General features: G+C 44.2%; 2 protein-coding genes across 7 annotated transcripts in view; one reads left to right on the forward strand and one right to left on the reverse strand.

Annotated features, from left to right (window-relative positions):
- Positions 1-464: 464 nt before the first annotated feature.
- Positions 465-41,188, forward strand: gpr161b (G protein-coupled receptor 161b). Its single transcript, XM_070892931.1, has 6 exons — positions 465-483; positions 2,034-2,436; positions 8,097-8,821; positions 30,183-30,287; positions 31,518-31,637; positions 39,789-41,188. The coding sequence occupies exons 2-6, from the start codon at positions 2,075-2,077 to the stop codon at positions 40,067-40,069; spliced, it is 1,593 nt and encodes a 530-aa protein (XP_070749032.1). The 5' UTR covers positions 465-483; positions 2,034-2,074; the 3' UTR covers positions 40,070-41,188.
- A 19,979-nt stretch (positions 41,189-61,167) lies between these two features.
- dcaf6 (ddb1 and cul4 associated factor 6) overlaps positions 61,168-72,089 on the reverse strand; it is a 214,382-nt gene continuing 203,460 nt past the window's right edge. For all 6 annotated transcript variants that reach the window (XM_070893462.1, XM_070893463.1, XM_070893460.1 and 3 more), the window contains 2 exons: positions 64,142-64,247; positions 61,168-61,636 (listed from right to left, as the gene is read on the reverse strand). In XM_070893462.1, the coding sequence (XP_070749563.1) occupies positions 61,578-61,636; positions 64,142-64,247 (165 nt within the window). In that variant the 3' untranslated portion in view covers positions 61,168-61,577. The remainder of the gene's footprint in view (positions 61,637-64,141; positions 64,248-72,089) is intronic.

Genomic DNA, 72,089 nt, shown 5'->3' on the forward strand with positions numbered 1-72,089 from the left:
TGGACAGAGCAGTGTAGCAAAGACGAACACAGTGTAGCAAACCAGCCCCACTTGTAGTGAAATAGTTCCTTTTCAAACATCGTATTCCATTTCAAACTGTATAATAAGTTCAGAAGCACTGGGAAGGGGTGTGTTTCGGTAACAACTTATTAAAAAAAAATATCTAGTTTGAAATGTGTGTGAAATTGATGTTAAAAAGGCTGGGGCGGCCAGCTGAGGAATGAGAGGCAAGGCAGCGGTTTGCGAGTTGCCCCTCTCCCCCTGGGCTGTGTGTTGGAGAGGCGAGGCGAGGCGAGGCAGACCACCCACAGTGAGAGCAGGGAGAGTCCGCTCAGAGCGGCGCCATTGCACGCAGCACATCTGCCGGCCTGTGGAACCCAGCACTTTGGGGAGGAGGAGGGAAAAGAACCAGAACAAAAACACCTTAGAAAAGACCTGGCCAAATCTGGAAAGATGCAAGTGAACGGACTTTGCGCACAGAAGGTGAGACGCGACATTTGTGGAAGTTTTATTTAGCGAGGGAAAGAGGGAAAAAGTGAAAGCAGGAAAGTTGTTTGAGTTGAGCAGACAAAGGAAGCTGGTGGTCTGGTTCAGTCACTGCACAGGGCGAGGTATGTAGATTAAAGACTGGAAAATGAATCGTTCCCCGAATACCTCAGCATGTTTATTTTTAACGCTTCCTTGAAAGGAATATATTTTGCGACATATCTTGATTGAAAAATGCAGGGCGCGTTGTGATTCGGTCTTTGTGTTAAGGTGCTCGGTGCTGCAGAGTAGAATGAGATTTGGTCGAACTGCTGAATGAACTCGATGGAGTCGGGGGTGGGGTGATTCAGATAGCAGAGATATTGTTTCATAGAAAGCAAAATGACGCCTTGTCGCTTTTGTTCATGGCAATGCGTGATTATTGGCCGAAATAAAATATTTATTGGTTATTATCAAGGAACTGAAGGGGCTGGACAGGGGGCAGTCTCACAGCCCACAAATACTTGGGGTAGAGGTGGTTGGATAAACTGGGTCACTGGTGCACAAGTGGACTGCAATACTTTGCATTCTATTGGAGACCAAATACTACTTTTTAAAAGTAGCATTGTAATAAATCATTAAATAATTAAACCAATGAATGAACCAATTTTCTCAAGTAGATTTTCTAAAAAAATCAAATTTGCAACTGATTATCTTCCTCACTTTCTGCACAATTCCCTATCTCTCTTTTCTCATCTCTGACCGATGTACTAACCTTTGTGGCTGGTGTTGGTATGGGGAACTGGATTAGCTTTTTTAAAAACCCTTTTCAGCTGATTTAGCTCGAAGCTGGGTTGAGGGTCGTTGTAACAATGCTTGAATAAATGTGAACAATTGAGAATGCATGACAGCCCATGTGTAAAATGTGGCTGCAAAAAAAAAATACTTCCCTTCCTATAGTGCTTCTGACAGTCACGAGAAAGTATTAAAGGTGTTTGGAGTAATCACAACAACTTGCATTTATATAGCACCTTTTTTTTTAAACATAGTGAAATGCCCCAAGGTGCTTCATAAAATAAAAATTAACACTGAACCACAGAGTGAGACAATAGGACTGGGAAATTACATGTCTACTACATGTAATAGCAAGTACTCCATTAGTTACACAGGTTGAGCCTCCCTTATCCGGAACCACCCCTCATCCAGAACCATTTCTGGCCACCAGGTGATGATGCGCAGAACTCCGACATGAACAAATTGAAATCCTTCCTCGCTGCCGACTCCCGCAATCGCTGGCCTGACCACACGATCCACCACTCCCCCCTCATGATTTCTCTGCCGCATTCCTAGCCCCGATATCCCCTTGCTCAGTACCTGTACCATCCAATTTAATGTGACCACCCCTCGTATGGAAAAATTCCTTATCCAGAACAGGTCAGGTCCTGAGCGTTCTGGATAAAGGAGGTTCAACCTGTATTTATTTAATTTAGACAGATACTGTAGCCTCAATGTACCTATATCTTTTCTGTTCCATATATATATAATTATCTTTTATATTTCTGGTTCAGCATTCAAGCATGCCATCACCACCCTGTACCACACCTTCACAATGAACTGTAACGCTAGTGTCAATAGAAGTGTGGGAAACAACACTTCACAGGAAGATGGTGGAGCCGTCATTGCAGAATCAGTTGCCATCATTGTCATTGCTGCGTTGATCTGTCTGGGAAACCTGGTGATTGTCATAACTCTTTACAAGAAATCTTACCTCTTGACACCGAGCAATAAGTTTGTCTTCAGTCTGACTCTCTCCAATTTTCTGTTGTCTGTTCTGGTGCTCCCTTTCGTTATCGCAAGCTCCATCAAGCGAGAATGGATCTTTGGCATGGTTTGGTGCAACTTCACAGCACTGCTGTACATGCTCATCAGCTCAGCCAGTATGATGACCCTTGGAGTTATTGCAATAGATCGGTAAGACCTGTTTCATTAGATACCTTATCTTTATTAGAGTAACATGGAGATTAGATTCTCTAGTAATGGTACAATATTTATATATGCCTTTCTGTTGAAAAGATCCTAGGAATTTGCATAAATAATCTGTATTTACTGCATTCGTACAATGAATCTGTATGGAATACCACATTTTCAAAACTTCAGTTGATCCTATCTAAGAGGATTGCCTACAGATATGGAAAAGAAATTGCAGCTTTATAACTTAACAACTTGTATTTATATAGCGCCTTTTAACATAGTGAAATGTCCTAAGATGCATCACAGGAGTATAATGCGACAAAAAAATTGACACCGAGCCACATAAGGAGAAATTAGGGCAGGTGACCAAAAGCTTGGTCAAAGAGGTAGGTTTTAACGAGCGCCTTGAAGGAGGAAATAAGGCAGAGAGGTTTAGGCAGGGAGTTCCAGAGCTTGGGCCTAGGCAACATAAGGCACGGCCACCAACGGTTGAGCGATTATAATCAGGGATGCTCAAGAGGGCAGAATTAGAGAAGCGCATACATCTTGGGGGTAGGGGTTGTGGGGCAGGAGGAGATTACAGAGATAGGGAGGGGCGAGGCCATGGAGGGATTGAAAACAAGGATAAGAATTTTGAAATCGAGGCTTTGCTTAACCGGGAGCCAGTGTAGGTCAGCGAGCACCGAGGTGATCGGGACTTGGTGCGAGTTAGAACATGGGCAGCCGAGTTTTGGATCACCTCTAGTTTACGTGGGATAGAATGTGGGAGGCCAGTCTGGAGTGCATTGGAATAGTGAAGTCTAGAGGTAACAAAGGCACGGATGAGGGCTTCAGCAGTGGATGAGCTGAGGCAAGGGCGGAGACGGGTGATGTTACGGAGGTGGAAATAGGCCGTCTTAGCTATGCTGCGGATATGTAGTTGACAGCTCATTTCAGGGTCAAATATGACACCAAGGTTGCGAACAGTCTGGTTCAGCCTCCGACAGAAGATGGGGAGAGGGATGGAGTCAGTGGCTAGGGAATGGAGTTCCAAAGCATCAGAATATCAGGGGGATAGAACTGAGTAAGCCCTTGCTACAAAAAAAAATGCAAAATACTAGTGACAATTGAGGCTGGCCACATAATGGCAGCAGTCAGTAATTTACTAAAAATAACAAGAAGTGGAAAAAAAGGAAGCAACTTAAGTGAGAGAAATAATTTGCATTTGTATACACCTTCAATGTAGAACAACATCTTGAGGTCCTTCAGAGGTTTATGGACAAATGAATGGAGAGCTAAGGGAAAGTTTTAAGAGTGGTGACAAAGTTTGGTCAAATGAGGGTTTTAAGGAGGGTCTTGAGAGCAAAGGAGGTGGAAAGGCGATGGGGGTTTAGGAAGGGAATTCCAGAGTTTGGGGCCTAGGTTGCTGAACACACAGATGACAATGATGTGGAAAGGGGGATGCACAGGAATTTGAGCCCGAGGAATGAAAAGTTTTGGTGGTGGGGACGCGAGTGAGGTTTGCAGTGCCGGAGATGGGAAGGGGTGAAGTTGTGTTAGATTTTTAAAAAAAACTAGGATGAGAATTTTAAATCTGGGGCATTGGGTAACCAGCAGCCAATGTAATGAGAGAGAATGGGTGAATGTATTTTGATGCAGGATAGGATATGGCAGCCAAGTTTGGGACGAACTGAAGTTTAGAAGGTGGAAGATGCCAGGCCAGCCAGAGGAACATTGGAGTAATTGTCTGGAGTTGTCTTGAATAAGGGTTTTAGCTGCAGATGTGCTGAGGCAGGAGTGGAGGTGGAAGCGTGTAATTATTATGATGGAAATTATGTAGGGTTGGCACATCAACTAGAAGGTCACGGGCAGTGTTCTCAATTTTAAATCTGGGTGCGCAGAGCATTCAAAGTTTCACACATGTGAGAAATTTGACATTGTAAAAGCCGGTCACGGGCTGCGCAGGACCGGCGGACAGCAGCACAGCTTAATGGGAACATTGGTCACAGGATACCAAGGTTGTGAACAGTCTGGTTCAGCCTAAGAGAGTGGGTTAGGAGGGGGTGAAGTCAATGGTAAGGGCAGGGAGTTTGTGTCTGGCCAAAGATGACCCACTTTTCTCAGTGTTTTGCTGGAGGAAATTATGGCTCATTCAAGTCTGGGCATCGGACAAGCAATTTCCTAGTGTACATGTGAAAGCTAGCTCCATGTCTGCGATGATGTCAAGGTGAAGCATGGAAGAAGAGAGGCTGATGATGTGTCCTTGGTGGATTCCTGAGGTAAGAGTATAGGGCTGGGAAGAGGAACCATTGAGAAGATGCAATGAAGTGGCTAAGATCGGATTTGAACTCTCATCCACCACCTTCAACACTCACTCCCTCCACCACCTTGACTGCAGTGTGTACCATCTACAAGATGCACTGCAGCACCTCTGAAACCCTCGACCTCTACCACCTAGAAGGACAAGGGCAGCAGGCACATGGGAACACCATCCCCTCCATGTCCCACACCATCCTGACTTGAAAATATATCGCCGTTCCTTCATCGTTGAGTCAAAATCTGGAACTCCCTCCCCAACAGCATAGTGGGAGTTCCTTCAGCACAAGAACTACAGCGGTTCGAGAAGGTGGCTCACTGCCACCTTCTCAAGGGCAATTAGGGACGGGCAATAAATGCTGGCCTTGCCAGCGATGCTCACATCCCGGAATGAATTTTTAAAAAAGAGACAAAACAAAATGGACAGCAGGGGGCGATGGGTACAAACACGTGATATAAATGTAACCTTGGATCAGTATTTTTCAAGAATGCACTTGACTCGAAGTGACTTTGTGGTTTCTTTTTACACGTTTCCTGGTGTGTTCCTGAGCATGGCTGACCTAACCATGTATCATCATAGGCAGTTCCTCGAAATCGAGGAAGACTTGCTTCCACTCCTAAAGTGAGTTCTTTGGTGGCTGAACAGTCCAACACGAGAGCCACCGACCCTGTCACAGGTGGGACAGATATTTGTCGGGGGAAGGGGGGTGGGGTGGTACTGATTTATCACACGCTCCTTCCACTGCCTGCGCCTGAGCTCTTCAGCGTTGAGATTCGAAGAGCTCAATGCCCTCCCAGATGCACTTTTTCCACCTAGGGCAGTCTTCGGCCAAGGTCTCCCATGCATCAGTGGTGATGTCGCACTTCACCAGGGAGGCTTTGAGGGTGTCCTTGTACCGTTTCCGCTGCCCACCTTTGGCATGTTTGCCATCGAGGAGCTCCGCATATAGCAGTTGTTTAGGGAGTCTCTTGTCTGGCATGCGGACTAAGTGGCCTGCCCACTGAAGCTGATCTAGTGTGGTTAGTGCTTCAATGCTGGGAAATGTGTTTCCCAGCGACCTTGGTTTCGCAGAACTTGTTTGATCACCTTCAAAGATCGGCTAGGAATTTAAGTATTTTTTTTCCCCCCTAAATTTATACTAATGGGCTTGAGTATAAAATTCACACTTTTTTTTTTAATTTAAAAAAAAGTCATAAAATGAAAAGCAGTTAATCCTTTTAATGCTTCCCATTAGAAATGACTACTAATCTAAAATTCACTTTAGCAGCTCTGGGTTTAGAATAGTGACCAGCTGAGCCACACAGACCAGTTCAGTTCAGTCACTGGTATGTGCTGCAGTAGCTGGTTTCAGTAGGGTCAGCACTAGTGGTGCTACAGTTGGGGGGGGAAAATCAATTGGGTTTCCTGTTCCTGATCATTATCCAATACCCTCCACTGGACGTGTAGGTGTGCAGGCCAAGGTTGAGCTCAGCACTAATGCTGGCATTTACTGGCTAGGCTTGCACATGAAGAATGGTCACTTGGTTAAGATACTGGAGCATGCATGCTTGGCACCTGTGAAACTATATGCCAGTAAGTAGTGAATGGCCTTGGGAGAAGAGGTGTGAGAAAATTAGTGGAGAAAGGGAGAGAGAAAAATACAAATGTAATGGAGTAGGTTAAAAGCAAATCCCTCTCACTTTATTGATTTCCTAATTGTGATCTTACTGGGTTTGACACATCGCAACTGGTCAGTTAATGGCGCAGGGTTGATGATGATGGTTTAAATTTCAAACTGTGACTGCTTTTATAAAAGAAAGAAAGCCAGAGGATGAATTACCCCAGACTTGTGTGGTGCACCTCCTCAGCAGAGGAGAGAAGATAAGGGAACTGAAATGACTCTGTTGCATGCCCCCGGAGGCACCAATGGGAAGCAAAAGTGTTTATGCTGCTGGGTGAGGGAGGGGCGTTACTGGCTCCAGCGAAATTGCACAGAGGTTAGCGGAGGTGCGAATGCATTAACACCGCACCCTGCTGGTAGCGCCCTTGGCTGCTGTGCCTTCGGCGATTGACGTCATCACTGTGCACGCCGACCCCTTTTTTCCCTGTGGTGAACATTGGCCAGCACCCAGTGAGGTTCCAAAATGGGCCGGACACCCATCGCAGGCCAAAAGTTAAAGAGGCAGTGCACCCCCCTTACCAGTCTGGTCACAGTCAAACGATGGCGCGGGGTGCGGGCCAGCGAGCACGCAGCCCGGCACTCCGTTACATGGAGAGGCCCCGATCCTGCCCCAAAAGGAAATGGAGCGCGCGACATTGCGCTCCACTTCCTGCGAGGCGTGGTAACCCGAATTTTGTTTCCAGGGTGGGACTTCTGCGCCAGGTGCAGAATGTCTGGCCCCAGAGAGGTTACTGCCCCCAACAGGGAATTTTGGCCCCAAGTTGTTTTTTAAAAAAAAAAGTGAGCAGGAGTTACTGAAGCTACCCACATGAGGGAGCTGAATTAACATCAATTGGTGATCTAGTTAGAAAGCTGGGGCACTTCAGTGGTAAATGTGTCTCTTTAACTGTATGAAACAGCAGAACTCAGTAACTCCTCCAACCTGATGTTCTGAACATTTGCTGTTAAAAATTTATGCATTAGTAAAGAAAAGGTTATTTACAGTTTTTTGACTTTCTTTTGTTTGAAGTACCATTAACTATTTGTAAAGCTATTTCTCTTATTTTCATCAGTTAGACCTCAAAAACTGTGTTGTTTAGTTTAAATAATGATTTTCAGGTCGTGCCTATGAGCTTGTAGCAGGGATTGGCTTCCTTCCCGCCTCCCACTAAGTACCAAGTTCTAGTCAGCACTTTCTTACATTAGCAAAACAGAGTCCTGGAGGGAATCGAGCTGTTTCTCCCAAATGTGATGCTGCATATTGGTGCTCTAATAGGTTGCACATAAAACCAGGGCGTTTAGCTTTAGTTCATATGTGATGTCCCATGAAAACACTAGCAAACACTTTCCACTGTTAGTTCAGTTTACTCTGTGCTGTGCTGCTGTTTAGCGGTAACATGCTATGTCTCTCAGTACATCTCTTCTCCATTTTCACTAGTTTTCTTTTTAAATAGAACTGCCTGTATATTTTGTAAATGTTTCACTGCCAGGACCATGTTCATTGTGGAGAATAAACCTGATCAAATTAAATATTTGGACTAGCTTGAAATTGTGATTATTGAGTTTCAATTGTTACTGTCTCATTTAACTTTACTTTGAATATGTTTGTTTTATAATGTTAAATTTAGTGTGTTATCTAGGACTAGCAACAGTGGTAGTTTTGATATTTGAGTGTTGAGTATGACAGAGATTTTTTTGTCCTCTAATTATTTTTGATTTCTACAGGTACTATGCTGTCGTTTATCCAATGGTATATCCGATGAAAATAACTGGAAATCGTGCTGTTGTTGTGATTGTATACGTGTGGCTGCACTCACTGATTGGATGTCTTCCTCCGCTCTTTGGCTGGTCTACATTTGAGTTTGACCAATTCAAATGGATCTGCATAGCTGCATGGTACAAAGAAGTAGGCTACACTGCCTTTTGGCAGATTTGGTGTGCACTGTTGCCGTTTTTAGCCATGGTCATTTGCTATGGCTTTATATTTCGTGTGGCCAGGCTTAAAGCACGGAAAATCCACTGTGGAACTATCATAGTTGTGCAAGAAGAATCCAATAAGGATGGAAGAAAAAATTCCAACTCCTCTACCTCTTCTTCAGGGAGCAGAAGGAACACCATCAATAACATTGTTTATTCAGCCAATCAATGCAAAGCCCTGACAACTATCTTGATTGTGATTGGTGCTTTTGTTGTCACATGGGGCCCTTACATGATAGTGATTAGCACCGAAGCACTTCATGGGAAAGGCACTGTGTCTCCAGGACTGGAGACACTGGTAACATGGCTATCCTTTACTAGTGCTATTTGTCATCCAATTATCTATGGACTGTGGAATAAAACAGTACGCAAAGAGCTGCTGGGGATGTGCTTTGGGGACAGATACTACAGGGATTCATTTATTCAACGTCAAAGGACTTCCAGGTTATTCAGCATCTCCAATCGCATCACAGGTAACCTAGGAAAAGGGAGTGGGTAAAGCTTCTGCTATGATGACTGTATCATGAAAAAACGTGTTTATTGCCTTTTGCTTTTTCACATTTGGCGCCTTAAACATATTTTGTTGGGCATGGGGATTGAGGAATAACTAGGGCTGTCAGATATTTGAAGCCTGTAAGATGTCCTGTGTGTCTCTTTTGTAAATAAGACATTGTTTCCATAGAAAATGTTCACTCTGTAGATTAAGGCTGCTCCAGCTTTATGGAAGAATCTGTTCTGTCAGTTTCACATGGATTTTCTTGCAGCTGAAATTGACCAGCCCACTTGTTTACTTTTGATTTTATATAAGATGAGCATTAGTAAATATATTCCTGAAATTTTAATTAAATTATGTAGACCTTCTTAGAGTTACACTGGGAACAGACAGCTTCTATTTATTGTATTAGATACCTCTCTGGTTACTGAAGGGCAGAGTAGAATGAATAACATGCCTAAAATGTGATTATTTAGCAGGAGTCCTGCTGCAATATGTTGTGTCATCCAGACTTGCTGCTAAGAGGAATGTTGATTCTACTAGGAAGGGGACTGGTGAGGGGGAGAGGAGAGGGAATGAGATTGGCTAACAATTTGCTTAAATCCTGAGGTATTATAAATAGAAATTGCTGTAATATGTTATCTTTTTAGCGAGGGCTATATGTCTGGTTATAACGTTTGAGCTTCTCGCAGGCTGCTGGTATTGTGATGCTTTTACAATGGCATGACGAAATGGCTTTGCCGAGGGATCCAGGGGCACATTTCAGCTGCTTCAGTTTATAAAATGTTCATTCCAAATTCATGAGCTTCATTGCATACGGAATGTGAGTCCTCTTGTTAACCCTTTCAGGACTTCTAGCAGCCTTTTCTGTACCAAAAAAAAAAGTTCATTTGTAGGGAACAGTGAATGAAATAATCTGTATGCCTGATATTCATATTCAACGAGTTTCCTTTAGCAAAAGGAGCCTAAACCACCTGTTGGAATTTCCTCAGGGCTTGTTCCGTAACCAGTGGGTGTTTTCCATCAGCTTGACATCATGTGGATATATGGTGTTTACCTATTTTGGTGACAGATGTACTGCTGTAAATACCATGAATCCGGCAGTGCAGCACTGCATGTAGGAGTATCAGTGCACAGACCCACAATGTGAACTGATGCATGGTTTTATTTTGCCCCCTATTCTAATCCACTCTGCTCAGGGTGGGGGTTAGAAAGGGAGGTTAGAGAATCACAATGCCCCACCTGGTGTCTCGATGGCATGGTCTGCAGGGACTGAGTGGTCAAATCCGAGGGGGGGGTGTTCCTCAGCTATTCAAAGTAGCCCGAAATCACACTGGCATTAGCAATAGGTTTGACTTTGAATATTCTATGAAGATATTAAACAGGAGCACCCACCAGATTGTTGCTTTTAAAGTTTTCTGTTAATCAGATTCCTATCAGCAGATTTCTGCAGCCCTAACTTTAAGATCCTGAACAAGGCTTAAGAACATAAGAAATAGGAGCAGGAGTAGACCATTTAGCCCCTCGAGCCTGCTCCGCCATTCAGTAAGATCATGGCTGATCTGATCATGGACTCAGCTCCACTTCCCTGCCCGCTCCCCGTAACCCTTTATTCCCTTATCGCTCAAAAATCTGTCTATCTCCGCCTTAAATATATTCAATGACCCAGCCTACACAGCTCTCTGGGGCAGAGAATTCCATGGATTTACAACCCTCAGAAGAAACTCCTTCTCATTTCAGTTTTATTCTAAGACTATGTCCCCGAGTTTTAGTTTCCCCTTTTGAGTGGAAATATCCTCTCTGCATCCACCTTGTTGAGCCCCCTCATTATCTTATAAGTTTCAATAAGATCACCTCTCATTTTTCTAAACTCCAATGAGTATAGGCCCAACCTACTCAACCTATCCTCATAAGTTAACCCCCCTCTGTCTTCACGAAGGCAGACACAAATAACCTTCCGAATGTACTAGGGGTCAATGGGTCTAGTGAGAAGAGGAACTGAAGGATATCATTATTAGGTGGGAAATTGTGTTAGGGAAATTGATGTGATTGAAAGCCGATAAATCCCCGGGACCTGATAGGCTGCATCACAGAGTACTTAAGGAAGTGGCCCTAGAAATAGTGGATGCATTGGTAGACTGTTGGAAAATGACCATCAATTCTGGATCAGTTCCTATGGACTGGAGGGTAGCTAATGTAACACTCCTTTTTTTTTTAAAAAAGGAGGGAGAGAAAAAACTGGTAATTATGGACCGGTTAGCCTCACATCAGTAGTGTTGGAATCAATCATTTAAGGAGGAAATAGCAGCGCATTTGGAAAGCAGTGACAGGATCGGTCCAAGTCAGCATGGGTTTGTGAAAGGGAAATCATGCTTGACGAATCTTCTGGAATTTTTTGAGGATGTAACTAGCAGAGTGGACAAGGGAGAACCAGTGGATGTGGTGTATTTTGACTTTCAAAAGGCTTTTGACAAGGTCCCATCAAAGCGCATGGTATTGGGGTAATGTACTGACGTGGCTAGATAACTGGTTGGCAGACAGGAAGCAGAGAGTAGGGATAGACGGGTCCTTTTCAGAATGGCAGGCAATGACTAGTGGGGTGCCGCAGGGCTCAGTGCTGGGACCCCAGCTCTTTACAATATACATTAACGAATTAGATGAAGGAATTGAGTGTAATATCTCCACGTTTGCAGATGACACTAAACTGGGTGGTGGTGTGAGCTGTGAGGAGGACGCCAAGAGGCTGCAGGGTGACTTGGACAGGTTAGGTGAATGGGCAAATGCATGGCAGATGCAGTATAATGTGGATAAATGTGAGGTTATCCATTTTGGGGGCAAAAACACGAAGGCAAAATATTATCTGAATGGTGGCAGATTAGGAAAAGGGGAGGTGCAACAAGACCTGGGTGTCATGATATATCAGTCATTGAAAGTTGGCATGCAGGTACAGCAAGTGGTGAAGAAGTCAAATGGTATGTTGGACTTCATAGCTAGTGGATTTGAGTATAGGAGAAGGGAGGTCTTACTGCAGTTGTACATGGCCTTAGTGAGGCCTCACCTGGAATATTGTGTTCAGTTTTGGTCTCCGAATCTGAGGAAGGATGTTCTTGTCATTGAGGGAGTGCAGCGAAGGTTCACCAGACTGATTCCAGGGATGGCTGGACTGTCATATGAGGAGAGACTGGATCAACTGGGCCTTTATTCACTGGAGTTTAGAAGGATGAGAGGGGATCTCATAGAAACGTATAAGATTCTGACGGGACTGGACAGGTTAAATGCAGGAAGAATGTTCCCGATGTTGGGGAAGTCCAGAACCAGGGGACATAGTCTTAGGATAAGGGGTAGACCATTTAGGACTGAGATGAGGAGAAGCTTCTTCACCCAGAGAGTTGTTAACCTGTGGAATTCCCTGCCGCAGAGAGTTGTTGATGCCAGTTCATTGGATATATTCAAGAGGGAGTTAGATATGGCCCTTACGGCTAAAGGGATCAAGGGGTATGGAGAGAAAGAGGGAAAGGGGTACTGAGGTGAGTGATCAGCCATGATCTTATTGAATGGTGGTGCAGGCTTGAAGGGCCGAATGGCCTACTCCTGCACTTATTTTCTATGTTTCTATGTTTCTCATCTCTGAAATCAACCTAGTGAACTTTCTCTGAACAGGCTACACTGCAAGTATATCCTTCCTTAAATACGGAGACCAAAAATGAACGCAGTGCTCCAGGTGTTCCCTCACCAATACCCTGTATGGTTGTAGCAGGACTTCTCTGCTTTTATACTCTCTTCCCCCCCCCTTGCAATAAAGGCCAAAATTCCATTTGCCTTCCTGATCACTTGCTGTACCTGCATACTAACGTTTTGTGATTCATGCACGAGGAACCCCAGGTCTCTCTGTACTGCAACACTTTGCAATTTTTCTCCATTTAAATTATAATTTGCTTTTCTATTATTTCTGCCAAAGTGGATAACCTCACATTTTCCCACATTATACTCCATCTGCCAAATTTTTGCCCACTCACTTAGCCTGTCTACATCCCTTTGCAGATTTTTTGTGTCCTCCTCACAATTTGCTTTCCCATCCATCTTTGTATCATTAGCAAACTTGGCTACATTACATTCGGTCCCTTCATCCAAGTCATTAATATAGATTGTAAATAGTTGAGGACCCAACACCGATCCCTGCAGCACCCCACTAGTTACTGTTTGCCAACCGGAAAATAACCCATTTATCCCGACTCTCTGTTTTCTGTTAGTTAACCAATCCTCTATCCATGCTAATATATTACTCCCAACCCCGTGAGCTTTTATGTTGTGCAATAACTTCTTATGTGGCACCTTACTGAATGCCTTCTGGAAATCCAAATACACCACATTCACTGGTTCCTCTTTATCCACCCTGCTCATTACATCCTCAAAGAACTCCAGCAAATTTGTCAAACATGATTTCCCTTTCATAAAACTTTGTTGACTCTGATTGAATCATGCTTTTCCAAATGTCCCACTACTGCTTCCTTAATAATGGACTCCAGCATTTTCCCAACGACAGATGTCAGGCTGACTGGTCTATAGTTTCTTGCTTTTTGTCTGCCTCCTTTTTTAAATAGCGGCGTTACATTTGTGGTTTTCCAATCTGCTGGGACCGCCCCAGAATCCAGGGAATTTTGGTAGATTACTACCTCTGCAGCCACTTCTCAAGACCCTGTTTATATGCTGCCAATCTCTGCTCTGGATTCTGGTGGGGGAGATGAGGAACATTCTAGCTTGTTAAAATTAAAAAAAAATTTTATCTTGAGAGAGGGAGAGAGAGAGAGAGCGCCTTGTTAATACATGGAGTGCTCTGGGCTCCTACCCCTGGTGCTGGGCATGCTAAGGTTGGGTTTAGCACAGTGAGATGCAGAGTAAATCTTCCTCTACTTTGCCCAAAAATGTGCCTTAACCCAAACCAGCAACATTTTTCACTTCACACACTAGCCATCTTCACAGGACTCTGAGACTGCCAATTGAGTGTATATTTATATACAATTAAGGATGATATTGTGCTGGGGAGGTATATCTAGTGCAAGTTATTTAAATGGAGAAAAATTGCAAAGTGCTGTAGTACAGCGGGACCTGGGGTACTTGTGCATGAAACACAAAAGGTTAGTATGCAGGTACAGCAAGTGATCAGGAAAGCCAATGGAATCTTGGCCTTTATTGCAAAGGGGATGGATTTTAAGAGCAGGGAAGTCTTGCTACAGTTATACAGGGTATTGGTGAGGTCACACCTGGAATACTGCATTCAGTTTTGGTTTCCATATTTACGAAAGTATATACTTGCTGTGGATGCAGTTCAGAAAAGGTTCACTAGGTTGATCCCGGGGATGACTTGGAAGGAAAGGTTGAGTAGGTTGGTCCTCTACTCATTGGAATTCAGAAGAGTGAAAGGTGATCTTATAGAAACATATAAGATTATGAGGAGGCTTGACAAGATGGATGCAGAGAGGATGTTTCCACTGGTGGGGGAGACTAGAACTAGAGGGCATGATCTTGGAATAAGGAGCCACCCATTTAGAAATGACATGAGAAATTTCTTTTGAGGGTTATGAATATGTGGAATTCACTGCCTCCGAGAGCTGTGGAAGCTGGGACATTAAATAAATTGAAGACAGAAATAGACAGTTTCTTAAACGATAAGGGGTTATGGGGAACAGGCAGGGAAGTGGAGCTGAGTCCATGATCAGATCAGCCATGATATTGAATGGCGGAGCAGGCTCGAGGGGCCTTGTGGCCTACTCCTGCTCCTATTTCTTATGTTCTTATAAGACCATGCATAGGTTTTTCTTATAGAACTGTTACAGCTTCCACCAACCCCTCCTCATTAAACTAGGCTAAGTACAAATCCAGGTCCCATTGGTGAAAGGACAGTGTGCCATCAGAGGGGGAGAGGGTAAACAGCTGGAGGTCGTGCTCCATATCGGTACCAGTGACATAGGGAGAAAGCGGGATGAGGTCCTGCAGGAAGAGTTTAGGGAGCTAGGACAGAGATTTAAAAAGCAGGTAGTAATCTCCGGATTATTCCCGGTGCCACGAGCTTGTGAGTACAGAAATAGGATGATAGAGCAGATGTATGCGTGGCTGGAGAGATGGTGCAGGAGGGAGGGCTTTATGTTCCTGAGGCATTGGGACCGCTTCTGAGGGAGCTGGGACCGATGCAAGCCGAACGGGTTGCACCTCAACAGAGCCGGGACCAATATCCTCGCAGGGGGGGCGGTTTGCTAGTGCTGTTGGGGAGGGTTTAAACTAGTCTGACGGGGATGGGAACTTGAGAATAGATTCAGTAGGGAGAGAAGTAAAGCTGGAATTGGAAAGCAAAAACTTAGAAAGTGAATTTGAAGGACAGGGGAAACAAGGGTTAGTAAGTAATCAACAAGAGGTTTGGCTGTACTAAATGGTACATACTTCAATGCAAGGAGTATAGCGAATAAGGCAGATGAGCTCAGAGCACAGGTAGACACTTGGAAGTACGATATTATAGCTATTACAGAGGGAAGACCAAGACCTAGCTCTGTCAAGCCCGTATAGTGGCTGATGTGCAACGGCCACCACACTTTTTTTTTTAAATCCACGCACAGGCATCTTCCACCCTTCAACATATAGTTCGGGACCTGGAATATTAGGTCCTTCATTGAAACACCTGTGAACTCATCCCTTTTTGGTGTGGAAGCAAGTCATCCTTGATACGAGGGACCAGCTATGATGATGATTACAGAAACCGGGCTAAAAGAGGGGCAGGTATGGCAGCTCAACATTCCTGGTTATAGGATTTTCAGACGTGACCGAGGGGAGTAAAAAGGGAGAGGGGGGGGTCATGGTTTTGATTAAAGAAACTATTACAGCTGTGAGGAGGGATGATATGTTAGAGGGATCATCAAACGAGGCCATATGGGTCAAACTGAAAAACAAAAAAGGAGTGATCACACTGCTGGGTGTGTACTCTAGACCCCCCAAACAGCAAGAGGGAGATAGAAGAGCAGATATGTAGGTAAATTTCTGAGAAGTGCAAAAACTTTAGGGCAGTCATAGTAGGGGATTTCAACTATCCTAATATTAACTGGGATAAAATTAGTGCTAAAGGTATAGAGGGTGCGGAATTCCTAAAATGCACTCAGGAGAACTTTTTCAGTCAGTATGTAGCAAGGCCAACATGGGAGGGGGCGGTTCTGGATTTAGTTTTAGGGAATGAAGCTGGGCAGGTGGAAGGGGTATCAGTGGAAGAGCATTTAGGTGCTAGTGACCATAATTCAGTTAGATTTAAGGTAGTTATGGAAAAGAACAAGGATAGACCAGGAATAAAAGTTCTAAATTTGTGGACTGGAAACAGCTATTTGAAGTTAAATCTGTGTCCGAGCAGTGGGGGGGCATTCAAGGAGATCCGGAGGGTTCAGGTGAAATATGTGCCCTTAAAGAAAAAGGGTGGGACTAACAAATCTAGAGCCCCATGGATATCTACGGACATACAGGGTAGGATAAAGAAAAAAAGGGAGGCTTATGACCCATGCCGAGGGCTAAATACTGCAGAATCTCTAAAGGAGTATAGAAGGTCCAGGGGTGAAATTAAAAAGGATATTAGGAAAGCAAAGAGAGAGCATGAAAATTCCTTGCCAAGTCAAATCAAGGAAAACCCAAAGATGTTTTATAAATATATTAAGAGCAAGTGGATAACTAAACAAAGGGTAGGGTCTATTGGAGACCATGAAGGTAATCTGTGTGGATGTGGGTATGGTTCTTTAATGAATACTTTGCGTCTGTTTTCACAAAGGAGAGGGGCGATGCAGACACTGCTATCTGGGAGGAGGAGTGTTAAATATTAGATGAAATAAACATAGTGAGAGAGGAGGTATTAAGGGGTTTAGCAGTTTTGAAAGTGGTTAAGTCCCCAGGCCCAAATGAAATGTATCCTAGACTGTTAAGCGAAGCAAACGAGGAAATAGCATTCATTTCCAATCATTTTCCAGTCCTCTCTGGCTTCAGGTGTGGTGCCAGAGGACTGGAGGACTGCTAATGTGGTACCTTTGTTTAAGAAGAGAGAAAGGGATTGACTGAGTAATTACAGTCCAGTCAGCCTAACCTCAGTGGAGGGAAAATTATTGGAAAAAGTTCTGCAGGACAGGATAAATCTTCATTTGTAAAGATATGGATTAATCAAGACCAATCAGCACGGATTTGTTAAGGGAAGGTCATGTCTGACTAACTTGATTGAATTTTTCAAGAGGGTAACAAGGAGGGTCGATGAGGGCAGTGTGTATGATGTAGTGTGTATGAATTTTAGCAAAGCTTTCGATAAGTTCCCACATGGCAGACTGGTCACGAAAGTAAAAGCCCATGGGATCCAGGGCAAAGTGGCAAGCTGGATCTAAAATTGGCTCAAAGGCAAGAAGCAAAGGGTATTAGTCGCTGGGTGTTTTTGTGACTGGAAGGATGTTTCCACTGGGGTTCTCGGTCAGTACTAGGTCCCTTGCTTTTTGTAGTATACATCAATGATCTAGACTTGAATATAGGGGATATAATTAAGAAGTTTTCAGATGACACTAAAATCGGCTGTGTGGTTGATAATGAAGAAAGCTATAGACTGCAGGAAGATATCAATCAACTGGTCAGGTGGGCAGAACAGTGGCAAATAGAATTTAATCCGGATAAGTGTGAGGTAATGCATTTTGGGAGGGCTAACAAGGAATGGGAATACACATTAAATGGTAGGACACTGAGACGTGTAGAGGAACAAGGGGACCTTGGAGAGCATGTCCACAGATCCCTGAAGGTAGCAGGCTAGGTAGATAAGGTGGTTAAGAAGGCATATGGAATGCTTGCCTTTATTAGCCGAGGCATAGAATACAAGAGCAGGGAGCTTATGCTTGATCTGTATAAAACACTGGTTATGCCACAGCTGGAGTACTGTGTGCAGTTCTGGTCACCGCATTACAGGAAGGACATGATTGCACTGAAGAGGGTACCGAGGAGATTTATGAGGATTTTGCAGGGAGTGGAGAATCTTAGCTATGAGGAAAGATTGGATAGACTAGGTTTGTTATCCTTGGAATAGAGGAGGCTGAGGGGAGACCTCCATTGAGGTGTATAAAATTATGAGGGGCCTGGAAAGAAAGGACCTATTTTCTATAGAGGGGTCAACAACCAGGGGGCATACATTTAAAATAATTGGTAGAAGGTTTAGAGGGGATTTGAGGGGAAATTTCTTCATACAGTGGGTGGTGGGGGTCTGGAACTCTCTGCCTGAAAGGGTGGTAGAGGCAGAAACTCTCACCACATTTTAAAAGTACTTAGATGTGCACTTGAAGTGCTGTAACCTGCAGGGTTATGGACCAAGAGCTGGAAAGTGGGATCAGGCTGGATAGCCTCTTGTTGGCTGGCGCGGACACGATGGGCCGAAATGGCCTCCTTTCCTGCTGTAAATTTCTGTGATTCTATTCTATCTAGTCCCATAGTCCCATAGCATTTGGAAATGTGCAATGCAGTATCTCAATCAGTTTTCATGAAAATTAAGTAGTGACCCATGTAGCAAGTTTAGCAATCTATTGGTATTTGTATTGGAGAGGATTCTTGGTTCTTTTTTGGTAAGTTGATAGTTTGGAAAATATCAAATATAGAATACAACAGTCTCCTGCAAAGTTAAAGGTTTGGCTTTACATTATGTAAATTTGACAATAGACTATAACACAACCAACCAGAGCCTCAACCCATAGATGGCAAGGGATCATCAGTTGAGTAGGAGGAAAGATGGACAGATGTTTGGATGGAGCCAGCACTTGTCCAAACCAACCTCTGGAACCTAGTGATGAAATCAGGTTATGGCCATTAAGGACATTATAATTGCAGTATGAATTAAAACTATCATGTAAAAGTCCAGTGAAAAGTGAATTCTACCAATGCTCAAAGCAGAGTAAAGGATTACAGCTTTAAGGATGTTAAATTACAGGTGCAGACATTGTTCTCAACTAGTGCCTATAGAATATGAGGCACAACCAGCTGACCTAAGTTATGTTCTTAGTTGTGTTTATATTCTGCCCAGCAACAAGATATTGGGAGGGCTGGCCAAAAACTAGTTTTGAAGAGGTGGGTTTTAAGGAGCGTCTTAAAGGAAGCAGGTCGAGAGGTGGATGAATTTAAAATAAGAAATTCCAGAGCGTACAGCCTAGGAAACTGATTGCATGACTGCCAGTGGTGGGGTGTAGGAATGTTTGGGTGAGGGGGTGGGCTGGTGGGAGAGGCCAGAGTCACAAGGAGATATAAACTCAAGTGGTGGTGGGGGGAGCAGGAACCATTATAGACCAACCAGTATAGAGTAGGGCTTGGTGTGGGATAGGATGTGGGCAGCATCCAGAGTTTTGGAATAGCTGAAGTTTATGGAGGGTGGAGAATACGAGCCAGGAGAGCATTGGAATAGTCGAGTTTGGAGATGACCGTTGCATGAATGAGGGTTTCAGAAGGAGATGGGCTGAGGCAGGAATGGAGGGAATTATGTTACAGAATTGGAAATAGACACTCATTGCAATGGAGAGGATATAGTGTCTCAAACACGGCTTCGGGCAGAGACGCTCTGGTTTATCCTGAGATATGACCGGCAGGGGAATGAAATCATTGGGAAGGGTATTGTGGTTGGGGATGAAGATGATTGTTTAGTTCTTACTAATATCTAGTTGGATGAAATTGTGGCTTATCCAAGATTAGATATTGGCAAACAATACAGAGATTGTGGAGGGGTCAAGAGATTTACATAGAAACATAGAAAATAGGCTATTCGGCCTTCGAGCCTGCACCACCATTCAATATGATCATGGCTGATCATGCAACTTTAGTACCCCATTCCTGCTTTCTCTCCATACCCCTTGATCCCTTTTAGCTGTAAAGGCCACATCTAACTCCCTTTTGAATATATCTAATGAACTGGCCTCAACAACTTTGTGGTAGAGAATTCCACAGGTTCACAATTCTGAGTGAAGAGATTATTCCTCATCTCGGTCCTAAATGGCTTACCTCTTATCCTTAGACTGTGACCCCTGGTTCTGGACTTCTCCCAACATTGGGAACATTCTTCCTGCCTCTAACCTGTCCAATCCTGTCAGAATTTTATGTTTCTATGAGATCCCCTCTCATCCTTCTAAACTCCAATGGATACAAGCCCAGTTGATCCAGTCTTTCCTCATATGTCAGTCCTACCATCCCGGGAACCTTCGCTGTACTCCCTCAATAGCAAGAACGTCCTTCCTCAGATTAGGAGACCAAAACTGTACACAATATTCAAGGCGTGGCCTCACCAAGGCCCTGTACAACTGCAGTAAGACCTCCCTGCTCCTATATTCAAATCCTCTCGCTATGAAGGCCAACATGCCATTTGCCGCCTTCACTGCCTGCTGTACCTGCATGCCAACTTTCAATGACTGATGTACCATGACACTCGGGTCTCGTTGTACCTCCTCTTTTCCTAATCTGTCACCATTCAGATAATAGTCTGCCTACCTGTTTTTGCCACCAAAGTGGATAACCTCACATTTATCTACATTATACTACATCTGCCATGGCAGATGCAGTATATTCACCTAACCTGTCCAAGTCATCCTGCAGCCTCTTATCATCCTCCTCACAGCTCACACTGCCACCTAGCTTAGTGTCATCTGCAGACTTGGAGATATTATATTCAATTCCTTCGTCTAAATCATTAATGTATATTGTAAATAGCTGGGGTCCCAGCACTGAACCTTGCGGTACCCCACTTGTCACTGCCTGCCATTCTGAAAAGGACCCGTTTATTTCTATTCTTTGCTTCCTGTCTGCCAACCAGTTCTCTATCTACGTCAATACATTATCCCCAATAACATGTGGTTTAATTTTGCACACTAATTTCTTGTGTGGGACCTTGTTAAAAGCCTTTTGAAAGTCCAAATACACCACATCCACTGGTTCTCCCTTGTCCACTCTACTAGTTACACCCTCAAAAAATTCTAGAAGATTTGTCAAACATGATTTCCCTTTCATAAATTCATGTTGACTTGGACCGATTTTGTCACTGCTTTCCAAATGCACTGCTATTGGCACCCTTATGTACGCTTATGGCACCCAGCTCTATCTCTCCACTAACTCTCAGTCCCTCCACTACTTCTGTACTGTCCAACCACTAGTCCGACATCCAGTCTTGTATGAAATGCAATTTTCTCCAGATAAACATTAGGAAGATCATCAGTGCCTACCACAAATTCTATACCCTTGTCGTCGACTCCATCCTTCTTCCCAGTCAAAATAGCTCAGGTTGAACTAGACTATTCATAATCGTGGAATCCAAGTTAACCCCAAGCTAGGAATCCGACTGATATCTTCTCCATCAGATACAGTCTACTTCCATCTGTGTCGCACTGCCCAACATCCATGGCTTTGTCACTTCTGGACCAGACAATTCAAATGCTTCCCTAACCTCCCATCCTCTACCCTCCATAAACTTCAACTTATGTATAACTCTACTGCCTATCCTGCATCAACAACAGCTATGACTATTTAATTCAAATAGAATTCCTGAAAAATGTTATGAAAAAAAGGCAGCCATTTAGAACCATGTGCCGGCTCTTTGAAACAGTTATCCAGTATATATTCAAGTATATATTCAATTCCCTTTTTGAAAGTTACTACTGAATATGATTTCACCCACCCTTTCAGGCAGTTCATTCAAGATCATCATAATTCACTGTGCTAAAAAAAATTCTCATAATTCTTTTTACCAATTATTTAATGGCAATGGAATCGGTAATTTAAAGCGGTGGTATTAGGCTTTTAATAAATTAATTAAAAGTAGAAAATGGCATTGGGATCCTCCTTAAAGTTAATTAATTAGAAGAACGACAGAATATCACGAGGAATTTGCTGAGCACATTAATCAATTAAATGAAAGCAAAAAATGCTGCTGTGATCTACCCATGAACCACAAAATGCTTTCAAGCATCCAATATAATGAATTTAATAAGAAAGTAGTAATCTCAGGATTGCTACCAGTGCCACGTGCTAGTCAGAGTAGGAATCTCAGGATAGCTCAGATGAATACATGGCTTGAGGATGGTGCAGAAGGGAGGGATTCAAATTCCTGGGACATTGGAACCGGTTCTGAGGGAGGTGGGACCAGTACAAACCGGACGGTCTGCACCTGGGCAGGACCGGAACCAATGTCCTAGGGGGAGTGTTTGCTAGTGCTGTTGGGGAGGAATTAAACTAATATGGCAGGGGGATGGGAACCTATGCAGGGAGACAGAGGGAAGTAGAATGGGGGCAGAAGCAAAAGATAGAAAGAAGAAAAGTAAAAGTGGAGGGCAGAGAAACCTAAAGCAAAAAGGGCCACATTACACCAACATTTCTAAAGGGGCAAAGTGTGTTAGAAAGACAAGCCTGAAGACTCTGTGCCTCAATAAGAGGAGTATTCGGAATAAGGTGGATGAATTAACTGCGCGGATAGCAGTTAACTGGTGTAACTGGCATCACGGAGACATGGCTCCAGGGTGACCAAGGCTGGGAACTCAACATCCAGGGGTATTCAACATTTGGGAAGGATAGACAAAGGAAAAGGAGGCGGGGTGGCATTGCTGGTTAAAGAGGAAATTAATGCAATAGTAAGAAAGGACATTAGCCTGGATGATGTGGAATTGGTATGGATGGAGCTATGGAATACCATGGGGCAGAAAAAACTAGTGAGCGTTGTGTACAGACCACCAAACAGTAGTAGTAGTAAGGTTGGGGACAACATCAAACAAGAAATTAGGGAAGCATGCAATAAAGGTACAGTAGTTATCATGAGTGACTTTAATCTACATATTGATTGGGCTAACCAAACTGGTAGCAATGCGGTGGAGGAGGATTTCCTGGAGTGTATTAGGGATGGTTTTCTAGACCAAAATGTCGAGGAACCAACTAGGGAGCTGGCCATCCTAGAATGTTAATACGGATTCTTTTTCCCTCAATCTGTTTCAGCGAATACACTGACGCGAACACCTTCTTGCCTTTTCTGTAAAAGACCTTTATTGAAGATTCTCCAGCCGGGACTTGTCAAGACAAAGGAACACTCTCAATCGGAGCCTGTTTATCTTCCTCTGGACAAGCCCCTTTTCAGCGTGAAACAACAACAGTTATACATTTTCAAAACAGAACACATTTGATTAGCACTTGGTCTATCCAATCCCATTCTGCCTCCCCCCCCCCCCCCCCCCCCACCCACCCCCGAGTATGTCCAATGGCAGGCAAGAAAGTCTCCCAATTAGGGCTGGTGTCAGGGTCAGGTTAGTTATAGCTTCGCTACACTGTCTTCCCTTATCAGTAAAGAATCCAATTAGTTTCCCTTCCTCCTTATCAGTAAAAGCCGTTACTTTTTCCCCTCCTATCTAGGATTGCTTTCTTTCTTTGTGCCGCCTTGCGTCTTTCTCATGACCCGTGTTTAACCTCAACTTCAACTCTTGGTAACCCTTTTTTTTTCTGTCGATTCTGCAGTTGTCTGCATCTTGACATTTCTTTAGCTATTTTCCCATGATTCCCTATCTCCATCCTTTTGCCACATTCTCAATCCATCTACCACATTCGCAACCCTTCTTTACACATTCTCAAGACTGGGTGATGTGTAATGAAAAAGGACTAATTAGCAATTTTGTTGTGCGAGGCCTCTTGGGGAAGAGTGACCATAACATGGTAGAATTCTTTATTAAGATGGAGAGTGATAGTTAATTCAGAAACTAGGGTCCTGAACTTAAGGAAAGGTAACTTCGATGGTTTGAGGTGTGAATTGGCTAGAATAGACTGGCAAATTATACTTAAAGGGTTGACGGTGGATAGGCAATGGCAAACATTTAAAGATCACATGGATGAACTTCAACAATTGTACATCCCTGTCTGGAGTAAAAATAAAACTGGAAAGGTGGCTCAACCGTGTCTAACAAGGGAAATTAAGGATAGTGTTAAATCCAAGGAAGAGGCATATAAATTGGCCAGAAAAAGCAACAAAGCTGAGGACTGGGAGAAATTTAGAATTCAGCAGAGGATGACAAAGGGTTTAATTAAGAGTGGGAAAATAGAGTATGAGAAGAAGCTTGCCGGGAACACAAAAACTGACTGCAAAAGCTTCTATAGATATGTGAAAAGAAAAAGATTAGTGAAGACAAACATAGGTCCCTTGCAGGAAGATTCAGGTGAATTTATAATGGGGAACAAAGAAATGGCAGACCAATTGAACAAATACTTTGGTTCTGTCTTCACGAAGGTAGACACAAATAACCTTCCGGATGTACTAGAGGACCGAGGGTCTAGTGAGAAGGAGGAACTGAAGGATATCCTTATTGGGCGGAAAATTGTGTTAGGGAAATTGATGGGATTGAAGGCCGATAAATCCCCAGGGCCTGATAGTCTGCATCCCAGAGTACTTAAGGAAGTAGCCCTAGAAATAGTGGATGCATTGGTGATCATTTTCCATCAGTCTATCGACTCTGGATCAGTTCCTATGGACTGGAGGGTAGCTAATGTAACACCACTTTTTAAAAAGGGAGGGAGAGAGAAAGCAGGTAATTTATAGACCAGTTAGCTTGACATCAGTAGTGGGGAAAATGTTGGAATCAATTATTAAGGATGAAATAGCAGCACATTTGGAAAGCAGTGACCGGATCGGTTCAAGTCAGCATGGATTTATGAAGGGGAAATCATGCTTGACAAATCTTCTGAAATTTTTTGAGGATGTAACTAGTAGAGTGGACAAGGGAGAACCAGTGGATGTGGTGTATTTGGACTTTCAAAAGGCTTTTGATAAGGTCCTACACAAGAGATTAGTGTGCAGAATTAAACCACATGTTATTGGGGGTAATGAATTGATGTAGACAGGAAGCAAAGGGGATTTGAGTATAGGAGCAGGGAGGTCTTACTGCAGTTGTACAGGGCCTTGGTGAGGCCCCACCTGGAATATTGTGTTCAGTTTTGGTCTCCTAATCTGAGGAAGGACATTCTTGCTATTGAGGGAGTGCAGCGAAGGTTCACCAGACTGATTCCCGGGATGGCAGGACTGACATATGAGGAGAGACTGGATCAACTGGGCCTTTATACATTGGAGTTTAGAAGGATGAGAGGGGATCTCATAGAAACATCTAAGATTCTGACGGGACGGGACAGGTTAGATGCAGGAAGAATGTTCCCAATGTTTGGAAAGTCCAGAACCAGGGGAAACAGTCTTAGGATAAGGGGTAAGCCACTTAGGACTGAGCTGAGGAGAAACTTCTTCACTCAGAGTTGTTAACCTGTGGAATTCCCTAATGCAGAGTGTTGTTGATGCCAGATCATTGGATATATTCAAGAGGGAGCTAGATATGGCCCTTATGGCTGAAGGGATCAACGGGTATGGAGAGAAAGCAGGAAAGGGGTACTGAGGGAATGATCAGCCATGATCTTATTAAATGGTGGTGCAGGCTCGAAGGGCTGACTGGCCTATTCCTGCACCTATTTTCTACGTTTCTACCACAAAATATTGTTGGGAGTGGGCTGCTCTTCCAACAAACCAGTTTAAAAAAAAACACAGCCTTTAGAAATAAATTTATGAATTAAAAGCTGCCTTTGGCCCTTGAGACAAAGAAGCATGAAGGAAAGATTATCCAGAAAATAGTTTCAAAATAGCACACTGCATTTTAATTTATAGTGTCATTTGTTTAGGAAAGCTAGCTCAAGAAAGATTTAGGAGACAAGTGCAGAACCAGCTGGCAGATCCAAAGCAGCCGTGAAGTTGACACAGGCAGTTGGTCTCCTAAAAACAAAAATCCATTCGCACTTTGTACTTGGTATTGGACATGAGGGTGGAGGGGGCAGGGCGAAGAGGTTCGAGGAATTGATTAGTCATGTATGTCGTTCTGCACTATGATCCTGGTGTAACGTATTCTTTGCAGCAGCTCCATTAAATGCTCTTTCACTTGTATCCTTTATTGCTGTTCCCACTATCAAATCCTTCAATCTGCTTTCTATGCATCATGATGTGTTAATGTAGAGTCCTCCTCAACCGTCGTCTTCCTGTGGCCGAGGAGCTCCTCCCAGAGTCACAGTGCAGATTTTGTCCCGTAGGGGGCAAAACGGATATGATTTTTGTATTGCGACAGCTACAGGAAAAATGCAGGGAACAGCGCCAGCGCTTATACATCGCCGCCTTCAACCTTACAAAGGCCTTTGACAGTGTCAACCGCGAGGGTCTATGGAGCGTCCTCCTGTTTCGGATGCTCCCAAAAGTTCGTCACCATCCTCCGCCTGCTCCACGACGACATGCAGGCCGTGATCCTTACCAATGGATCCATCACAGACCCAATCTATGTCTGGACCGGAGTCAAACAGGGCTGCATCATCACCCCAACCCTCTTCTCAATCTTCCTCGCCGCCATGCTCCACCTCAGTCAACAAGCTCCCCGCTGGAGTGGGACTAAACTACAGAACCAGTAGGGTGGTGGAATGGTAGAGCAGGTTATTGTCAGCACACGTGGCACATGTCTATGAATGATGTTGCCAATGGGCAGCCTATAGATGAAGAGGAGGATAATTCCTTGAAGTAACTGTGTGGGGGCAGGACAAGAATCCATTGATGGCGATGTTCTGGATGCAGCCAGATCGGTAAGAGTGAAACCAAATGAGGATAGTCCCACTGAGCTGGACAATGGAGAGGAAGTGTTGGAGAAGGATGGTATAGTCTACTATATAAAAGGCTGCAGAAGGATGAGGAGGAATTGGGATGCATCAGTTATACATGATGTCATTTGTGTCTTTGCAGTAAATATATTTTCTTGTAGCAATAGTGTGATGCTTCAGCACATTCTAGATATAATGTAATGTATCTGTGAACAAGATTTTGCACATTGTTCTACCTTTTTGGAGAGGGAGAACCCAGAGAGTGAAGTGGAAATAAAATGAAACACAACATTTTTTTATGTTACATTTTATTAATCATTTTAATGTTGCAGCTGGAAAGAGAAATATATTTAGAGAATAATACTGTAAGAAAAATAAATAGTGACACGGAAAATTTGAACATTGAAACCTCCAAGAATGAATGGAATTAAGTTCCCTTTTACTGTAAAGTGAAAAACAATATCCTAATATGGAACATTAAGATTTACATTCTCCTGTAAACCCAGCTGTGCTCTCCTATTGAAACCAAATTCCAAACAACCCTTCCTGTCTGTTTTGAATCAACAACAACAACTTGCATTTATAAAGCACCTTTTAATGTAGTAAAGCGTCCCAAGGTGCATCACAAGAGCGGTATCAAACAAAATTTAACACCAAGCCACATAAGGAGATATTGGGGCAGATGCCCAAAAGATGTAGGTTTCAAGGAACTTCTCAAAGGAGGAAAGAGAGGTAAAGAGGTGGAGAGGTTTAGGAAGGGAATTTCAGAGCTTAGGGCCTTGGCAGCTGAAGGCTTGGCCACTAATCGTGGAGCATATAAAATCGGGGATACGCAAGAGGCCAGAATTGGAGGAGCGCAGATATCTTGGCGCGTTGTAGGGCTGGATGAGGTTGCAGAGATGAAATGGGGCGAGACCATGGAGGGATTTGAAACCAAGAATGAGCAATTTAAAATCGAGGCGTTGCTTAACTGGGAGCCAATGTAGGTCAGCGAGCACAAGGGTGATGAGTGAACGAGATTTGGTGTGAGTTAGGATATGAGAACGAGTGTTTTGGATGTGCTGAAGAACCCCACTAGATCTTCGCCATAGGATCATAAGAACAAAAGAAATAGGAGTAGGTCATTTGGCCCTTTGAGCCTGCCCTGCCATTCAATGAGATGATGGCTGATCTTCTATCTTAACTCCACTTTCTTGCACTATCCCCATTTCACTTGATTCCCTTAATATCCAAAACCGACTGATCTTTGTCTTAAATATACTCAATGATTGAGCATCCACAGCGCTTTGGGGTAGAGAATTCCAAAGGTTCACCAAAAGTTTGTGTGAAGAAATGTCTTGCCATTTCAGTCCCAAATGGCCAACCCCTTATTCTGAGAGTTGCCTTATTCAGGCAACTGGCAAGTGGTGGGTGTTGTGAGTGAGCTTATTTTAGCAAGATATTCAAAATTTCATGCATTCTTATCACCAGGAGATGGATGTAAAAGTGAACTGGCAGTTTATCCAACTTCTGCAAGATCTTAAAGATTGCTAGAGAAATTAGATGATACTGAAAGGGTTTATCTCTGCTATTGCTGTACTCTTTTATGGGGTGAAGTTTTGGCCTGAGTTGCTCCTATTTTTTTTGGAGCAACTAGTTTAGAATGGAGTATCTTAGAAATTGCAATTCTCGGCATTTAGTTTGCTCCAGTTCTAGTCCGTTAGAACAGTTTCAGTTTGGAACAGATTTTTTTTTTTTAAAGTGGGTATGTCCGGCCACTTACGCCCGTTTTGCAAGTTTAGGCAGTGAAAATTTACTCCAAACTAACTAACTTAGAATGGAGTAAGTATAGATTTTTGTACACTCAGAAAAATCTTGCCTACACTTTACAAATCAGGCGTAGGGGGCGGAGGGAAGGGAAGTAATTACATTTTACAAGCATTCAACACTTACTTATACAAATAAAGAGCCATCCTGACTTAAAATTTATAAACAAAGCAAAGACACAATATTGAATATTCCTACTTGTGTGAAGCAGCAGCAGCCTTCAAGCTGCGGTACTTCAGGCAGGCCTTCCTTCCATGTAGGAGACAGGGGCGGCGTCAGTGGCTCAATGGCAGCTGAAGACACAGCAAGCAGCCTTCGAGCTGCGAGGGTAACTGAGGCCATTCGGCCACAGGATAGGGACGAAAAGTAGCACTCACTGACTTCAGCATATGATTTCTTCAACAGTGCTGCTAAAAGCACTCCTTCAGACACCAAAAAAATCACCAAAATTCAATCCCAAGCCTTTCCATGGGTTCAACAGACAAATGAACACTTTTCTTTAAGTCCCTTTAAAAATGGCCGAGTGCCAATGTTTATGGGCTCCAACGCGCACGCGCAAGGCTGCCGGCACGATGTTGTCTCATTTAAATTAGCCCCGCCCCCACCACTTGTAGACTCTCTGGCTCTGCCCCCGCTGCTGTGTGCGTGCCGCACCGAGCTCCCAGGGACCTGCAGGGAGCCGGAGAATCTGGAGGTATTTTTCTGACGCACTTTTAGGCGTGAAAAATGGGCATCCAGGTCGGGGCTGTGCCGTTCTAGGCGCAGTCCGAAACTTCACCCCTATATCCCAGCCATGGCATTTGTGTTAATCAGAGAGCAAGCATCCATTTCAGTCGAGCATAATAATTAATCTTAATCAAACATTTAAGTTGGTAGGACCCAGTGGTCATAGCCCCAACACAATAGTTGACCAAGACCGTAAAAGATTTATTGTCGAATTTAAGAACATCGTTAGTTTTAAAAACAAAAGCATTTTCTCTCTCTTTTTTTCCCCTTCTCCCCCCCCCCCCCCCCCCCCCCCCCCCTTCAACCCCACCCTGCAACCACCTCCCAATATTTAAGTACTGGCAGCAGTTTACTGTTGCTCTATTAAAAATGATCAGTAACAGTAATCTTCTTAGGTGGTTCCACAAGTCGAGAATGACTTGCTTCCAAGACAAAAAGGGATGAGTTCTCGGGTGTTTCAATGAAGGACCTAATATTCCAGGTCCCGCACTACATAGTGAAGGGAGGAAGATGCCTGTGCATGGATTTTTTTTTTAGAATGTGTGGTGTCCAGCGATTAACAATGAGTTGGCTGATTTACTTCCCAATCCCTAGTACAGAGATCCTCTGTGATGCTCCTGCTGCTGTCTTGGCTCAGTTCAGTTAAGTGCATATAATGGTTCAGTAACACACAACTGTTGTAGCCACTGGGACAGTCCATGGTTTTCACAATGGGCGACAGGACTCTGGTGCTGTTTAACAACTGGGTCGTTGGTTTGTAAACCATAATTAATCTTTCAATTGTTCAGGATTATGAAAGTGCTAGGAACTATAAACCAGTTCAATAAATAATTTCAATAGTATTTTTGCAATAAATATTATAGATGTGAGGATATTGGATTCTGTGGAGGTGGAGTGATGCTTATCTCCTATGGCTTGGTAAGATGCAGTTGCTATGATGCGTTGCTAAGATCTTTGTCTCTGTGGCCTTGCAAAAGTGTTACACAAGTGCTGATGTCACTTTCATGCTTTACAAAGATTTCTGTACAAATAAAGGTACAAATATTTGTGGAATGAATATAAATTTGTTTGACAGTGCAGAAACCCAGTCCCTTTTTGTGCAGTTGTGTGGAAGAAATAAATCTAACATTACATTCTGTTTGTTCTTTGGATAGATTTGGGATTGTCTCCACATCTCACAGCCATGATGGCTGGTGGACAATCACTGGGGCACAGCAGTAGTACCGGGGACACAGGATTCAGCTTCTCTCAGGACTCGGGTAATTCTTGCTATTTACAGTTGGCACTACTGTTGTCAATGTGTAGATCTACTTTCTTCTTGCAGAAATTACTGTAAATATGCACAGTATTAAAAGTTAATCTGCCAAGACCATTTGTAAATGTAACACTGCATACATTACATACTTACGGTTTCTCATTAGAATTCTCTTACATGAAATGGCACCTGAATATTTGTGTGCATTTTGATTTAGTTATATGATCTATAATTAAAAGCGCTTGAGACACCTACCTGCATACCCTGGAAGATTTCACAGAAAATGCTCCAGGGCCACGCAGTGTCAAAACTAACTGTCTGCTGGTAATTTGGGGCACGAATCAGCTGAGGATTGCTGAGTTACTGAAGAGTCCAGTGACTTGAACCTGACATTTTTTGAATGCCGTTTTCCCAATATCAGTTTTATCCTTTTTATTTTTTCAGTTCCCTGGCCTCAACTATTCCAGAGAGAGAGAGAGAGAGAGAGAGAGAGAGAGACACGCTGGTTTGTTCCCTGATCTTTTCTAGTGCCCGCTTTGGCTTTCCCCTAGAATCATGGGGTACCCCTGTCTCATTTGATTTCATTTATTACCTTCTCTTCCCTTTTTATTTTCCTTTCTCTTCCTCGGCATTTCTATGCAGAGTTACTACAGACTCTGCTGGGTGCAGATGGGGGAGGTCAAACTTGCATTCTCCCTTTTAATGCCACTAAGCATTAGTGTTTTGTGATATTTCTGATAAAAGTGCATTACCATATTGTACTTTCACTTCTGAGGCTTGGCCCAAACTGATGCTGTGTCACACCAGCTCCAAGAGGGTTCACATCACACAACAGCCCACAATTTATGGGTCAAATTGTGAGCCATAAAGGTGTGGGTCTAGTCCTCCTCCCAGGACTACAGCATTTAATTTAGCCTGGCAGTCCAGTTCAGTACTGAGGGAGTGTTCCATTTTCAGAAGTCCAATCCTTTGATTCACATGCTAAACCTAGGCCTGTTCCAGTGGCTCAGGTGAAGAGTCTTGTACTATAGGAAATCCTAGTCAACATTCTTCCATCAACCAGCGCATTAACTAGTTCTCATTGCTGTTTGTGGAATCTTTCTAACTACGGGAACTAAGATTGATTGCACATACTATTCATCTATTCTAGTACTTGGTTCGTGGAAAGCCTCGCTCTGGTATTATGTTGTCACAAAATGCCGCTGTTCATACTTTTATATAAAACTTATTTTAGGCACTGATGTCATGCTGTTGGAAGATTTCAATTCAGATGGAACTCATTATTCGCACCACAATAATTGTTCCAATCGAAGGCGGAGTTCTGGGACAATTGATGAACTCCCAGAACCACAAGGTATTTATATAGATGGTTTCTATTTCTGAGCTACTATATTTCTGTATATTTTTGCTGAATTACATAGTTTATCAATTGAATTTTAGTTGATTTTTATTGAATAAAATTGCCAGAACAAAATACTTGTTTCCCTTTACATTTTTTGTATAAGTACTTTATGCAGCAAGTAGAATTTGTATTGCATGTCCATGGCGATGGTTTGATATCTAAGATAATTAGCATGATACTAATATTTCATAAACTAAAAAATGCATATTATAAACAAGGATAATTGAGGGTTATTTCCTGTTACTTGTTTGTGTATCTGGATTTTGTACTGATTTTTTTTTGATGTAAAAAGTATTGCATGTTGTATGTGGAATAATTAGTGCATATTGGCCAAGATAGCCTTGAGGAAGAGTTCATGGAGTGTATCCTTGAACAGTATGTTGTGGAACCAATCAGGGAGTAGGCTATCTTAGGCCTGGTACTGTGTAATGAGACAGGATTAATAAATGATCTCCTAGGAAAGGATCCTCCTAGGAAAGAGGACCATAACATCGTTGAGTTTCAAATTCAGTTGGAGGGTAAGAAAGTTGGATCTCAAACCAGTGTCCCAAGCTTAAATAAAAGGAGTCTAAAAGGTATGAGGGCAGAGTTGGCTAAAGTGGACTGGGAAAATAGATTAAAGTGTGGGACGGTTGATGAGCAGTGGCAGACATTTAAGGAGATATTTCATAACTCTCAACAAAAATATATCTAATGAGAAAGAAACACTTGAGAGAAGGGATAACCATCGTGGCTAACTAAGGAAATAAAGGATGGTATCAAATCGAAAACAATGGCGTACAAAATGGCAAGATTAGTGGGAGGCCAGAGGATTGGGAAACTTAAAAAAAAAAACAGCAAAGAACAATGAAAAAAAAATAATAAAAGAGAGGGAAGATAGATTATAAGAACATAAGAAATAGGAACCGGAGTAGGCCATATGGCCCCTCGAGCCTGCTCCGCCATTCAATAAGATCATGGTTAATCGGATCATGGACTCAGCTCCACTTCCCTGCCCGCTCCCCATCACCCCTTATCCCCTTGTCGTTTAAGAAACTGTCTATTTCTGTCTTTAAATTTATTCAGTGTCCCAGCTTCCACAGCTCTCTGAGGCAACAAATTCCACAGATTTACAACCTTCCTGAGAGAAGAAATTTCCCCTCATCTCAGTTTTAAGTGGGCGGCCCCTTATTCTAAGTTCATGCCCTCTAGTTCTAGTCTCCCCCATCAGTGGAAACATTCTCTCTGCATCTACCTTGTCAAGCCCCCTCATCTTACACGTTTCGGTAAGATCACCTCTCATTCTTCTGAATTCCAATGAGTAGAGGCCCAACCTACTCAACCTTTCCTCATAAGTCAACCCCCTCATCTCTGGAATCAACTGAGTGAACCTTCTCTGAACTGCCTCCAAAGCAGATATATCCTTTCGTAAATATAGAAACCAAAACTGCTAGCAGTATTCCAGGTGTGGCCTCACCAAAACACTGTATAACTGTAGCAAGACTTACTTCTCTTTGCAATAAAGGCCAAGATTCCATTGGCCTTCCTGATCACTTGCTGTACCTGCATATTAACCTTTTGTGTTTCATGCACAAGTACCCCCAAGTCCCACTGTACTGCAGCACTTTGCAATCTTTCTCCATTTAAATAATAACTTGCTCTTTGATTTTTTTTTTCTGCCAAAGTGCATGACCTCACATTTTCCAACATTATACTCCATCTGCCAAATTTTTGCCCACTCACTTAGCCTGTCTATGTCCTTTTGCAGATTTTTTGTGTCCTCCTCACACTGCTTTTCCTCCATCTTTGTATCATCAGCAAACTTGGCTACATTACACTCGGTCCCTTCTTCCAAGTCGTTAATATAGATTGTAAATAGTTGGGGTCCCAGCACTGATCCCTGCGGCACCCCACTAGTTACTGGTTGCCAACCAGAGAATGAACCATTTATCCCTACTCTGTTTTCTGTTAGTTAGCCAATCCTCTATCCATAGTAATATATTACCCCCAACCCCGTGAACTTTTATCTTGTGCAATAACCTTTTATGTGGCACCTTGTCAAATGCCTTCTGGAAGTTCCCCTTTATCCACCCTGTTTGTTACATCCTCAAAGAATACCAGCAAATTTGTCAAACAGGACGTCTCCTTCATAAATCCATGCTGACTTTGCCTAACCGAATTTTGCTTTTCCAAATATCCTGCTACTGCTTCTTTAATAATGGACTCCAACATTTTCCCAACCACAGATGTTAGGCTAACTGGTCTATAGTTTCCTGCTTTTTATCTGCCTCCTTTTTAAATATGAAAGTAAACTAGCAAGAAATATAAAAACAAATAGTAAGAATTTCTACAAGTACATAAAAAGGAAAAGAGTAGTTAAGGTAAATGTTGGTCCCTTAGTGGATGAGACTGGGGAATTAATAATGGATAACAGGGAAAGGGCAGATACTTTGAACAAATATTTTGTATCGCTCTTCACAGTAGAAGACACTAAAAACATCCCAATAATGGATAATCAAGGGACTATAAGAGAGGCAGGAACTTAAAACTATCACTATCACTAAAGAAATAGTACTCGGTAAAATAATGGGACTATAGGTGGACAAGTCTCCTGGACCTGATGGCTTGCATCCTAGGGTCTTAAAAGAAATGGCTGCAGACATAGTGGATGCTTTTGTTGTAGTCTACCAAAATTCCCCGGATTCTGGGGAGGTCCCAGCGGATTGGAAAACCGCAAATGTAACTCCCCCATTTAATAAAAAAAACAGGAGGCAGACCGAAAGCAGGAAACTATAGACCAGTTAGGCTAACATCTGTCATTGGGAAAATGCTGGAGTCTATTATTAAGGAAGCAGTAGCAGGACATTTGAAAAAGCATAATTCAGACAAGCAGAATCAGCAAGGTTTTATGAAAGGGAAATCATGTTTGACAAATTTGCTGGAGTTCTTTGAAGATGTAACGAGTAGGGTGGATGTGGGGGGGGGGGGGGGGAGGAGGAGGAGAGGGAGGAGAATCAGTGGATGTAGTGTATTTGGATTTCTAGAAGGCATTTGTTAAGGTGCCAAATGGGGTCAAGTTTTGGCCTGAGTTGCTCCTATTTTCTTTTGGAGCAACTAGTTTAGAATGGAGTATCTTAGAAATTGCAATTCTCAGCCTTTAGTTTGCTCCAGTTCTAGTCAGTTAGAACAGTTTCATTTTTAGAACAGATTTTATTTTTCAATAGGGGACGTGTCCGGCCACTTGCACCTGTTTTGCAAGTTATGCAGCGAAAACTTACTCCAAACTAACTTAGAATAGAGTAAGTGTAGATTTTTGTACACTCAAAAAAACCTTGCCGACACTTAGAAATCAGGCGTAGGGAACAAAAGACGGGGGGGGGGAGGGGGGTTTTACAAACATTAAACACTTCACTTTTACAAATCAAGAGCCATCATCAATAATAAACGATAAATAAATCAATAAATAAACCAATAAATCAATCCAAAACAATTAAAAAAAAAAAAAATAAAAAAATAAATGTTTTAAAAATTAAAAATCACAAATTATTTCTACTCACCTACTGCAGCACCGGGGAGAAGATGGGGATGGGGAGAAACAGAAGAAGATGGCGGGGGGGGGGGTGGGGGAGGGGAAAGAGAAGACGACAACGAAGCCGGGCCCCGCCGAGATGCCGGACGGGCAGGCCCCGCCACCAACGATGAAGCCGGGCCCCGCCGAGGACTTCGGGCGGGCCCGCACGCAGCTGATGCCGGGCTGCCGCCGCTGATTCTTCAGGCAGGGTCCGCCCCCAGCGAGAGACCGGACAGGCGGGCCCCGCCGACGCCTACGCCTACGCCGGGCTCCCACGAGGACTTCGGGCGAGCGGGCCCCGCCGCTGAGGTAAGCTGCGCAGGCCACTCGGCTGGGGATAGGGACAACGTCCCTTCGGCCTGGGATAGGGTCATCGCCCCGGAGACAGAATGCCCGGAGCTACTGCGCACGCACACATCTGCCGGCTCAGGCTATAGCTCCGCCACCAGCAGCTCCTGCTGCACAGCGCCGAGGTAGAAATGGACCGACAGCTATTGGAGAATCGCGAGGTAAGTATTCGGCGCAATTTTTGTTCTATAAATGAGGCGGGCCTCTCCGATGTGCGCCGTTCTAGCGGGCGGCCGAAACTTGACCCCAAAAGGTTACTGCACAAGATAAAAGTTCACTGGTTTGGGGGTAATATATTAGCACGGATAGAGGATTGGCTAACTAACAGAAAACAGAGAGTCTGGATAAATGGGTCATTTTTCGGTTGGCAAATAGTAACTAGTGGCATGCCGCAGGGATCGGTGCTGGGTCCTCAATTATTTACAATCTATATTAATGACGTGGATGAAGGGACTGAGTGCAATTTAGCCAAGTTTGCTGATGATACAAAGATGGGTGGGAATGCAAGCTGTGTGGAAGACACTAACAATCTGCAAAGGGATATAGACAGACCAAGTAAGTGGGCAAAAATTTGGCAGATGGCGTATAATGTGGGAAAGTGTGAGGTTATCCATTTTGGCAGAAAAAATATAAAAGAGAATTATTATTTAAATGGAGAAAAATTACAAAATGTTGCCATACAGAGGGACCTGGGGGTCCTTGTGCATGAAAGACAAAAAGTTAGTATGCAGGTACAGCAAGTAATCAGGAAGGCAAATGGAATGTTGGCCTTTATTACAAGGGGAATGGAGTATAAAAGCAGAGAAGTCCTGTTACAACTGTACAGGGTATTGGTGAGGCTACACCTAGAGTACTGCATACAGTTTTGGTCTCCGTATTTGCATTGGAGGCTGTTCAGAGAAGGTTCACTAGGTTGATTCCGGAGATGAGGGGGTTGACTTATGAGGATTGATTGAGTAGGTTGGGCCTATACTCATTGGAGGAAGATAATGAGGGGGCTCGACAAGGTAAATACAGAGGAGATTTTCCACTCATAGGGGAATTTAGAACTAGGGGGCATAGTTTCAGAATAAGGGGTCACCCTTTCAAAACTGAGATGAGGAGGAATTTCTTCTGAGGGTTGTAAATCTGTGGAATTCTCTACCCCAGAGAGCTGTGGAGGCTGGGTCATTGAATATATTTAAGGCGGAAATAGACAGATTTTTAAGCGAGAACGTTTATGGGGAGCGGGCAGGGAAGTGGAGCTTGAGCCATGATCTTATTAAATGGCGGAGCAGGCTCGAGGGGCCAAATGGCCTACTCCTGCTATTTCTTTTGTTCTTGTGTTCTTATTTGTATCAATGGTGCTTTAATCTGGTCCGTATCCTCTGCAGCTTTAGACCACTGATTATCTCTATTTGAACTGGACTACTTTAACCAGCTTCAACCTCTATCTACTCTCCTTCCACTTTTATTAATTTAAGATTGTAAGAAAGACTTGTAAAAAGAATGCCAGTGGATGTGTCATAATGCTACTTTAATAGCTGGTCTATTCAGCTTGGAGACTATAAAAAAGGATTGTGTAACTGTGCTGTCTGCCTCTCACAATGTTATCTCCTTCCTCTGCACTTCTACCACAATGACCGAGCCCCCTACCTCCAAGATATTTTTGTTGGAAGAAATTCTGCATTTCTGGTTGTGGCTAGGAACTGGATTTAAATTGGTTAGGAGCTTTGAGTGCTTTTAAAGGCTGTTTGGCTAGGAACATAACTTTATTTAAGGAAAAACCCATTTCCGTTCTAAGGGGTTCCTAAACACTCCCCTTGCAATGTCTATAAGAGATATCTGGTCATTATCACATTGCTATTTGTGGGAGCTTTCTGTGCGCAAATTGGCGGCCATGTTTCCTACAGTAAAACAGTATCTATACTTCAAAAAGTACTTTATTGGATATAAAGCGCTTTGGGACGTCCGGTGGTCATGTAAGATGCTATATAATGCAAGTCTTTATTTTCTTTTATAACTGCACCCATCGTCAATCTCTCCCCGACCAAACTGTCGCTATGTTTTTTCAGTAGCAGCCTGCAATTCCTTTGCAGTACTCTCTCGCTCTGTATTGCTCTCTTGCCCCTAGGTCTCTTTCCAAATCCAATAACCCCATCCCATCATCATAAAAGGCAACTTACATTTATATAGCGCCTTTCACAACCCCAGAACGTCCCAAACCACTTGACAACCAATTAAGTTCTTTTGTAGTGTAGTCACTGTTGTAATATAGGGTAAAATCATACCACTGCCACATTCCAACACGCTACACCCATACCTCAGAAACCCCTCCCACTACTCACAACGCATCACTATCTCCGTGCTGTCAGGTTCCAGCATCCAACATGACACCCTAAGGACCCCTATCCTGCCACTCCTGTTGAACGATAACAAAATTAGGTCTGGCTGTGATGACCATTGTGCTAGAATGGCGTGTTGATCCACATTGTCATATCTCCCATGTGAATAAAGGATAAGTAGGTGAGGTATCTGGAAGGTTGGCACCCACTGAATTTTCTTTTGATCGTTAACATGGCTGATGTGCACAGTAACCCATATCATGGTATGTTCCTGGGTATTTAATAGCAATCTTATGAGTGAATCAATCTCCACTTTTGTGTGAAGACCAAATTCACTCATTTTAGAAGTTTTTATTTGGTCAACTGAGTCTCTGACATGTGCAAAACTCATCATGTTTCAGTCTCCAACTCAGATTGCTGAGAAATCCAGAGTTTATGTTTGCCTGAGATGGAGTATACACTCCTTCCTGCGGGACACATCCCAATCCCCTATGTCCAGGGCTCAGACTTCGGGACCTTAAGTATGCAGAAGCACTGTGGCGTTTAACTAGCTAACCTACCAGCACGGAGTATCCAGCTAGAATCACTCACACATTAGGTTGGAGGGTTAGCTGTAGCTGAGTGGGAATAATTCCAGTTCCCAGCAGCAGGTGTAAACCTCCAGATTTCATTAGTGAGCCAGGATGATTCATCATGCTGCCTGTTCAATTATCAACAATGCTCTGTGGTACTGCGAGTTTCCCACAGAGTTCAGTTGCTTTTAAACTTATCAGGTGTATCATTTTAGGAATCCAAAGAATCCACAAGTGTAGGTTTGCGCCCTTGCAAGGCAAACAATGGGTACCAGGAGCTCCCCAAGGATGGCACAGTGAGCAGCACAATTCAGCATAGAATGTGCATTGCCACTAACCTGACCACAGTGTGGATATATACCACACCCCAGTTAATACTGGTGCCAGTAGTTGGGAGACACAGAGCTTGGGTAGCACCTCCTTGCTTGTCTGCATCCTCATCATGAAGGGCACCAAATGTAATTTTAAAAATTCATTCATGGGATGTGGGCATTGCTGGCAATCCCAGCATTTATTGCCCTTGAGAACGTAGTAATGAGCCACTGTCTTGAGCTGCTGCAATTCGTGAGGTGAAGGTATCCCCACAGTGCTGTTAGGGAGAGAGTGCCAGGATTTTGACCCAGTGGTAATGAAGGAACGGCGATATATTTCCCTGTTAGGATGGTGTGTGACTTGGAGGGGAACTTGGAGGTGATGGTGTTCCCATGCGCCTGCTGCCCTTGTCCTTCTCGGTGGTAGAGGTCGTGGGCTTGGGAGATGCTGCCAAAGAAAATACATGTGTGCACGTTACCATACCTACCTTAAGCTAATGTCTTCCATCATGCAATACGACCTTTATCAGAGCAACTTACAGTGTGCCAGACACCTTTATGTCTACAAAGTATAACTGCATTGGCACATTGCTGTCATTGGTAGAGGGTAGGCGGGGTCGGGACTGTAAAGACTGATTCTTGGCACAGACCTGAAGGATCTGTGTCTGTGCTGAAGTCAGCATCCACCAGGACCTGTTATGAATGTTCAAATCAACTGTTTTGAGAGCTGTGGCAAGAATTATATCACACTTGGGGACACCTATATCATATCCCAGTGGTTAGCCCATTGTTCAAGATGATGGCTAGGCCATTATAGATTCTTGAACAAAAGAAGCAGTTCAAGTCTTTGAGCACACTGCATGTTGGAACAATACTGCAGCAAGGAGTTAATGCCTTTAGGAAGGAAAGTGAAAATTAGCAAGAAGAAATACAAAAGTCATGATTCTAATTTTGTACTGGGGTAGAAATGCATTTAATCATATCTTGTTCCTTTGCAGAAGAAGTTGACCAATCTTCAGTCCTGCAAATCAAAGCAGATGTTCACAAAACTCTGGACAATTTTGCTGCCAGTTTGGCCAAAGCTATTGAGACGGATGCCAAAATGAGTCTTTTTGGAGAGAGCGGTTTGCCTGGAGATTTGTTTACGGTTATTAAAACGGTACCTGGTGGTACCAACAAAGGAAGCAAAACCTCTGCAGGTCAGAGATTAAGGCTGGAGAGTATTGATGAAGGAATTGTTAATGATGGCACAGAGGAAGAGAGTGCTCGAGAAGATTGAAACATACTTGCAATATAGAAAGGACATGACATTAACACATTTATTTCACCAAGTGTTAGATGTCTGAGGCTTAAAGCATCTATTAGTATGCTTTCACTTATACAATTGTTCAAATATTGATATATAAAATGATGGGTGAGGAATTCAGTCAGTAGAAAGATTCAACAAAAAGTGTGAGAAGCCAAAAAAATGAGTTTACAACTTTGACATCCGTGCACATCCTAAAGTAGTTATTGCCAGTAATTTGGTTTACAGTAATGTACAGAATAAAATTCTTTAAATGAAAATCCCCAAGAGAAGAATGCTGGGATTGTGCTAAATCTAGAAAGCAAAAAGTTTGAATGTTGTTTCTTGCCTTCCAGTGGTGGCAGGCACTGTTCAGTAACAATGTCTGTGCCTGCACTGTTGGTGGTGAGAATGAGCACATAGTTGTTACTCTGCTGGTATAATCAGTAGGCCCTTCCACAAAGGTTAATCAGCTAATCGAAAACTGGGTGATTCTTAGCCCACGAGCCTCAAACCAAGAGTGTTCCCAACAAAAAATCATGTTTTTTGGGGTGGGGAGGAGAGAACGAAAGGACAGACAAAGAAAGAATGCAAAGAAAATGTCAATTTGTAACTTTTTTTTTTAAATGGGCAAGAACAGTATCTAATAACAGTGATGAATTGACTAACTGCAAAAGAGCCAGTTCTGGTTGCTATACAGATTTCTAAATTCCCTGTATTCTGACCTTTCTAAAAATAGATCTTCAGCTGGTGGTAATGTTTTATTTTCCTTTAAAAACAGTCTTATCTTAAGTATTGATTTTTTTTTAATGTCCAAAATGTTTTTGGATGCCTATGGAAATGTATAAGAACCAATAGGAGCAGAACATAAGCCAAACTAATACTACATATAGCTGAGTATTAGTTATACCATTTAAATTATAGTAAATATGTCCCTGTACTATTTTGCAGATGCTCACTGTCGAGTGTTTACTTGTTTCCAAGCCATGTGCTAGTCAGTTTTTTTTTCATGTTTTAGACCAGTAAATGTTGTGTACTTCAAACTATCTAGGGAAGTGGAGCTGAGTCCATGATCAGATCAGCCATGCTCTTATTAAATGGCGGAGCAGGCTTGAGGGGCTAAATGGCCTACTCCTGCTCCTATTTCTTATGTAAACTAAAATATATTGAAGATTTTAGTCCGTTAAAACAAATGGCAGATTTTTTGTCGTCACGTTTTGTATTAAAATAAATCTGAAAAAGCTATATTGATATCTAGCCTTTTATTTTCACATCAGTTTGACAGATTTAATATCCTACTAGTCATCTGCAGTGTTATACATGGCACAAGGGAAATGGAGTCAGAGGGAAGAAGATAATTGGATCAGGACTGAGGGAGGACTACCTGAGGGGGAAGGAGGGGAGCTGGATTAGAGGTCCACTGTCACGGGGGAATAAGATAACAGAGGAAAGGTAGATGTGAGAGAGTTAGGAAAGAATATGAAGGCTTCAGGAGGCTGTTGGAGCGGGTGGAGCCTAGAAAGGTATAAAGATGGTTTTAATATGTGCTATAATGATGAGCATTAGAGCATAATCAGACAAAAATTGACAATGAGGCAAGTAATGAGACATTAGGACAGCTTGAACTGTTACTCGGTCACTACCTCCATCTTGTGGAAGGTAGTACAAAATCTCTCATTCAGTTTCAGTTCTAAACTGCCACAGCAGCATTAGGGATGAGAGCAACTTCCTAGTGGCAAGTTAGTTTAAAATCTTTGGTATGGAAAATTTGAGTCCTTAAGGATGGAATTACAACATATCTAGATAAACTAGAAATACCTCGCATGGATTTCAAAAGGGATGATTGTGCTTAGAATTCTTTAAGGAGGTAAAAGGCATAGTAGATGGAGGAAATGTAATGGATATAGTGTACATGAACTTTAGGAAAGCATTTGACAATGTACCATGTGGGAGATTATTAGAGGATATTGAAGGGGTATGCAATTAAGGGGAAGATAGCAAACTGGATTAAAAATTGGTAAATAGGAGAAAACAGCAGGAGTTCAGGGAAGTTTTTCCAGGGTGGTTGGAAATGAGTAGCAGTGTCCCATAGGTTTCAGTTTGGGGGCTACTTAAATTAATTGTGTACATCAATGATTTGGATAAAGGCCTATGGTGAGCAGTGTCAAATTTGCAGATGATACTAAAACAAGAGTTATAGTTAAACTTTACAAGGCCAAAGAAAACTGCAAAGCGACACTGATATGCAGGATAGGCTAAAATGTGGCTTCAATAAGTGAGAGGTGATATTTTAGTAAACAGCAGTAATTGTACTCGATGGAATTTGGCTCAGTGCTGTCAACTGAATTTGGGGGTATAGGGTCATAAAGACAGCTAATTGAATTCTAGATGTTATGAGGTATCCAATATAAAGGCCAGCAGTACTGAGCCTATAGCAAACATTAAAACCTCAGTTTTGGTACCGTGAGCAGTACTTGACTCCACATTATTGGAAGGACAGCAAGGCTTTACAAAGGGTGCAACACAGATTCACTAGGATGCTGTCTGGTATGAGGAAATACAAAGAAAAGCTGGAATATGTTGGTTTTCTTTCATTAGAACAATGCAGATTAGAGGGTGATATGATAGATGTTTTTAAAATTGTGAAAGGATGAGTCAAGGTAGATAGGAGCAGACTGTGCAGACCGCTGGAAACAGAGTGGGATTAAATGGAGTGCATTTAAACAGAGTGTTTTATTTGGGAAGAGTGGGAATTCCTGGTAAGTATTGGGTAAGTAGAAGCTGTAAATAGTGAAATTTAGTTTAACATTTTAATTTAAACCTAGAACTTTAAAAACTGTTAACAGAAGCTGCCTGCCAGTAGCAGTTAAAGGTCAGTCAACGGTAAGCGTTTGTCTTGAAAAGATGCTCATCATCATCATCATCATAGGCAGTCCCTCGGGATGGAGGAAGACTTGCTTCCCCTCTTAGCATGAGTTCTTAGGTGGCTGTACAGTCCAATACGAGAACCACAGTCTCTGTCACAGGTGGGACAGATAGTCGTTGAGAGAAAGGGTGGGCAGGGAGCCTGGTTTGCTGCACGCTCTTTCCGCTGCCTGCGCTTGATTTCTGCATGCTCTTGGCGACGATACTTGAGGAGTTCAGCGCCCTCCCGGATGCACTTCCTCCACTTAGGGTGGTCTTTGGCCAGGGACTCCCAGGTGTCAGTGGGGATGTCTCACTTTATCAGGGAGGCTGTGAGGTGTCCTTGTAATGTTTCCTCTGCCTGCCTTTAGCTCGTTTGCTGTGGACGAGTTCCGAGTAGAGCTCTTGCTTTGGGAGTCTCGTGTCTGGCATGTGAATTATGTGGCCTGCCCAGCAGAGCTGATCAAGTGTGGTCAGTGCTTCAATGCTGGGGATGTTGGCCTGGACGAGGACGCTAATGTTTGTGCATCTGTCCTCCCAGGGGATTTGTTGGATCTTGCGGAGACATCGCTGGTGGTATTTCTGTATATGGCCCATGTCTCTGAGCCATACAGGAGGGCGGGTATTACTACGGCCCTGTAGACCATGAGCTTGGTGAACGTTTTGAGGGCCTGGTCTTCAAAAACTCTCTTCCTCAGGTGGCCGAAGGCTGCACTGGCGCACTGTAGACGGAGCTGGATCTCGTCGTCAATGTCTGCTCTAGTTGATAGGAGGCTCCCGAGATAAGGGAAGTGGTCCATGTTGTCCAGGGCCGCGCCGTGGATCTTGATGTCCTGGGGGGCAGTGCTGTGCGGCGAGGACAGGCTGGTGGAGGACCTTTGTCTTAGACAAAGGTGCTACTCACTGGGAGCAGGGAAGCTGAGTCATCACTTGTAACTTGGGTGAGGCTCCTACAGTATAAAAGTAAACAGGTTCGCAGAGCACATAGCAGGATTAAATGCAGTGCACCTAAACATCGTTTTATTTGGAAAGAGGGGGAAGGAGTTGCTGCTTTTTGCCTACACTACTTGTGCTTGTTACAAGTAGATATTTAATTTCATTGCCCATAACTTAATCTATATCAATTAAGTAGTCAAGAAACTAAACTGTAAACTACGTTACTTAAATACAAATGTAATTAAATAGAACAAGGTCATATAGGGATGGCAGTGCAGGTGGTGTGCCACAACTGCAGCATATGAGAGTTTGTGGAGAGCATTGTGATCCCGGACAACCATGTTTGCAGTAAGTGCCTGCATCTTGAGGAACTTCAGCTCAGAGTTGTTGAGCTGGAGTCCGAGGTGCAGACATTGCGGGGCATCAAGGAGGGGGCAAGTTACCTGGACACTTTGGTCCAGAGACAGTCACGTCCCTTAGGTTAGGTGGTGGTACTGGTCTGGTTAGTGATCAGGGACAGGTGGGTGTGACTGCAACTCAAGCAGGTAAGGGGAGCCCAGGTGCCATGCTGAAGGAGCCTCAGCATTTGTCCTTATCCAACAGGTCTGAGGTTCTTGCTGCCTGTGCGGATGAGGGGAAAGCCTGCAGGATGGATGAACAAGCTGACCAAGGCACCATGGTACAGGAGGCCATTCAAGTAGGGGGAAGTGACCGGAAATGTAGTTGTGGCTGGGGACAGTAAAGTCCGAGGGATAGATACTGTTCTCTGCAGCTGCGACTGGGAGTTTCGAAGGTTGTGTTGCCTGCCCGGTTAACATCGAAAATTGGTGCAGGAATAGGCCATTCGGCCCTTCGAGCCTGCACCAGCATTCAATATAATCGTGGTTGATCATGCAACTTCAGTACTCCATTCCTGCTTTCTCTCCATACCCCTTGATCCCTTTAGCTGTAAGGGTCACATCTAACTCCCTTTTTGAATATATCTAACGAACTGGCCTCAACAACTTTCTGTGATAGAGAATTCCACAGGTTCACAATTCTCTGAATGAAGAAGTTTCTCCTCATCTTGGTCCTAAAATGGCTTACCGCTTAGCCTTAGACTGTGACCCCTGGTTCTGGACTTTCCCAACATTGGGAAAATTCTTCCTGCATCTAACCTGTCCAATCCCATCAGAATTTTATGTTTCTATGAGATCGCCTCTCATTCTTCTAAATTCCAGTGAATATAAGCCTAGTCGATTCAGTCTTTCTTCATATGTCAGTCCTGCCATCCCAGGAATCAGCCTGGTGAACCTTTGTTGCACTCCCTCAATAGCAAGAATATCCTTCCTCAGATTAGGAAACCAAAACTGAACACAATATTCCAGGTGAGGCCTCACCAAGGCCCTGTACAACTGCAGTAAGACCTCCCTGCTCCTATACTCAAATCCCCTAGCTATGAAGGCCAACATACCATTTGCCGCCTTCACCGCCTGCTGTACCTGCATGCCAACTTTCAATGACTGATGTACTATGACACCCAGGTCTCGTTGCATCCCCTTTTCCTAATCTATCACCTTCAGATGATCTGCCTTCCTGTTTTTGCCACCAAAGTGGATGTAGGGGTTAAAAAAGGAAGCTTCTCTCCTTCAAGGTGGACTAATTGATATAGTGGAAGAAGGGCGAGGTGTCGATTAACTATAACGACCACGGAAGTGAACACACGAAATCCCAGGTTCAAAGCCAGTTTACGAAATGTGTAGAGACTTTCGTCACTAGAAATTGTTCAGCAGAAACCGTGGCCAGGGTCCTAGCAGAAGAAATAATATCCTGATGGGGAATACCACTACAGTAGATTTAAATCAAGGTACCCACTTCACAGTGAAGGTGATGAAACAGGCCTGCACTTTACCAGGAATCAGGCAAAAATATCCCATATCAAAGAGACTGAAAAGGGATGGGTAGACAGGATACCCTGAGTACTAATGAAGCTCAAGGCAACCCCTAGTCGGACGACAGGACTGACACCCTTTGAACTAAAAAAAACAGGATACAGAAATTTGTAATGGAGCTCTGTAAGCAGTTCCATGATTTAAAGACACAGGCTAGAGATTAGTAAATCAAGAACGACACTAAGGAACAGAAGGTCCAAACACCCCAATTAAGCAGTCAGGTGATTACCCCAGAGAGGTCCGGGCTCGCGCCCAAATGGACCGGACCCCATCAGGTAATAATGGTAAGCTATGGTAGTTATAAGTGGAAACACTGGACCCAGTTTAAAAAAAGCATGGTCACTAACTAACTGGTGATGACTGGGGAATATTGTTTTTTGCAGGACTCTAGTGCTTGTGGAAAAAACGTGGGGTAATGCAGCATCATATCAAGGACAACAGGCTGAGGGATGGCAAGGCCTGTATTACAGGGGCTCGGGTGACATTAGTTTAATAAAGAATCAAAAACACTGATGGTGACGGACGGAGTAACAGTAGACTTAAATAACGGGCATAAAACAACGTAACAAGGAAACGAAACAACATTGGAGATGGGCCAGTAATACGGGACCAATAATTAGTGGGAATAAGATCGCGGTGTGTTTTATAATCAGGAGGGACAGAGATACTGCCCCCGGGGGAAGCGGGTGCAGGTTTCACTCAACATCTATGAATGGTGGTGGAGGGATATCTCCCGAGATAGACCCACCAACACAGCTCCACCCACTACTTTAAGGGCTCCGACCATCACACCCCCAATGCCACAAGCGTGTCCAGCTATGAACACTGGGACAAAAGGGGGATTGATAAGGCAGACCAATAACAAGATACACTTCGAGGTACATCAGCGAATAATTACTGTATTCCTAAATTGAAACACTATAACCACCCCCAACTTCTGTGGGTTAAACACTATACGCCTGGATAAAAACCTGACCCTGCAGGCACTTAAAGGCCCTGAATCAAAACCATGAAGTTTAATGTGGAAAGAGGATCAGGTAAAAAAACGGGACAGGGAAAACGAGGTATACCAGAAATGGTACACGGCAGGAGTTGCGATGGTCAACACCATAGACCTACACACGATAGATGATCGAGTTAACGCCCTAACACGAACCTTACAGGGATTGCTGGAAAGGGTTGAGGATAATGGAAAGATACAAGCACAACTGGGTAATGGCGCAGAAAGGGAATTATTACAAGTGGCCCAAACATTACGAGACCACGTCAGAAGTATAAATGAATAGAGCAGAACGGAACTTAAGTAAAATCATACAGAACTAGTATGTACAGGATACGGAGCATGGTTGCTCAATGGAATACAACATAACCTAGAGCAGCTTCAGAATGGAAAGGTGCTGGATTGGATAACACTTGATGTATTACCAACTGGACCTTGGACAAAAACATGACTCATGCCTGCACGGTGCGGAGAGACAGTCATGCTTGGGACACGTAAATATAATAGGTTTTGTGTTGGTAATCTGTAAAGCATGCACTCCCATGTTCCGCCACCAGGGAGCTCATCCCCTGAATTCCCAAGGGATCCCAGCATCCCTTGGGAGCACTGTACATAAGCCGGCCCCTAAGGCCTGTTCCTGACTCTGGAGTGTCTTATTAAAGACTGAGGTCACTCTTACTTAACCTCCCTGTGTGCAGCCTCATCTGTGTTAGGAACACAATAACTGGCGATGAGAATAGAATCCAGCGCAAAGATGCAACAAACTGTGGGCATCCTGGAGAAGTTCTCGGAGGGTGACGACTGGGACGTCTATGTCAAACGGCTAAACCAGTCATTGTAGCCAACGAGCTGGACGGAGAAGGAAGCGCTGCAAAAAGGAGAGAGGTCCTCCTCACGGTCTGTGGGGCACCGACCTACAGCCTCATGAACAATCTTCTGGCTCCAGTGAAACCCACAGATAAGTCGTATGAGGAGCTGTGTACACGGGTTCAGGAGCATCTTAACCCGAGGGAGAGTGTACTGATGGTGAGGTATGGGTTCTACACATGCCAGCGATCTGAAGGTCAGGAAGTGGCGAGCTACGTCGCCGAGCTAAGGCGACTTGCAGGACAATGTGAGTTTGATGGCTACCTGGAGCAAATGCTCAGAGACTTTTTTTGTACTGGGCATTGGTCACGAGACCATGCTACAAAAACTTTTGACTGTAGAGACACCGCCCCTCAGTAAGGCCATTGCGATAGCACAGGCATTTATGTCCACCAGTGATAACACCAAATAAATCTCTCAGCACACAAATGCTAGCAATGTTCATAAATTAACTGGAACTGTGTTTGCGATCGGAAATGTACAGGGCAGAACCACAAGTCTGCAACTGCCAGCAGGCCTCAGGTGACCCAGATGACTCAGAATCCCCAACAAAGAATGAATGCAAGGCAATTCACACCTTGTTGGCGTTGTGGAGGCTTCCATTCAGCCTATTCATACCGCTTCAAAGGATATGTTTACAAGAGCTGTGGAACAATGGGGCACCTCCAAAGAGCTTGCAAATGAGCTGCAATCTCTGCAAAACCTGCTCACCACGTGGCAGAGGAAGATCGGTCCATGGTGGATCAAAGCAATTTCGAGCCTCCGAGAGAAGAGGCAGATGCTGAAGTACACGGGGTGCACACATTTTCGACGAAATGTACACCTATTATTGCCAAACATAAAATTGAATGGCTTACCCGTAGCCATGGAACTGGGCACTGGTGCTAGCCAATCCATCATGAGTAAAAAGATGTTTGAGAGACTGTGGTGCAACAAGGCATTCAGACCAGCCCTGAGCTCCATCCACACGAAACTGAGAACGTACACCAAAGAGCTTATCACTGTCCTGGGCAGCGCATGCTCAAGGTCACCTACGAGGGCACGGTGCACGAACTGCCACTCTGGATTGTCCCGGGCGATGGGCCCACACTGCTTGGAAGGAGCTGGCTGGGCAAAATCCGCTGGAACTGGGATGACATCCAACTGCCATCACATGTCGATGAGGCCTCATGTACCCAGGTTCTTAACAAATTTCCTTCCCCTTTTGAGTCAGGCATTGGAAACTTTTCCGGGGTGAAGGTGCGGATCCACTTGGTCCCAGAAGCACGACTCATTTACCACAAGGCGCAAGCGATACCTCACATGATGAGGGAGAGAGTGGAAATCGAGCTGGACAGGCTGCAACGCGAGGGCATCACCTCCCCAGTGGAAATCAGCGAGGGGACCAGCCCAATTGTTCCAGTACTCAAAAGTGAAAACTATTTACAAGGTGAGGCGGTCGGGAGCCTTTCTTTCCCTGGTGGACTGCCTCAGTACAAATGTCTGTTCTGGTGTGTTGGCTGTGCCCTCGCTGGGCTGGCGTGTTGTTGGCCCTGCAGGACTGTTAGGTGAGCCTGACCTTGCTGGGCGTGATGGGTTCGATTTCCTGGTCCGGCGTGGTGTCGTTGATCCTTCGGGTGTGTTGTGGGCTCGAAAAAGGTGGTGTCTGCTGTGGGTTGTTCAGGGCAGTCTGTGAACCGCAGCCTCGTTTGGTCCAGGCGCTTTCTGCAAATTTGTCCATTGTCTAGTTTGACTACAAACACCCCATTCCCTTCTTTAGCTATCACCGTACCCGCGATCCACTTGGTACCATGTCCATAGTTTAGTACATACACAGGGTCATTCAGGTCAATTTCCCATGACACAGTGGCGCGACCATCGTTTACATTTTGTTGCTGCCACTTGCTCTCTACCTGATCATGCAGGTTGGGGTGAACCAGCGAGAGTCTGGTTTTAAATGTCCTTTTCATGAGTTGCTCAGCCGGGGAGCACTCCTGTGAAGTGATGGCACGGTCAGGGTTTGCGGTGATTATAAAGTAACTATTAATCGTTTCTCGCTACAGGACCAATACCCGCTACCTAAGGCAGACGACCTATTTGCAACGCTGACAGGAGGCAAGACGTTCAACAAGCTCGACCTGACTTCGGCCTACATGACGCAGGAGCTGGAGGAGTCTTCGAAGGGCCTCACCTGCATCAACACGCACAAGGGACTGTTCATCTACAACAGATGCCCGTTTGGCATTCGGTCAGCTGCAGCAATCTTCCAGAGAAACATGGAGAGCCTATTCAAGTCGGTACCACACACGGTGGTCTTTCAGGACGACATATTGTTCACGGGTTGGGACACCGTCGAGCACCTACAAAACCTGGAGGAGGTCCTCCAGCAACTGGATCGCATAGGGCTGTGGCTGAAGGGGTCGAAATGCGTCTTCATGGCAACAGAAGTGCAGTTTTTGGGGAGAAAGATCGCGGCGGACGGCATTCGGCCCACAGATGCCAAGACAGAGGCTATCAGGAAAGCGCCCAGGCCACAGAATGTCACGGAGCTGCGGTCGTTCCTGGGAAGCCTCAACTATTTTGGTAACTACCTACCAGGGTTAAGCACCCTTTTAGAGCCCCTACATGTGTTATTGCGCAAAGGTGAGAACTGGGTATGGGGAAAAAAAACAAGTAATTGCTTTTGAGAAAGCCAGAAACATTTTATGCTCCAACAAGCTGCTTGCATTGTATAACCCGTGTAAAAGACTTGTGCTAGCATGTGACGCGTCGTCGTACGGAGTTGGGTGTGTATTACAACAAGCTAACATTGCGGAGAAGTTGCAACCTGTCGCCTATGCTTCCAGGAGCTTGTCTAAGGCCGAGAGGGCCTACAGCATGATTGAGAAAGAGGCATTAGCGTGTGTGTTCGAGGTAAAGAAAATGCAACAGTACCTGTTTGGCCTCAAATTTCAGCTGGAAACCGATCACAATCCCCTCACATCCCTGTTCGCTGAAAACAAGGGGATAAATACTAATGCCTCAGCCCGCATACAAAGGTGGGCACTCGCGCTATCAGCGTATAACTATACCATCCGCCATAGGCCAGGCACCGAGAACTGTGCGGATGCTCTCATTCGGCTACCATTGCCCACCACGGGGGTGGAAATGGCGCAGCCTGCAAACTTGTTGATGGTGGCGCAGCCCGCAGACTTGTTGATGGTCATGGAAGTGTTTGAAAATAATAAATCACCTGTCACGGTTAGGACTTGGACCAGCCAAGATCCTCTGCTGTCCCTAGTAAAAAAAACTGTGTACTGCATGGGAGCTGGGCCAGCATCCCCATTGAAATGCAAGAGCCAATCAAGCCATTCCAGCGGTGAAAGGACGAGCTGTCCATTCAGGCAGACTGCCTGTTGTGGGGTAACCGCGTAGTGCAACCAAAAAAGGGCAGGGAGACGTTCATCTCGGATCTCCACAGCACACACCCAGGTATAGTAATGATGAAAGCGATAGCCAGATCCCATGTGTGGTGGCCCGGTATCGACTCTGGCTTAGAGTCCTGTGTACGGCAATGCAGCGTGTGTGCTCAGTTGAGCAACGCGCCCAGAGAGGCACCACTAAGTTTGTGGTCCTGGCCCTCCAGACCATGGTCGAGGATCCATGTCGACTATGTGGGCCCGTTTCTCAGTAAAATGTTCTTGATGGTGGTGGATGCTTTTTCAAAATGGATTGAATGTGAAATAATGTCGGGAAGCACCGCCACCGCCATCATTGAAAGTCTGAGGGCCATGTTTGCCACCCACGGCCTGCCTGACATACTGGTCAGTGACAACGGGCCATGTTTCACCAGTGCCGAATTTAAAGAATTCATGATCCGCAATGGGATCAAACATGTCACCTCAGTCCCGTTTAAACCAGCCTCCAATGGGCAGGCAGAGTGGGCAGTACAAACCATCAAACAGAGCCTTAAACGAGTCACAGAAGGCTCACTCTAAACCCGCCTGTCCCGAGTACTGCTCAGCTACTGCACGAGACCCCACTCGCTCACAGTGGTGCCCCCGGCTGAGCTACTCATGAAAAGGACACTTAAGACCAGACTCTCGCTGGTTCACCCCAATCTGCATGATCAGGTAGAGAGCAGGCGGCAGCAACAAAATGTAAATGATGGTCGCGCCACTGTGTCACGGGAAATTGTTCTGAATGACCCTGTGTATGTGCTAAACTATGGACATGGTCCCAAGTGGATCGCAGGCACGGTGATAGCTAAAGAAGGGAATAGGGTGTTTGTAGTCAAACTAGACAATGGACAAATTTGCAGAAAGCACCTGGCCCAAACGGGGCTGTGGTTCACAGACTGCCCTGAACAACCCACAGCAGACACCACCTTTTTCGAGCCCAAAACACACACGTAAATGATCAACCACACCTCGCCGGACCAGGAAATCAAACCCAACAGCCCAGCAAGGCCAGGCTCACCTAACAGCCCTGCAGGGCCAACAACACGCCAGCCCAGCGAGGGCACAGCTAACACACCAGAACAGTCATTTGTACTGAGGCGGTCCACCAGAGAAAGAATGGCTCCCGATCGCCTCACCTTATAAATAGTTTTCACTTTGACTTTGGGGGAGGGAGTGAAGTTGTGTATCTGTAAAGCATACACTCCCATATTCCACCACCAGGTAGCTCATCCCCTGAAGTCCCAAGGGATCCAAGCATCCCTTAGGGGCCGGCTTATATACAGTGCTCCCAAGGCCTATTCCTGACTCTGGAGTGTCTTATTAAAGACTGAGGTCACTCTTACTTTAACCTCCCTGTGTGCAGCCTCATCTGTGTTAGGAACACAATATTTTGTATTATCTATACCACAGTATCTATCCACGTTAGTACATTACCCCCAATACCCTGTGCTTTAATTTTGCACACTAATCTCTTGTGTGGGACCTTGTCAAAAGCCTTTTGAAAGTCCAAATACACCACATTCACTGGTTCTCCCTTGTCCATTCTACTAGTTACATCCTCAAAAAATTCTAGAAGATTTGTCAAGCAGATTTCCCTTTCATAAATCCATGCTGACTGCTTTCCAAATGTGCTGCTATTACCTCGTCAATAATTGATTCCAACATTTTCCCCACTACCGATGTCAGGCTATCCGGTATATAATTCCCTGTTTTCTCTCTCCCTCCGTTTTTAAAAAAATGGGGTTCCAATCCATAGGAACTAATCCAGAGTCTATAAGAATGTTGGAAAATGACCACCAATGCATCCACTATTTCTAGGGCCACTTCCTTAAGTACTCTGGGATGCAGACTATCAGGCCCTGGGGATTTATCAGCCTTCAATCCCATCAATTTCCCTAACACAATTTCCTGACTAATCAGGATTTTCTTCAGTTCTTCCTTCTCGCTAGACCCTTGGTCTCCTGTTATTTTCGGGAAGTTATTCGAGTCTTCCTTAGTGAAGACAGAACCAAAGTACATCTCCTCGTGGCTGGAGAAGAACTTGGAGTGGGAAAGGGAGGATCCCATTATCGTGTCCACGTAGGAACTAACGACGTGTGTAGAATTAGGAATGAGGTTCTGCTGAGAGAGTTTGAGGAGTTGGGTTCCAAATTAAAAAGCAGAACGTCAAAGGTAATGATCTCTGGATTGTTACCTGAGCCACTTGGGACAGGTTCCACTTGAACCTGGCTGGAACCAGTGTCCTGGCGAATTGAATAACTAGAGAAGTAGACAGGGCTTTAACCTCACAAAGGGGGGCGGGTGGTGGTGATGATTCAGGAAAGAGTAAATTTAAAAGCAGCAAGAGAAATGTCAAGGCTCAAGAGCAGAGCAGATTTTGGAGTAAAATTATGCAGAGTGGGTCAGAAAGAGTAACAAAGGTAATAGGGCATCAGTGACTAAGGTGACATCAGGGAAAAATAGGAAAAAGTCAAAGCTAAAGGCACTATATCTGAATGCATGAAGCATTCGCAACAAAACAGAGGAATTAATAGAACAGATAGAAATTAATAGGTGTGATCTAATAGCCATTATGGAAACATGGTTGCAAAGTGACCAAGGTTGGGAACTAAATATTTCGGTTACTTGACTTTTAGAAGAGATTCTCAAAATGGAAAAGGAGGAGGGGTATACCTGATAATAACAACAACTTGTATTTATATAGTGCCTTTAACATGGTGGAGTGTCCCAAGCACTTCACAGGAATAATAAAGGATGGGAAAACGACAGTAAAGAAGATCTTGGCTCCGAAAATCAAGAAGTAGAATCAGTTTGGGTCGAGTTAAGAAACAGCAAGGGGCAGAAAACATTGGTGTGAGTTGTTTATAGGCCCCCAAACAGTAGTGGCAATGTAGGGCACAGTATAAAGCAGGAAATTAGAAACATATGTAACAAGGCTAATACAGTAATCCTGGGGCATTTAATCTACATGTCATTGAGCTGCAGTACGCGGACGACGCCTGCGTCCGCGCACATTCTGAGGCTGAACTCCAGGATATAGTCGATGTATTCACCAAGGCATATGAAAGCATAGGCCTTACGCTTAACATCCATAAGACAAAGGTCCTTCACCAGCCTGTCCTCGCCGCACAGCACTGCCCCCAGTCATCAAGCTTCATGGCGTGGCCCTCGACAACGTGGACCACTTCCCATACCTCAACAAAGGCAGACATTGATGCGGAGATTCAACATCGCTTCCAGTGCAGCCTTCGGCCGCCTGAGGAAAAGAGTGTTCGAAGACCAGGCCCTCAAATCTACCACCAAGCTCATGGTCTACAGGGTTGTAGTAATTCCCGCCCTGCTGTATGGATCAGAGGTATGGACGATGTACAGAAGACACCTCAAGTCGCTGGCGATATATCACCAATGATGTGTCTGCAAGATCCTGCAAATCCCCTGGGAGGACAGACGCACCAACATCAGTGTCCTCACCCAGGCTAACATCCCCAGCATTGAAGCACTGACCACACTCGGCCAGTTTCGCTGGGCAGGCCACATAGTTCACATGCCAGACATGAGGCTCCCTAAGCAATTGCTCTATGCAGAGCTCCTTCACGGCAAATGAGCCAAAGGTGGGCAGAGAAAACGTTATAAGGACACCCTCAAAGCCTCCCTGGTAAAGTGCGACATCACCACTGACACATGGGAGTCCCTGGCCAAAGACCGCCCTAGGTGGAGAAAGTGCATCTGGGAGGGCATTGAGTTCTTCGAATCTCAACGCTGCGAGTGTGAGGTCAGGCGCAGGCAGCGGCAGGAGTGTGCAGTAAATCAGTCCCACCCCCCACTTCCCCCGACGAATGTCTGTCCCACCTGTGACAGGATCTGTGGCTCTCCCATTGGATTGTTCAGCCACCAAAGGACGGAAGCAAGTCTTCCTTGATTCCGAGGGACTGCCTATGATGATGATGAATCTACATATAGACTGGGCAAACCAAATTTTCAGTAATAGTGTGGAGAACGAATTCATGGAATGTGTACAAGATAGTTTTCTAGATCAGTATGATGAGGAACCAACTAAGGAACAGGCTATTTTAGATCTAGTATTGTGCAATGAGAAAGGGTTAATTAATAACCTTGTAGTAAAGGGGTCCTTAGGGAAGAGTGACCATAATATGATAGAATTTTATATTAAATTTGAAAGTAATTTAGTTCAATCTGAAACTAGGGTCTTAAATCTAAACAAAGCAAACTATGTAGGCATGAGGGGCAAGTTGGCTAAGGTAGATTGGGAAACTACATTAAAAGGTATGATGGTAGACAAGCAATGGCTAGCATTTAAAGAATTAATACATAATTTACAACAAATATATATTTCTTTAAGGCACAAAAACCCCACAGGAAATGTGGTCCAACCCTGGCTAACAAGATAAATTAAAAATGGTATTAGATCAAAGGAAGAGGCTTATAATGTTACCAAAAAGAGCAGTAAGCCTGAGGATTGGGAGGATTTTAGAATTCAGCAAAGGAGGACCAAGAAATTGATAAAGGGAAAATAGTATGAGAGTAAACTAGCGAGAGACATAAAAACAGATTGTAAAAGCCTCTAGGTATGTAAAAAGGAAAAGATCAGCAAAAGTAAATGTGGGTCCCTTACAGGCTGAGACAGGAGAAATTATAATGGGGAATAAGGAAATGGCAGAGAAATTAAACAAATAATTTGTGTCTGTTTTCACAGAAGAAGACACAAAAACCTCTCGGAAATAGTGGAGAACCAAGAGTCTAGCGAGAATGAGGAACTGAGAGAAATTAGTATTGGTAAAAAAATAGTACTGGAGAAATTAATGTGACCGAAAGCTGATAAATCCCCTGGGCCTGATGGCATACATCCGAAGATTTTGAAAGAGGTGGTTATAGAGATAGTGGATGCATTGGTTGTCGTCATCCAAAATTCCATAGATTCTAGAACGGGTCCCGCAGATTGGAAGGTAGGAAATGCAATCCCACTATTTAAGAAAGGAGGGAGAGAGAAAACTGGGAACTACGGACCAGTTAGCCTGATATGAGTAGTAGGGAAAATGCTACAATCTGTTATTAAGGACCTGGTAACAGGGCACTTAAGTAATAGGATTGGGCAGAGTCAACACAGATTTCTGAAAGGGAAATCACGTTAGACAAATCTATTAAGAGTTTTTTGAGTTATAACAAGCTGATTAGTTAAGGAGGACCAGTGGATGTAGTGTATTTGGATCTTCAGAAGGCATTCGATAAGGTGCCGCATAAGAGGTTATTAAACAAAATTAGGGCTCATGGGATTGGGGGTAATATACTAGCATGGATTGAGGATTGGTTAACGGACAGAAAACAGAGTCGGAATAAACGGGTAGGCAGACTAACTAGTGGGGTACCGCAAGGATCAGTGCTTGGGCCTCAGCTATTCACAATCTATATCAATGATTTGGATGAGGGGACCAAATGTAATATATCCAAGTGTGTTGATACAAAGCTAGGTGGGAATGTAAGTTGTGAGGAGGATGCAAAGAGGCTTCAAGGGAATATAGACCGGCTAAGTGAGTGGGCAAGAACATGGCAAATGGAATATAATGTGGAGAAATGTGAAGTTATCCACTTTTGTAGGAAAAATTAGAAAAGCAGAATATTTTTTAAATTGTTGAGAGATTGGGAAATGTTGGTGTTCAGAGGGACCTGGGTGTCCTTGTACACGAATCACAAAGTTAACATGCAGGTACAGCAAGTGATTAAGAGAGCAGCAGTGCCAAACTGACCTGCATGGGTAAGAGATAAAAAGTTAAAAGAATCGAAATTGAAGTAGGACATCACAGCCAAACAGGTAAGTGATTGACTGGTTGGTTGGTATTTCTCTGTTTTTTTAAAACCTTGGGCATTGGTGTAAGTTAGGAGCCACAATTAAATAGATAAGTGATATTTATTATCTAAAAAACCTAATCAATTAAATCAGCTGTTTGCTGAGCAGCGGCTGGGTGTGTTTTGCTAAGGTTTAGAGTTTATTTTTGCTTGATAGTTCAGAGTATAACTCGAGTGATGGCAGGGCAGCTCATTCCCGTGGACTACACATCCTGTGGCATGTGGGAAGTTCTGGATGCTTCATGCAGCCTGGACAACCATGTATCGGAGCTTGAGGAGTGGCTGCAGTCACTGCGGTGCATCCGCGAGACTGAGAGCTACGTGGATAGCACATTTCTAGAGGTGGTCACCCCACAGCTTAAGAGTGTGCAGGCAGAGAGAGAGTGGGTGACCACCAGACAGAAGAGGAGGAATGGGCAGGTAGTGCAGGAGTCCCCGGAATCCATCTCGCTCTCCAACCGGTATTCTCTTCCGAGTACGGGTGGGGGCGATGGTGCCTCTGGGGAGTGCAGCCAGAGCCAAGTCCACCAGCGAAGGGGAGGAAGAAGAATGGAAGAGCTATAGTGGTAGGGGATTCAATAGTCGGGAGCAGACAAGCGTTTCTGCAGCCGCAGACTTGACTCCAGGATGGTACGTTGCCTCCCTGGTGCCAGGGTCAACGATGTTGCCGAGCGGCTGCACGGCATTCTGGGGGGAGAGGGTGAACAGCCAGAGGTCGTGGTCCATATCGGTACCAATGACATAGGTAGAAACAGAGATGAAGTCCTGCAGACAGAGTTTAGGGAGCGAGGAGAGAGATTAAAAAGCAGGACCTCAAAGATAATAATCTCCGGATTACTCCTGGTGCCACGAGCTCGTGAGTACAGAAGTAGGAGGATAGAGCAGATGTATGTGTGGCTGGAGAGATGGTGCAGGAGGGAGGGCTTTAGATTCCTGAGGCACTGGGACTGCTTCTGGGGGAAGTCAATACTGCAAAAACTCTAGAGAAGTATAGAAAATTCAGGGGTGAAATAAAAAGGATATTAGGAAAGCAGAGAGAGCATAAAAAATTCTTAACAAGTAAAATAAAGGAAAACCCAAAGATGTTTTATAAATATCTTAAGTTCAAGAGGATAACTAAAGAAAGGGTAGGGCCTATTAGAGACCATCTGTATGTGGAGGCAGAAGATGTCTGTATGGTTCTTAATGAATACTTTGCGTCTGTTTTCATAAAAGAGAAGGGCGATGCAGACACTGCCATCGAGGAGGAGGAGTGTGAAATATTAGATGAAATAAACATTGAGAGATGAGCTATTAAGGGGTTTAGCTCATCTGAAAGTGGATAAGTCCCCAGGCCCGGATGAAATGTATCCCACGCTGTTGAGCGAATCAAAAGAGGAAATAGCAGAGCCTTTGACCATCATTTTCCAGTCCTCTCTGGCTACAGGTGTGGTGCCAGAGGACTGGAGGACTGCTAATGTGGTACCTTTGTTTAAGGGAGAAAGGGATTGACTGAGTAATTACAGTCCAGTCAGCCTAACCTCAGTGGTGGGAAAATTATTGGAAAAAATCCTGAAGGACAGGATAAATCTTAATTTAGAAAGAATCTGATTAATCAAGGACAGTCAGTGCGGATTTGTTAAGGGAAGGTCATGTCTGACTAACTAGATTGAATTGTGAGAGGAGGTAACCAGGAGGGTCGATGAGGGCAGTGTATATGAATTTTAGCAAAGCTTTCGATAAGTTCCCACATGGCAGACTGGTCACGAAAGTAAAAGCCCATAGGATCCAGGGCAAAGTGGAAAGTTGGATCCAAAATTGCCTCAGAGGCAGGAAGCAAAGGGTAATGGTTGATGGGTGTTTTTGTGACTGGAAGGATGTTTCCAATGGGGTTCCGCAGGGCTCAGTTCTAGATCCCTTGCTTTTTGTGGTATACATCAATGATCTAGACCTGAATATAGGGGGTATGATTAAGAAATTTGCAGATAAAAATCGGCTGTGTGGTTGGTAATGAAGAAAGCTGCGGACTGCAGGAAGGTATCAATCAACCGGTCAGGTGGGCAGAACAGTGGCAAATGGAATTTAATCTGGGAAAGTGTGAGGTAATGCATTTGGGGAGGGCTAACAAGGAAAGGGAATACACATTAAATGGTAGGACACTGAGAAGTGTAGAGGAACAAAGAAACCCTTGGAGTGCATGTCCACAGATCCCTGAAAGTAGTAGGCCAGGTACAGAAGGTGGTTAAGAAGGTATACGGAATGCTTGCCTTTATTAGCCGAGACATAGAATACAAGAGCGGCGGGGTTATGCTTGAACTGTATAAAACACTGGTTAGGCACAGATAGAGTACTGCGTGCAGTTCTGGTCACTGCATTACAGGATGGACATTATTGCATTGGAGAGGGTACAGAGGAGATTTACGAGGATGTTGCCAAGAGTGGAGAATCTTAGCTATAAGGACAGATTGGGTTTGTTTTTCTTGGAACAGAGGAGGCTGATGGGAGACCGCATTGAGGTTATATAAAAGTATGAGGGGCCTGGATGGAGTGGATAGAAAGGGCCTATTTTCCCTAGCAGAGGGGTCAACAACCAAGGGGGCATACATTTAAAATAATTGGTAGAAGGTTTAGAGGGGATTTGAGGGGACATTTCTTCACTGAGGGTTGTGGGGGTGGGGGGCTGGAATTCACTGTCTGAAAGGGTGGTAAAGGCAGAAACCCGCACCACATTTACAAAGTACATGGATGTGCACTTGAAGTGCTGTAACCTGCAGGGCTACGGACCAAGAGCTGGAAAGTGGGATTAGGCTGGATAGCCTCTTGTCGGCCGGCATGGACATGATGGGGTCAAAATGGCCTCCTTCCGTGCAGTAAACTTCTATGATTCAAATGTTATGTTGGCCTTTATTACAAGAGGATTTGAGTATAAGAGTAAAGATGTCTTACTGCAATTATATAGGGCTCTGATGAGACCGCACCTGGAGTATTGTACACAGTTTTGGTCTCCTTACCTAAGGGTGGATATACTTGTCATGGAGGGAGTGCAACGAAGATTCACCAAACTGCTTCCTGGGATGGGGGGATTGTCCAATGAGGAGAAATTGAGTAGACTAGGCCTATATTCTTGAGTTTAGAATAATGAAAGGTGATCTCATTGAAACATCCAAAATTCTTACAGGGCTTGACCGGGTAAATGTAGGGAGGATGTTTCCACTGGCTGCGGAGTCTAGAACTAGGGGTCACAGTCTCAGAATAAGGGGTTGGCTATTTAGGACTGAGATGAGGAGAAATTTCTTCATTCAGAGGGTGGCGAATCTTTGGAATTCTCTATCCCAGAAGGCTGTGGAGGCTCAGTGATTGAGTATATTCAAGACAGAGATCGCTAGATTTTTGGATATCAAGGGATTATGGGGATAGTGCAGGAAAGTGTTGAGGTAGATCAGCCATGATCTTATTGAATGGCACAGCAGGCTTGAGGGGCCAAATGGCCTACTCCTATTTCTTATGTTCCAATCATTGAGTCTAAAATGAGGGACCCTAGTTACAAGTTATTATGGCAGTGCGGGAGCAGCTCCAAGGAAATACCTGGTCCATGTCAAGATTACATTGGATAGTTGGATGAAGCAAAAGGGATATTAAAGTATTAGGAATATTTACTTGCGTGAAGGGTAAATGCCAACATGGATTGGTTGAACCAAATGGTTATGTTGTAATTTCTATATATGTTTTTCTGTCTTTGCCACATGTACAACTGTATAGAAAAGTGTTGCCTATAATTCCGTCTCCCATCAGGCCTCGCCATTCTCTTCCCAGCCAATAGTGCACATTATTTTCATCCTTGCCAGTTTCTTAATCACTTGGCTGTGCTACTTTATTACTACTATTCCCTCTCCAGTTAATGAAGCGGGAAGGAGGGCTTTGCCAGAGATGTTTGTGTCTATCTTGACATGAAATGAAGCACTTCTTCAGTCAGTTTCTCTTCACGCTGAATCTGGTCAATAATTGGCAATGTTTGCACAATAATGAACATTTGAGATGTAGGTTAGAAGTCCCAACATATCATGACAATGGCTGATCTTCCCAGCTCATGAGAAAAAAATAAATTTGTAACCTTAAGCTCTCCAGCTCTACGGATTGCATTGGTTTCATGAATCGGTGCTGAGTCGATTGACTGACAGTAATAAAACCTAGAGATTTTTTTTAAACAACCAAAGGTTTTAATGAATTTTTCCCCTCAGTGTACATGCATAACAGCAGGTTTAGAAAGGTTTCATCTTTATCCTCCTTTTCTAGTGTTTATTAAATCTCCACACTCAACACTGATCCAAGCACATACATTTGCACATTAGAGAATATATTGCACTTGAAACCTCCAAGCATCTCATCCACAAAACATAATAATTAAAAGCAACTTGCTTATTCTTTCCCACCTTCCTCATCCTAATTCATGCACACATTTTGCACCAAGAAATTTTCATATTAAAGTTATTTTTTCCAGAAAAAAAAGGAACTAAAATAACACTAAGGCTTTGTAGGGAAAATATACTGAATTTTCTGTTATACAAATTTCTTGATGCTTTTTGTTCTTGAAGCCAGACGATTAATTATTCATCATCTTCATTCTCTTGACCAGAGCCTTCAGAGCGGTCACCTTCCAACCGATCTGTGCAACAGAAGGCACCAAATATTAACACTGCAATGTTTAAAAACAGTACTAGTTCAGAATTTATGATTTAAAATATGCATATCTACTAAATTGATACAGGTTGATAATGCAATGTTTACACAATTAACATGATCCATCTAATTTTAAAAATATATGCTGTGGATGAGGGCTTCCATTTAATAATTTTATTCCTTGTGAAACTACCATTTTGGACCAGCTTTCGTATTTGAAGGTACTCCAATGGAAGCTCTACTAGAAGTTACCTAGATGGAAAATAAGTTGGTAACATTTTAAATTTTGGGCATCACTAAATGACAGGAAGGCCAGTTTAAGACATAGATCTGAGTAAAGTAATGGAGCTTCTTTAGAACATGCTTTGTTTAGACCATAACTCGTACTGAGAGTGGCTCCAGGTGGAAGTGCCAGGTCAGCACATGGGAAGGAAAACTAATTACATTTCCTGAGTTTGAAATTAATCAAATTAGGGGGTGCTTTGTGTTGAAGATTTCCCACAAGACTTTCTTTTCCAAGTAACAGAGAAACTTAATGCTCCCATGCTATGCACCATTCCTTGGCTAAGTAAAGATGGACATGCAGTATCTATCAATTACATTTTTAACTGACTGTTAACAAATGTGCTAGAACAGCCCGATTCTCCTCATGGCACAACAAAAATATTCAGAAGCACAACTATTTCAAGATAATATAACTGTGGCAGGCTCTGAAAATGTGAACTGTACCAAAAAGATGTAAAAAAACAAGATCAAATGGGCGGATCTCCCAATGTTCTACCTCAAAGATTGTGTTAAGGTCCTGTTCTCTGCATACCAAAATGTGACTATCTGCACAATATCTGGTATTTGTTACTCAAAATGGTATAAGGCCTTTTGTGTTGTTCTAGTTTTCAGATAATGGAAGAAAATACATCAGATCATGCAACTTAGGTTATAAATTACAAATTGGAATTATTGAAAGTAAAAATTAAAGTGGCAAAGTCAACACAGCAGATTTTACTTGATTAACGAACTCCTACCGTACAGCTCCTTAGATACAAAAACAAAATGACATTTTGCTAACTCTCTGACCAAATCTGTACCAGTGTCCATAATACAAACTTAGTTAATCTAATCCACTCCTATGGTGGCTGCAAAATACAATGACACAGACAGGCATGAGGAGCTGGCAGAAAGCATCTATTTGCTTGGGCAACGAGCTGTCAATTAATTTTTATCCTCAGGGAAATCATGTGGGCTCTCCCATGCCAGAAGGAGTAGGTTACTTGTCCAAGCAGCCCTTTGGGAATGACAATTAACAGTTGATAGATAAGATGGCACTTGGCTGCTTGTGTGTAGAAGAAAGTCAACTCCACTAGCCCAGCCATTAAGGATGATGAATACAACTGAAGCATTTAAATGTATAACATCCTGTCATTGGCCTGGAGTCAATGAATAAACAATCAGAACAGGAGGCAATTGCTTAGACACCCACTATAACAAATGGTAATCTGACCCTTATGCCATTTCCAGTCACACAAGGAATGGATTTTCTTCCAAATCAGAAGTATACAAAATTAAAGTGGCTAACAAAGTGCATACAGATAGATATTAATATAGAGCCTTTCCTCTACTTTGAATGACAAATTTCTCTCTTCATCATCACTCCCCTGGAAATTAATAGCTGAATACAGTAATGCAAAGGTTGAGATTAAATCATCTGCATTTATCTTATGTTAACTAAAGATAACAAAGGAAATTCAAATCATATGCCACAGCTTAATTAACCACAAATCCTCTTGCAAATTATAGAAGTCTAATATGCAGATGTATTTATAGCAACAATGACATTTCCTTTGAGGAACTTAGTAGCTTAATCGCTCAACTTTAATCTTCCGTAATATCCTATTCATTTCCCTTAACTATGGTTTTTTAAATTTTCTCTTCAATAACTTCCAACATCCATGTATCCTTAGGTGGCAAGATGAGACTGTTCAGCCCAAAGATTCCTCTACAAAGTCAATGATGTTTTCACTCAAGGCATGCTCGAGTGTTTGGGTAAAGGCTTTCTCCAGATAGAACCAATCAAATTAGGCAAATTTGCCATATAGGGAATAACCAAGCGCGAATATTGATTGAGCCTAGGATTCACATTTGAGTCTCCAGCTAAACTTGCTTTTAGTACCTGCAATCTACTAAACACCTACTGTTATGTACTGGTTGCATTAGAAGCAAAATTCATATTATGGACTCTGCTAAAGTTGTTTTTTGAAGTTTGAAGGCACATGATTAGATGAGCCCAGACTGCATTACCACGGCAGTGTATGTCTGTAATGCCTTCTGAGGCATAGATTCCAGATATAATGTAGGCAGAGGCTTTTGATGCTAAAATCAACCTACCACGGAGTTGATTTCATTTGTATATGGACCAGTTTAGGAGCTAAGGTTGCATTTTTGAACTGGGTTTTGGAATTGTTCTGATTCCAAATCTGCACGATGGAATTCTTACCTGTTCTAATGTGATTGAGTGAAGCCAACATTCTGAGCATGAATGATGCTGGAACTGTGATGGTGTTCCTGGTCTCCTCCAGCATCAATTCATTGCGACTTATCACCTGCCATACAAAGGAGAAATCAATTGTTATTTCCTTTTTGTGATGCTATTCTCCAAAACTTTGGCGAGTTTTTTTTTATATAAACTAATTCACAATAAATTTCATTAACACAAAGCAGTTTGCAACCATAACTTCTTCCACATAAGTGGAACTTTTCTTTGAGGTTTCCATTTCCAAAAAGTTAGTTTCAATTGAATCATGTGACAAAACCTATGCCAAGATTAGAGAAGACAATGGTAGCAAAACTAATAAAATAAGCCATATTTTTCTTCATACAAGAGATTTGCAAAACTAGCTGGAATTACAATGCAGCCTCGCTAATATCAAAGTTCAAGGGGAAAGAAAACCTTGCTGGAGTAAGACTTCAATCTATCAAGATATCTGTTACTCCTTGGTCCTGCTTTCCTGCCCCATTGATCAGGCTGCTGTGCACAACTGCACTGTTTTAAACTGACCTGATTTGCCAGCTATAAATTCTGTGGTAATCCCTCCACGTGTTACTCTCAAGCACTGGTGACACCACGGCCCCCAGTCAGTATGCTAATCTCACCTATGCAGTTAGGTTCAGCAGTTTCAATTTGGCCTGCCCAACTACCCTGGAAAAGTCATGGGCTCAATTTTTACGTTGCCGTCGGGATGGGTGCCGGGAGGCCGTGGATTGCGTCGGGAACCCGGACGTTGAAGCGATGCGTCTTGCAATGGATTTTTAACTCAGCAACTGCAATTGAATCAGACTTCCGGGACTCCTGACCAATTAACTGGAGTGGGTCTGATGATGCCACGGATGACTCAATTTCAGCATAGCTCTATTTAAAGGAGCAATGCACAGATGACAGTTGAAGGTTGGGGAAAGTGTGCACTGTGTGAAGAGTAAGTTCCTTGTTGGTAAATAAATTTATACAGATTGGGAATCAAAAAGGCTGCCCCCAGATTTAGTGATGCCTCCCTGGAAATCCTACTCCAGGGAGTCGGGGCCTGCAGAGAGGAAGAGGACATGGCTGGTGATCTCAAAAGAAGTAAGCAGCAAGAGTGTGGTACCCAGGTTGCGGATACAGTGCAGGAAGCGCTTTAGTGATCTCATGAGGGCAGGAAAGGTGAGTGTAATGCCACCTCTACATCCTACATGTGCATGTCACCCCAACCCCCTCATTCTGTCTTCCCAAGCCTATCCCTGCACATCACTCCTCACACCAACCTACCTTGCAGGTGCACCCATCCCTCACTGTTTATGCATCTACTCACAACCCCATCTGACTAACCACCACTGATACTCACCCCCACCCTAATGCAATCATATTTTCTTAGAAATTTACAGCACAGAAGGAAACCATTTCAGCTCATTGTGTCCACGCCAGCCAACAAAGAGCTATCCAGCCTAATCCCACTTTCCAACTCTTGGTCCGTAGCCTTGTAGGTTACGGCACTTCAAGTGCATATCCAGGTACTTTTTAAATGTGGTGAGGGTTTCTGCCTCTACCACCCTTTCAGGCAGTGAGTTCCAGACACCCACCACCCTCTGGGTGAAAAGAATTCTCCTCAAATCCTCTTATCAATCACTTTAAATCTATGCCCCCTGGTTGTTGATCTCTCTGCTAAGAGAAATAGGTCCTTTCTAGTCACTCTATCTAGGCCCCTCATAATTTTAAACACCTCAATTAGGTCTCCCCTCAGCCTCCTCTATTCCAAAGAAAACAACCCCAGCCTATCCAATCTTTCCTCATAGCAAAAATTCTCCAGTCCAGGCAACATCCTCGTAAATCTCCTCTGTACCCTCTCTAATGCAATCATATCTTTCCTGTAATGCGGTGACCAGAACTGCATGCAGTACTCTAGCTGTGGCCGAACAAGTGTTTTATACAGTTCAAGCAGACCTCCTTGCTCTTGTATTCTATGCCACGGCTAATAAAAGCAAGTATTCCGTATGTCTTCTTAACCATCTTCTATACCTGGACTGTTACCTTCAGGGATGTATGGACATGCACTCCAAGGTCCTTTTGTTCCTGTGCACTTTCTGTGTCCTACCATTTATTGTGTATTCCCTTGCCTTGTTAGCCTTCCCCAAATGCATTACCTCACACTTCTCCAGATTAAATTCCATTTTCCACTGTTCTGCCCACCTGACCAGTTCATTTATATCTTCCTGCAGTCTACATCTTTCTTCATTATCAACCACACGGCCGATTTTAGTATCATCTGCAAACTTCTTAATCATATGCCCTACATTGAAGTCTAAATCATTGATATATACCACGAAAAGCAAGGACCTAGTACTGAGCCCTGCGGAACCCCACAGGAAACAGCCTTCCAGTCACAAACACCCATCGACTATTACCCTTTGCTTCCTGCCTCTGAGCCAATTTTGGATCCAACTTTCCACTTTGCCTTGGATCCCATGGGCTTTTACTTTCATGACCAGTCTGCCATGTGGGACTTTATCAAAAGCCGAGCTAAAATCCATGTAGACGACATCAAATGCACTACACTCATCGACCCTCCTCAAAAAATTCAATCAAGTTAGTCAGACACGACCTTCCCATAACAAATCCATGCTGACTGTCCTTGATTAATCCGTGTCTTGCTAAATCATAGAAATGAACGTCACAGAAGGAGGCCATTTGGCAATGTCATGCCAATCCCTCAGTCACTCTCTATAGATGTAGCCCATCCATCCCTTACACTCATTCCATGACTCTCACTCAAAGGTCTCGTTTCCCTCTTTGCAGAAGAGAGCACAGAACATGTGGGAGAGATAGTGAACCGGATGTGGCCCTCCAGTAACACCATCATCATCATAGGCAGTCCCTCGGAATCGAGGAAGACTTGCTTCCACTCTTAAAATGAGTTCTTAGGTGGCCGCAGTCCAATACGAGAACCACAATCTCTGTCACAGGTAGGACAGATAGTCAGTGAGGGAAGGGGTGGGTGGGACAGGTTTGATTTCTGCATGCTCTCGCCGATGCCCTCCAGTGACAACACCACTGATTGCAACAGAGGAGAAGATGCTGGAGATCAGTGGAGTTGCTGGCAGTGAGAGATGGAGAAAGCGGGACATTCCAGCTACCTGATGACAGAATTAACTATCAAAACCACATAGAGTACAAAAGTCACTCATGGTGACTTGATATCAGCAGCCAGTGAAAAATTATCATGTGCATAGTGGTAACATAACTTCTAATTCATGTCTTACTCTCCCACGGGCCCATCAAGTGCCCCCCCACTCTCCAGCGAGGAGCAAGATGACTTCAGAGGAGGCTGCGGTCTCTGAAGGTGCACCATCATACGACCCGTGCACACCCAGCACCAGTGCAGATACGCACACTTGGGTGGGCCCAGTAAGACAGAGTAGTGTTGTCACTGGTGGCTCACAGATCACACGTGAGCAAGAGCAGATGGTGGAGACAGGGATAGCAGTGGAGCGTCCTCGTCAGAGGGCGCAGGATGCTCCAAGCAGTGCTCAGCTGGACACAGATGCTGAACCTCGGGGGACATCGACAAAAAGAGGAGGATTCTTGAGGAGCAGCAAAAAATGCGGGAGGCTCTGGCAGCTTTTCCAGCGGTGATGTGCTTAATTGTAGGGAGAATGGAGTTCATCTTTAACATGAGCAGCACGATGTCACAGGCGTTGGCTATGATGTGCTCGTCGATGGAATGCCCTCCTGCATGGAGCATCAAATGTGCCAGTCGAAAGAGTGCATGTTTATGGTGAACAACAGCTTGCAGACTCTGATTGCAGTCATATCCAGGGTGGCTAGAGACCTAGAGTTGGCGGTTAATCACCCCACTGATGTGCAGCAAGGTGCGCTCCAGCTCCTTGCTGGCAGGGAAGTGCAGGTGGTCCTCGAGAGGGATGATGGTGAGAGGGGACATGGAAGTGGGGTTCTGCTCAAAGCGCTCCCAATTCTCCCCCGTTGGCGCCCCTCCCAGTCAGAGCCCCACATGCCGCCTCGGATCCCGATGGTCGAGTCTGCCCCTGCACATGAGTCGTCGTCTTTGGCGGGGCCCGCACGGCTCCAAAACCCAGAGGAAATCCGCCAAAAGTGTTTAAGCAGTCTGAGCAGGAAGTGAGCAGCCTGCCTCTGCTGAAGCCACAGGGGTTGCACATCATAGAAGTAGCAGAAAAAGAAAAAAGACACAATTGTAGATGCACAAGGGGATGCACATGGTGCATTATAAAATGTTAGGGTGTTAAGTTTCTATTGAAGTTGAGACACACAAATTTATTTTGTTGCACCACTTTCCCTTCTTGTCCATTTTTGCCTGCTACCTGGAAAGTGGCTGTGTCAGTTGGAGTGAATGTTAAGACATGACTTAACTTCGAGCAATCAGTAACTGCGACCGAAATGGATTGGTCATTTTAGGACTGCTTTGCGGTGGCTGGGGGAATTGGTTCAACATCTGGGTGCCATATTGGTGCACTGGTGAAACTTAACTAAATCATGCCATTATGAGGCCGTCCCGGGCCTCCTGGGCAGCAATATGCACCACTGCTGGTGCCATGTCCACTTCAGCTTGCTCCTCCTCACCCTCGTGTTCATCCTGCTCCTCCTCTTCATCCTCCCAGGAAGCCTTGCGCTCATATCTTGCTCCTCTTGCAACTCCAATCCTCGCTGCTGTGCTTTGTTGTGCAGAGCGCAGAATACGATGATCATTCTGGAGACCCTGGCTAATGTATATTGAAGGCTTCTCCAGATCTGCCCAGGCATCCGAAGCACATTTTCAGCATCCTGATTGCTTGCTCTATTACACATCTCTTCGCCGTCTGGCTTTGATTGTAGAGCTCTTCGGCTTCATTGCTTGGCCTCCCCAAGGCTGTCATCAGCTACGTCTTCAGTGGATATCCCTAGTCTCCAAGCAGCCAGCGGGTAAGTCTGATCAGGGGTGCAAAGAGCTGAGGGAGTGTGGACTGGCGCAGGATGAATGAGTCATGACAGCTCCCTAAGAATCTGGCATGATGATCTATTTGTGGTTGCAGACAAGCTCCACATTGAGGGAGTGGAAACGCTTACAGTTCACAAACATTCCTGGGTGATCTGAGGTGTCCTGATGGCCACATATGTGCACCTGTGGGAAGCCAGCCAGAGCCGCAATGCCGAGCACCCGCTCAGTCTGACTGGCTTCATCAGTGGCAAAGTGTACATATGTGCTCGACTTGTCAAACATGGCATCGGTCACCTGGGTGATGCAGTTGTGGGTGGCTGACTGCGAGATCCTACAAATATCTCCTGCAGATCCCTGGACTTTGACAACCACTGGTAAGGTATGTCCACCAGGCAGCAGGTCTTCTTTCAGCAGGCTGCAAATGTCTGCCACGACCTGACACGATAGCCTGAGCCTCCAGAGGCACTGGTGTTCAGTCATGTCCAGGAAGCTGATCCTCTACCTATATACCCTGTGTTGGGGGTATCGCCTCCTGTGAAGTGCACTCCTGTGCTCATTCCCTCCCTCCTGTGGAGTGGCAGGTCCATGAGGAGAAGGCAGCTGCTGTTCCTGCTGGTGTTGTTGCTGCTGAGGTGAATCTGAGGTCCAAGGTGAAAGAGCATAAGCGGCTCCCATGCTGATCTGATAGAGATCAGGGGCACAATCCTCCAATTTAATGAGAGTGACTTTCAATGCAGTTGTAGAAATCACCTGAAAACTTCTGAAAGCAAACTCTCATCGGAAATGGTGTGAGCAAGAGCCTTTCCCTTAGGCAAGGAAGCAGGTATGAGTATGTGAGATTTTTTTTTAATACTATCAATTGTTCAACTCACACAATAGCCGCTCTGCTCTCGCCCAGCTTTCATTAGCGAGGTTCAGCAAACCCGTGAATCCCATAAAAGCTCCAACATTAAATTAGAAAGGCTGTTAATGGCCTCTTAATGAGTTCTCAACTACTTTAATTAGGTCACCGCCTCTCGAGTGGGTATCGGCGTGCTGCCCGAGTTAAAGGCGGAAGCCAGCAGGTTGAAGCCGACTTCCCAATGCGGTCAATTTCAGCGCTTTTAACTGCCCACCCACTCACAAACCCACACTCTCCAACGCAAACATTCCAGCCCATATCACAGTACTGCTCACTCATTGGTAAATTTATCCATTTTGACCATAGCTCTCGGCAGCAGTGGATAGTTTGCACACTCAACTCAATGATAAAAGGACCTCAAAAGGTAGCAATCTCTGGAGTACTCCCGGTGCTGCAAGTGAGTGAGTATAGAAACAGGAGGATAGAGCAGATGAATGCATGGCTGGAGCGATGGTGCAGGAGGAAAGGCTTCAGATTCCCTGGGCACTGGGACCGGTTCTGGGGGGAGATGGGACCTGTACAGGCCGGATGGGTTGCACCTCATCAGAGCTGGTGCCAATATCCTCGACGGTTGTTTTGCTAATGCTGTTGGGGAGGGTTTAAACTAAGTTCGCAGTGGGATGGGCACTAGGATGTAGAATTCGAAAGGAAAAACAAAGTACACAAAGGATAGGGAGAGACAGATAGCATTAAAGCAAGAAATAGTAAGGTGGGGTCAGACTAATATAGGTATACAGTGTATGTCTGTGAACACACTAAGCATAGTAAACAAGGTTGGTGAGCTGCAGGCGCAAATAGCCACATGGGAATATGATGTCGTGGCAATACTGGAGAGCTGGCTCAAAAAAGGGCAGAATTGGGTATTAAATATTTCTGGATATAGGGTGCTCAGGAAGGAAAGATAGGAGGTTGTGTGGCAGTATTGGTTAAGGAGAACGTTACAGTGCAAGAGAGAGAGAGGATGTCCTGGATGGGTCAAAGACAGAATCTATATGGCTGGAGTTAAGAAATATTACACTACTAGGTGTATCCTATAGGCCACCAACCAGTGGGAAAAATATGGAGGAGCAAATGTGCAGAGAAATTACAGAGAGATGCAAGAACTTTAGAGTAGTGATAATGGAGGACTTCAACTATCCTAATATAGACTGGGATAATAATAAAAGGCAGAGAGGGAGAAGAATTTCTGAAAGTGTGTTCAGGAGAATTTTCTTGATCAGTATGTTTCAGGTCCAATGAGGATGGAGGCATTGCTGGATCTGGTTCTGGGAAATGAGGTAGGTCAAGTGGAGCAAGTGTCAGTAGGTGGACATTTGGGGAATAGTGATCATAGTATCACAAGGCTTAGATTAGCTATGGAAAAGGACAGGGAGCAATGTAGAGTAAAAATACTTAATTGGAGGAAGGCAAATTTCATCATAGGCAGTCCCTTGGAATCGAGGAGGACATGCTTCCACTCCCAAAGTGAGTTCTTTGATGGCTGAACAGTCCGATACGAGAGCCACAGATCCGGTTACAGGTGGGACAGACATTCATCGAGGGAAGGGGTCGGTGGGGTTGGTTTGCCACGCGCTCCTTCCGTTGCCTGCACTTGGCTTCTTCATGCTCTTTGCGTTAAGACTTGAAGAGCTCAATGCCCTCCCGGATGCACTTTCACCACCTCGGGCGATCTTCGGCCAGGGTCTCCCAGGTGTCAGTGGTGATGTCGCACTTTACCAGGGAGGCTTTGAGGGTGTCCTTATAACGTTTCCGCTGTCCTCCTTTGGCTCGTTTACCATGAAGGCGCTCCGCATAAAGCATTTGCTTAGGGAGTCTCGTATCTGGCATGCGTACTATGTGGCCTGCCCAACGAAGCTGATCCGAGTGTGGTCAGTGCTTCAATACTGGGGATGTTAGCCTGGACGAGGACACTGATGTTGGTGCGCCTGTCCTCCCAAGGGATTTGCAGGATCTTGCGGAGACATAGAAACATAGAAACATAGAAAATAGGTGCAGGAGTAGGCCATTCGGCCCTTCTAGCCTGCACCGCCATTCAATGAGTTCATGGCTGAACATTCAACTTC

Source organism: Pristiophorus japonicus, chromosome 11 (assembly GCF_044704955.1).
Source record: "Pristiophorus japonicus isolate sPriJap1 chromosome 11, sPriJap1.hap1, whole genome shotgun sequence".
Classification (NCBI taxonomy): domain Eukaryota; kingdom Metazoa; phylum Chordata; class Chondrichthyes; family Pristiophoridae; genus Pristiophorus; species Pristiophorus japonicus.

Coding starts and splice junctions, on each gene's coding strand:
- gpr161b (XM_070892931.1), top strand. CDS start 2,075: ATGAACTGTAACGCTAGTGTCAATAGAAGTGTGGGAAACAACACTTCA. Junction 2,437..8,096: donor GGAGTTATTGCAATAGATCG/GTAAGACCTGTT, acceptor TGATTTCTACAG/GTACTATGCTGTCGTTTATC. Junction 31,638..39,788: donor TGAACTCCCAGAACCACAAG/GTATTTATATAG, acceptor GTTCCTTTGCAG/AAGAAGTTGACCAATCTTCA.